This window comes from Pleurodeles waltl, chromosome 3_1 (genome assembly GCF_031143425.1).
Source record: "Pleurodeles waltl isolate 20211129_DDA chromosome 3_1, aPleWal1.hap1.20221129, whole genome shotgun sequence".
Lineage (NCBI taxonomy): Eukaryota > Metazoa > Chordata > Amphibia > Caudata > Salamandridae > Pleurodeles > Pleurodeles waltl.
In genome coordinates, this window is record NC_090440.1 from 520,686,698 (window position 1) to 520,758,786 (window position 72,089).

The following is a 72,089-nucleotide window of genomic DNA, read 5'->3' on the forward strand; positions in this document are numbered from 1 at the left end:
GATAGGTCACATCCGCCCTAACCGCAATCACAAGCCACAAAAACTGCCAAATCCTTTACAAAATGGCAACAACACTGGCAATTAGGAGACTGCTGGAGACAGCTTAACCCGCTCGGTAGGAACTACTGATATCACTTGATAACACACGACCTACACGTGAAGCTAGACACCTTCCTAACATCCCATGAACTGCAACAAGTAGTAGTAGCAGCCGAATACTTAAGTTGTACTATATCGGATCACAACCCCCTAATGGTATCACTAGCATGGACAGGGGAAAAACCGTCGATCCCTACCAGGCGACTGAGGACAGAAACACTTGAAGACAAAGCATTCAAACACACTCTGCATAAAAGCATTGAGGAATACTTCACTATAAACGCAGAGACAGCCACCACCAGAGCCCTTGAATGGGAAACCTTTAAAATAGTAACCAGGGGCAAATGTATTGGCGAGAGTATAGGAGTCCGAAATTCAATTGAGAATGAACTAAAAAGAACTTGAAGACACCCTCAGAAACGTAGAGCGTAAGATCCCAACCCAACCCGAATTGACCCCCCACATGACTGAAACTAAAGCTAAAATTATTGAGGCAAATGCTAGATTATCTTGCTTCGACTACAAACAATATATAAACCAGCAACACGCAGAAGGCGACAAGGCAGGTGCCCTGTTAGCATGGCTAGCTAAGCCCCCCAAACAGCAAACCACCATAGTCAAGATCGAAACACAACAGTGCGACAGGGTACATGGTCAAAGGGAGATCAACACGTGTTTCCCCGAATACTACTCAATCCTTTATTCCCCACTCACGGACACTACTAGTAGCATTCAGGTCCAGGAATTAGAGGCTCTCACCCTTCGAAAACTAAGCGCTGAAGAAAGCCTATCCCTAGCTGCTCCAATATCAATGCCGGAAATTAAAATAGCGATACAGGGCATGGCAAGGGGCAAAGTTTCAGGAACAGATGGACTCCCTATGGAGTTCTATTTACTATTCCAGGATCTACTAGCCCCGAGACTTTGCGAAATATACACCGAAGCATGGCGTATCAACAAACTGCCTCAATCAACCAATGAGGCCATAATGATTCCCCTACTTAAGCCCGATAAACCACCCTCGGACGTCTGTCCTTACCGCCCACTATCCATGTTGAAGGTAGATTATAAAAGAGTCGGATACTGGCAAACAGACTTTTACCCCTCATGACATCACTGATACACCAAGACCAATCGGGATTTATCCCACAAGGCAGCACAGCACAAAATATCAGACGCTTAGTTTCAATACTGCATGCCTTGCCTTCAACAATGCCTCAAGCAGCGATAATCTCCGTAGATATAGAAAAAGCGTTCGATAGCCTGAGGTGGGACTACCTAGAACAGGTCATCCTTAAACTTGGACTAGGAGAGGGATTCACACGCTGGACAAAACTACTGTATTCCAACCCCACAGCGAGAGTACGTACAGGCAACAACATTTCAGACTCCTTCCCAATAGGAAGAGGGACCAGGCAAGGCTGCCCACTATCTCCCCTCCTGTTTGCTATAGCAGTAGAGCCCCTTGCACAAACAGCAAGATCCAAGAAGTGCTTTGAGGGTATTTTAAACAATAACTGGACACACCACATAGCGCTATATGCAGATGACATGCTACTATTTCTCAGAAACCTGGATATAGACTTATCTGGTGCAATAAATATGCTAGAAAATTTCGGTAAGGCCTCCGGCCTCTGAATCAATTGGAGAAAATCCTCCATCTTCCCACTAACCAAGGACACTATAGAACCCGTAGAAACCAGGGGCCTACCCTGGTCCCCGAACACATTTAAATACCTAGGGGTCAACATATACCATACAGTAGAAGTTCTATTAGCGGGAAATATACAGAGGGCAATAAGAGGAATCAAAGCTAATATGCTCTTCTGGAGCACACTACCATTGACTGTCTTTGGGAGAGTTGCCCTGCTCAAAATGACAGCACTACCCAGGTTGCTATACTACTTCTCCACTATCCCGTTAATAATCCCGAAAAGAGTGTTAAAAAATATAGACTCCCTAACTGTAAATTTCATATGGGGACCGAACAGGCACAGAATCGCTCTTAACACCCTCAGAAGGCCCACTGTGGAGGGTGGATTAGCTGCACCTGACTTGGAAATCTACTACTGAGCAGGGCAACTACAATGGCTGGCTAAATTAATCAGCGAACCCTCGGGCACAAAGGATTTACGAATCCCGCTAAACTGTCCTCTCGAAAATATTGTTAAAATACTTCTGAACCCCAAAAAACCTAAACAACAGTTCCCGCTGGAATGGGAAACATCAAGACATTGCTGGGAGCAATTTCTGAGACGCACCCATACAAAATCCCCATATTCACCTGAGATCCCCCTAGTAGCCTTAAACCACATCCCGAAGTGACACATCGCAACACACACTAATAAACTGATAGCACATAACATCATGAAAGTGGGGGATTTGTACAGTAATGGTAAGCTCTGCTCCTACGCAGAGCTCCAGGAACAGTTTAATCTCCCCTCTGGCCTGTTCCTCACCCACAATGCTTTGGTTAACACTATCCAAAAACTATGGGGAACAAAATCTAGTGAGCCAAGTATACATGAAGGTTGTCAGTTCCTCTGTTCAATGGGAGAGCAGAAGGGGGCAGTCTCGGGAATATACAGATCTCTACATAGCAGCACCTGTGTACCAATGAATAAACTTAGAACCAAATGGCAGATAGACCTAGATATTATACTGGAGAACACTCAATGGTCAAGAATCACCTCTCACATCTACCCAGTATCCAGGAATGCAAGATTCAAACCGATAAACGTATATATCTACCATCGGGCATATCTAACCCCACAATTGATAACCAAATTCTACAACACGAGCAACTCTAAATGCCCCCGATGTGAAGATCCTACAGCAGACCTGGTACACATGCTATGGAATTGCCCGAGAATCAGTTCATATTGGTCATAAGTGTTGAGGAAAATATCCTCCAGCACAAAAAAATCACTTTCGCCTACCCCAGTAGTGGCAATACTGGGGGACTTTCCTCGCCCTTCAGCTCAAAAAATAACCAACAGGTTCACAGACCTGGCACTAATACTTGCAAGGAGAGAAATAACGGCGCACTGGAAGGACCCGGGAGGTCCCCAAGTGATAAGATGGCAAAATGCGCTAGAGAAATGGGCTGGAACTGAAAGCGCGGTGCTGCTGAAAGAAGCCCTACAGGGACTAAGGTCTAGAGACGATGGTAAACAGTGGGATTCCCTGCTGGAAAATCTAAAGTCTATAGATGCTTCCACATCAGAGGATAACAACTCCGACAATGAATCAGAAACTGAATAGACTGTTACAACCACAACACAAAAACACCATGGAACACTGATAAAGCTCCTAACAGCAGAGAATTGTGTAATAAGAGTACTTGAAGATGGACAAAGTGCACATGGGGGCAAGGGGGATAAGAACTCATTGTTGGGTCTAATTTAATAATTGTATCATTACATGCTATAATCTCTTGTTAAAAGCAATACAAAATTTCAATTTTTGTTTTTATCCTCCACAGGAAGGGGCATCAAGGGGGCAGGCAGGCACCTTAGAGATTATAGGGGCCATTGGATTTGGGAGGGGGGCTTGGGCTGGAGAGGAATGGCTTCTTGCAGGGGGCAGGGGAGACCTTGGAGGTGGAAGGGACAGACTGGGAGCTGGGTGGAGTCCTTCTGGGTGTGGTTCGGGGAGGGGTGGAGAACAGGGGTAAGGCTAAGGTCACACAGGAACACTTTTTTGGAAACACAAGGACGGTCATCAGAAAGGGGATGAGATTTAGAGGTTGAGAGAGTGGTTGTAGGCTGTGTAGGTGTGGATGACTTGGGTGTGTGCTTATGGGAGTTATGCTTGTGTGTAGTGGGCGTCTGTTGGGTGGGTGAGTGAGGGCACTTATGTGTCTTGGGCTTAGGAGGGTGGAGGTGCTGGGGAATGCTGTAGTGGGTGGGTGGGTGTCTGTTGGTTTGGTGACTGCAGGTATGGTGGATGTGGTGGATGTAGGTGTGTCTGAGTTGTGGTGTCTTTGGGTGTGGTGCTTGTGGTGGATGTCTGAGGGTCTGCTGGGGTGGTGTCTGATGGTAGGATGGGTGTGGGGACTGTATCAGTGACTGTTGCTGTGGTGTCTGTAGGTAGGGTTGATGTTGTGTGTGTGTTGCTGGGGGTGGCAGGGTTACAGGGGCAGTTGTGAGTGTTGCTGTGTCTGTGGGTGGATGTTGTTTGTGTGCGTGCCAGTGTATCTTGTGGTGCTTGTGTTTGTGTGTGCTACATTTGTCTGTTGAGGTGGATGCATTAGGACCTGTTTGTGTGCTTTGGGTAGGTTGGGGATGGGGGATTTGGATTGGGAAGAGAGAGGTGGAGGGGGGACGGAAGCTGGGGGTGACTGGCTGCCATCAGTGCAGAAAGAGCCTGGAAAGATCTCTGTAGGCCAGACATTGCACCATGAATGCCATCCAGGGATTGGCAAGTCAGCCTATTGTAGCTGACATGCCAATCCCTGGATGGCATTCACAATGGCAGTCTGACCCACAGAGATCGTTCACAGGAGGCCAATAGCCTCCTCACTGAGGGCAGGAGGGGGTAAAAGGGGTTGGGCCAGAGGTGCCCCCCTCAAAGGAGAGACCCACCCCCTTGGGTGAGCATGGACGGCCAACTGGGTGGGGAGCAATAGGGAGGGTGTTATAGAATGGGGGTGGCGGACAAGGATGGTACTGGGGGGTCCCCGATGTGTCTGCCACCACTAGGGAGTGGTCACTGGAGGAGGAATCCAATGATGAGGATGTAGATCCCATCTCCCCCAGGGTACTCCCCTCGCCTTCCAGGCTATTGGGTCCCTCTGTGTCTGTGGTATCTTGACCCGAGGTCCCATGGCCAGATGCTTCCCCGCTCGGCTGTGCCCTGTGTCCTTCACGTGCCTGTGCTGATGCTGCAAAAAGAATGAGAAATAGGGTCATAATATAAACATGATAACACCTCAATCACAACTCTGATTGACAAACAACACCATCATGTCAAGTAGGCTCAAACAAAATATTTCACCAAAGTGGAACTTCCATGTGCCATACCATCGGCATGCATGCAATCTGGACTTACCAAAGTTACCCACAGGCTAATCAGGACCCCAGACAACTACAAGTACATTTCTGAAGTCTTGCAAACAAAACAACCATATAATAACTAGGTGACATCTCCATCCTCACAGCAGTGCTACATGCAGCAGCCTTCAGTTCACTTGTAGCCAACAATACAATCCCTTGGTAAACTAACTTCCCATATTTCACACACAAGTTTATGCCCACATCCATTTTTCACATACATGATTTACCAACAATTTGAGATGATGCCAATGAAATCCAGCTATCTCAGATAAAAAAGTGAAGTTTCCTGGAGTAGTTGACATGGAAATACCCATGTCACAATGGACATATTTCAACAATGTACAGCACAAAAATGACACCTGTCCCAATAGAGTCAAGGAGGCAGTATCAATGTCACTCAGATAGGCCTCACATGTGTCAGTGAAAAGAACAACGTTGACGTCAGGTCCAATATGTCAGGGAGAGATGCCTCCAGAATACACACAACAATGATTCAGTCAGCCCCAGGATAGTCACCACTAATGTATGACAATCATTACAATGGCATCATCTGATGCATGTTGGAGAGACACAGAGCTTGCAAAGAAAAATAGAAGGACCCCAACCTGTTGTCCAAAGAGAAACAACATCACTATCCACTTCCTAGACATGCAAAGCCTGGTATCTGTCTGTGGATGAATGCAGGAACCCAAACACATGTGATGTCAACATCACTGCAAGTCACTCCATGATGCATGACAGCAGTAAGGTAACAATCCTCAATCATTTAACATGTGCAGTGCACGTACCCACAAGATGCCACATCAAGGGCTTAGATAAACACAGAGTGGTTCCACAATCTGGGCCTAAATGTCATGTCCCTCATTGCTATTGCAGTCCTACATGACAAATGACATACTATGACGCATGAAGGTATCTGTCAGACAATAAAAAATGCTGACACACTCCTGTCTGTGGCATGACATGAAACGGACCAGCATTGTAAATGTGCTACTCCACTAACAGTTTTACATGCACACATATTTCAGGGAATATAGACATCATCCCATCAAAATGGGTAGACCATGCATGAAATTGCAGAATAAGGATGTATCCTAAAGAGAAAAAAACACGTGTTGACATGTAGGCACAAGGAATGTTCTACTCAATGGACATTCCCCACTTACTAAGGGAAAGTCGTTTGCCACATCTGCAAACCCTTTACCATGTAAGCCATGTCACATCTATGCTGGGCACAAACACATTACAGACTGCAGTGAGGCACCAGCACACATGATAAACTGAAGAAAACATGCTTCTGGTGGCAGATGTCTACATACACATATGCTCTTGCAGCAACTACTTTAATACAAAATGCAACTACCACAGAGCTCACAGATCTCTCCTCACGCATTAAATCCCTGGAATCCAGATCGGAAGATGCTGAAAACCGTGCATGCAGGAATAACCTTCGTCTGGCTGGGATTCCAGAGAGAACAGAGTCATCAGCAGACAGTATGGAAGCCTTCTTGGAAAACTGGATAAAAACCACAGTAGCCGAGGAGGGCCTCTCAGCATTCTTTGCAATAGAAAGAGCCCATAGGGTACCAAACAGAATGCCTCCACCTGGAGCCAGACCTCGACTAATTATAGCAAAGTTGTTGCACCACAGAGACTACATCCTCTCGCAAACTCGTCAACTCGGTGAGATTTCATGTAATAACCAACTAATTATGATCTTTCCAGATTTCTCCAGAGAAACGCAAGCACAAAGGGCCTCTTTCAATGACTCTAAGAGAGCACTTCGCAAATGCGGTATTAAATATGCCATGTTCTTCCCGGCTAAGCTCCGTGTAGAACACGACGGCAAAACACACTTTTTTCCATCACCGCAGCTAGTAAAGGAATGGATGGAAACCCTAAACATAAACAACCCGTCCCCTCCTCCTAGAACCCCACGCAAGCCCGACAGGAAATGCAGCAGATCCACAAAACGAACCTTGGTTGCAGCCCCACCAAGACAACAATCACTTCAGGAGATGCGGAATGCAGTAGAAACGGCAGCAGCTCTAAGCGGAGGGACCAGCCCTCGTCCCCGGACCCCAGACAATACCTCCGACCTCGAGTCGGACTGCGGGGGCTCATCATCATCCTCGCATGACACTATCACCTGCCTGCCCAAAATAACACTGGGTACTGCAGAGGAGATTATCTAACTGCTATCTGTGAGGACCAAGTTCTATGTGAGTACCAACAAGGTCCTAATTAACACACCCAGGTTAATAAGCAAGTATCCTTTTAGACCTACCAATAGTTTATACCTCTTGGGTAAACGCCACTGGAAGCAACACACCCTATAGCCGGGCCCCAGGAGCAACTTGGAGCGGGGGCTCTCGAGCGCCAACACATTGCCCACCTATAGGACTCTAATTTAAGAATGTTTACGGTTTGGACGGGGAATGTTTTGGTCACCGGTCCTGGGGAGTGGGAGTTGGGGATTAAATTCGTTCACATAGATAGAGGGGTTAACAATGCACTAATCACTAATGAATCAAACAATTCTCGTCCTAGATTCTCCATCAGTATTCATAACAGAAAACCTATTTATAGGTCTATATTTACCTACGATCAAGAATCTAAAACCCACAGATCATGGCCGCAATTTACAAAATGATAACATGGAACATCAGAGGCTTAAATAACATGTCCAAATGATATAAAGTATACAACTACCTTAAACGTAGGGGGACACACATAGCCCTACTACAGGAAACACATCTGCTAGAACAGGAAGTCACTGCACTAAAAAAAAGATGGAGAGGCCAAATATTTGCCACTACCTTCTCGGCATATGCCAGGGGAGTGTTGATATGGATCCGACTGGGGGTCCCTTTCCAGGCACTATAAACAACTATAGATAGAGAGGGGAGATATGTGGTGGTCAAGGGTAGATTAGACAGGAAGGTGGTGACAATTGGCGACTATACGCACCGAATTTAGATTTAAAAAAATTATTTGACAAGCTATCACAAGAATTAAGTCCGAACTTAACAGGCCCGAAAATTCTCGGTTGGGACTACAACTGTATAGCCAACATACACCTAGATAGGTCACATCCGCCCTAACCGCAATCACAAGCCACAAAAACTGCCAAATCCTTTACAAAATGGCAACAACACTGGCAATTAGGAGACTGCTGGAGACAGCTTAACCCGCTCGGTAGGAACTACTGATATCACTTGATAACACACGACCTACACGTGAAGCTAGACACCTTCCTAACATCCCATGAACTGCAACAAGTAGTAGTAGCAGCCGAATACTTAAGTTGTACTATATCGGATCACAACCCCCTAATGGTATCACTAGCATGGACAGGGGAAAAACCGTCGATCCCTACCAGGCGACTGAGGACAGAAACACTTGAAGACGAAGCATTCAAACACACTCTGCATAAAAGCATTGAGGAATACTTCACTATAAACGCAGAGACAGCCACCACCAGAGCCCTTGAATGGGAAACCTTTAAAATAGTAACCAGGGGCAAATGTATTGGCGAGAGTATAGGAGTCCGAAATTCAATTGAGAATGAACTAAAAAGAACTTGAAGACACCCTCAGAAACGTAGAGCGTAAGATCCCAATCCAACCCGAATTGACCCCCCACATGACTGAAACTAAAGCTAAAATTATTGAGGCAAATGCTAGATTATCTTGCTTCGACTACAAACAATATATAAACCAGCAACACGCAGAAGGCGACAAGGCAGGTGCCCTGTTAGCATGGCTAGCTAAGCCCCCCAAACAGCAAACCACCATAGTCAAGATCGAAACACAACAGTGCGACAGGGTACATGGTCAAAGGGAGATCAACACGTGTTTCCCCGAATACTACTCAATCCTTTATTCCCCACCCACGGACACTACTAGTAGCATTCAGGTCCAGGAATTAGAGGCTCTCACCCTTCGAAAACTAAGCGCTGAAGAAAGCCTATCCCTAGCTGCTCCAATATCAATGCCGGAAATTAAAATAGCGATACAGGGCATGGCAAGGGGCAAAGTTTCAGGAACAGATGGACTCCCTATGGAGTTCTATTTACTATTCCAGGATCTACTAGCCCCGAGACTTTGCGAAATATACACCGAAGCATGGCGTATCAACAAACTGCCTCAATCAACCAATGAGGCCATAATGATTCCCCTACTTAAGCCCGATAAACCACCCTCGGACGTCTGTCCTTACCGCCCACTATCCATGTTGAAGTTAGATTATAAAAGAGTCGGATACTGGCAAACAGACTTTTACCCCTCATGACATCACTGATACACCAAGACCAATCGGGATTTATCCCACAAGGCAGCACAGCACAAAATATAAGACGCTTAGTTTCAATACTGCATGCCTTGCCTTCAACAATGCCTCAAGCAGCGATAATCTCCGTAGATATAGAAAAAGCCTTCGATAGCCTGAGGTGGGACTACCTAGAACAGGTCATCCTTAAACTTGGACTAGGAGAGGGATTCACACGCTGGACAAAACTACTGTATTCCAACCCCACAGCGAGAGTACGTACAGGCAACAACATTTCAGACTCCTTCCCAATAGGAAGAGGGACCAGGCAAGGCTGCCCACTATCTCCCCTCCTGTTTGCTATAGCAGTAGAGCCCCTTGCACAAACAGCAAGATCCAAGAAGTGCTTTGAGGGTATTTTAAACAATAACTGGACACACCACATAGCGCTATATGCAGATGACATGCTACTATTTCTCAGAAACCTGGATATAGACTTATCTGGTGCAATAAATATGCTAGAAAATTTCGGTAAGGCCTCCGGCCTCTGAATCAATTGGAGAAAATCCTCCATCTTCCCACTAACCAAGGACACTATAGAACCCGTAGAAACCAGGGGCCTACCCTGGTCCCCGAACACATTTAAATACCTAGGGGTCAACATATACCATACAGTAGAAGTTCTATTAGCGGGAAATATACAGAGGGCAATAAGAGGAATCAAAGCTAATATGCTCTTCTGGAGCACACTACCATTGACTGTCTTTGGGAGAGTTGCCCTGCTCAAAATGACAGTACTACCCAGGTTGCTATACTACTTCTCCACTATCCCGTTAATAATCCCGAAAAGAGTGTTAAAAAATATAGACTCCCTAACTGTAAATTTCATATGGGGACCGAACAGGCACAGAATCGCTCTTAACACCCTCAGAAGGCCCACTGTGGAGGGTGGATTAGCTGCACCTGACTTGGAAATCTACTACTGAGCAGGGCAACTACAATGGCTGGCTAAATTAATCAGCGAACCCTCGGGCACAAAGGATTTACGAATCCCGCTAAACTGTCCTCTCGAAAATATTGTTAAAATACTTCTGAACCCCAAAAAACCTACACAACAGTTCCCGCTGGAATGGGAAACATCAAGACATTGCTGGGAGCAATTTCTGAGACGCACCCATACAAAATCCCCATATTCACCTGAGATCCCCCTAGTAGCCTTAAACCACATCCCGAAGTGACACATCGCAACACACACTAATAAACTGATAGCACATAACATCATGAAAGTGGGGGATTTGTACAGTAATGGTAAGCTCTGCTCCTACGCAGAGCTCCAGGAACAGTTTAATCTCCCCTCTGGCCTGTTCCTCACCCACAATGCTTTGGTTAACACTATCCAAAAACTATGGGGAACAAAATCTAGTGAGCCAAGTATACATGAAGGTTGTCAGTTCCTCTGTTCAATGGGAGAGCAGAAGGGGGCAGTCTCGGGAATATACAGATCTCTACATAGCAGCACCTGTGTACCAATGAATAAACTTAGAACCAAATGGCAGATAGACCTAGATATTATACTGGAGAACACTCAATGGTCAAGAATCACCTCTCACATCTACCCAGTATCCAGGAATGCAAGATTCAAACCGATAAACGTATATATCTACCATCGGGCATATCTAACCCCACAATTGATAACCAAATTCTACAACACGAGCAACTCTAAATGCCCCCGATGTGAAGATCCTACAGCAGACCTGGTACACATGCTATGGAATTGCCCGAGAATCAGTTCATATTGGTCATAAGTGTTGAGGAAAATATCCTCCAGCACAAAAAAATCACTTTCGCCTACCCCAGTAGTGGCAATACTGGGGGACTTTCCTCGCCCTTCAGCTCAAAAAATAACCAACAGGTTCACAGACCTGGCACTAATACTTGCAAGGAGAGAAATAACGGCGCACTGGAAGGACCCGGGAGGTCCCCAAGTGATAAGATGGCAAAATGCGCTAGAGAAATGGGCTGGAACTGAAAGCGCGGTGCTGCTGAAAGAAGCCCTACAGGGACTAAGGTCTAGAGACGATGGTAAACAGTGGGATTCCCTGCTGGAAAATCTAAAGTCTATAGATGCTTCCACATCAGAGGATAACAACTCCGACAATGAATCAGAAACTGAATAGACTGTTACAACCACAACACAAAAACACCATGGAACACTGATAAAGCTCCTAACAGCAGAGAATTGTGTAATAAGAGTACTTGAAGATGGACAAAGTGCACATGGGGGCAAGGGGGATAAGAACTCATTGTTGGGTCTAATTTAATAATTGTATCATTACATGCTATAATCTCTTGTTAAAAGCAATACAAAATTTCAATTTTTGTTTTTATCCTCCACAGGAAGGGGCATCAAGGGGGCAGGCAGGTACCTTAGAGATTATAGGGGCCATTGGATTTGGGAGGGGGGCTTGGGCTGGAGAGGAATGGCTTCTTGCAGGGGGCAGGGGAGACCTTGGAGGTGGAAGGGACGGACTGGGAGCTGGGTGGAGTCCTTCTAGGTGTGGTTCGGGGAGGGGTGGAGAACAGGGGTAAGGCTAAGGTCACACAGGAACACTTTTTTGGAAACACAAGGACGGTCATCAGAAAGGGGATGAGATTTAGAGGTTGAGAGAGTGGTTGTAGGCTGTGTAGGTGTGGATGACTTGGGTGTGTGCTTATGGGAGTTATGCTTGTGTGTAGTGGGCGTCTGTTGGGTGGGTGAGTGAGGGCACTTATGTGTCTTGGGCTTAGGAGGGTGGAGGTGCTGGGGAATGCTGTAGTGGGTGGGTGGGTGTCTGTTGGTTTGGTGACTGCAGGTATGGTGGATGTGGTGGATGTAGGTGTGTCTGAGTTGTGGTGTCTTTGGGTGTGGTGCTTGTGGTGGATGTCTGAGGGTCTGCTGGGGTGGTGTCTGATGGTAGGATGGGTGTGGGGACTGTATCAGTGACTGTTGCTGTGGTGTCTGTAGGTAGGGTTGATGTTGTGTGTGTGTTGCTGGGGGTGGCAGGGTTACAGGGGCAGTTGTGAGTGTTGCTGTGTCTGTGGGTGGATGTTGTTTGTGTGCGTGCCAGTGTATCTTGTGGTGCTTGTGTTTGTGTGTGCTACATTTGTCTGTTGAGGTGGATGCATTAGGACCTGTTTGTGTGCTTTGGGTAGGTTGGGGATGGGGGATTTGGATTGGGAAGAGAGAGGTGGAGGGGGGACGGAAGCTGGGGGTGACTGGCTGCCATCAGTGCAGAGGAAAGAGCCTGGAAAGATCTCTGTAGGCCAGACATTGCACCATGAATGCCATCCAGGGATTGGCAAGTCAGCCTATTGTAGCTGACATGCCAATCCCTGGATGGCATTCACAATGGCAGTCTGACCCACAGAGATCGTTCACAGGAGGCCAATAGCCTCCTCACTGAGGGCAGGAGGGGGCAAAAGGGGTTGGGCCAGAGGTGCCCCCCTCAAAGGAGACACCCACCCCCTTGGGTGAGCATGGACGGCCAACTGGGTGGGGAGCAATAGGGAGGGTGTTATAGAATGGGGGTGGCGGACAAGGATGGTACTGGGGGGTCCCCGATGTGTCTGCCACCACTAGGGAGTGGTCACTGGAGGAGGAATCCAATGATGAGGATGTAGATCCCGTCTCCCCCAGGGTACTCCCCTCGCCTTCCAGGCTATTGTGTCCCTCTGTGTCTGTGGTATCTTGACCCGAGGTCCCATGGCCAGATGCTTCCCCGCTCGGCTGTGCCCTGTCTCCTTCACGTGCCTGTGCTGATGCTGCAAAAAGAATGAGAAATAGGGTCATAATATATACATGATAACACCTCAATCACAACCTGATTGACAAACAACACCATCATGTCAAGTAGGCTCAAACAAAATATTTCACCAAAGTGGAACTTCCATGTGCCATACCATCGGCATGCATGCAATCTGGACTTACCAAAGTTACCCACAGGCTAATCAGGACCCCAGACAACTACAAGTACATTTCTGAAGTCTTGCAAACAAAACAACCATATAATAACTAGGTGACATCTCCATCCTCACAGCAGTGCTACATGCAGCAGCCTTCAGTTCACTTGTAGCCAACAATACAATCCCTTGGTAAACTAAATTCCCATATTTCACACACAAGTTTATGCCCACATCCATTTTTCACATACATGATTTACTAACAATTTGAGATGATGCCAATGAAATCCAGCTATCTCAGATAAAAAAGTGAAGTTTCCTGGAGTAGTTGACATGGAAATACCCATGTCACAATGGACACATTTCAACAATGTACAGCACAAAAATGACACCTGTCCCAATAGAGTCAAGGAGGCAGTATCAATGTCACTCAGATAGGCCTCACATGTGTCAGTGAAAAGAACAACGTTGACGTCAGGTCCAATATGTCAGGGAGAGATGCCTCCAGAATACACACAACAATGATTCAGTCAGCCCCAGGATAGTCACCACTAATGTATGACAATCATTACAATGGCATCATCTGATGCATGTTGGAGAGACACAGAGCTTGCAAAGAAAAATAGAAGGACCCCAACCTGTTGTCCAAAGAGAAACAACATCACTATCCACTTCCTAGACATGCAAAGCCTGGTATCTGTCTGTGGATGAATGCAGGAACCCAAACACATGTGATGTCAACATCACTGCAAGTCACTCCATGATGCATGACAGCAGTAAGGTAACAATCCTCAATCATTTAACATGTGCAGTGCACGTACCCACAAGATGCCACATCAAGGGCTCAGATAAACACAGAGTGGTTCCACAATCTGGGCCTAAATGTCATGTCCCTCATTGCTATTGCAGTCCTACATGACAAATGACATACTATGACGCATGAAGGTATCTGTCAGACAATAAAAAATGCTGACACACTCCTGTCTGTGGCATGACATGAAACGGACCAGCATTGTAAATGTGCTACTCCACTAACAGTTTTACATGCACACATATTTCAGGGAATATAGACATCATCCCATCAAAATGGGTAGACCATGCATGAAATTGCAGAATAAGGATGTATCCTAAAGAGAAAAAAACACGTGTTGACATGTAGGCACAAGGAATGTTCTACTCAATGGACATTCCCCACTTACTAAGGGAAAGTCGTTTGCCACATCTGCAAACCCTTTACCATGTAAGCCATGTCACATCTATGCTGGGCACAAACACATTACAGACTGCAGTGAGGCACCAGCACACATGATAAACTGAAGAAAACATGCTTCTGGTGGCAGATGTCTACATACACATATGTCCAGACACATGGCAGAGGACAGTGATCCATAACCCACTTACTTTTGGTGTGTGACTTTCAGGGGAAGTGATCTGAAAGGGGGGTCAGAAATTACACCCACTACAACAACGAAAAGGACATGAAAAAGCACTGTACACAGCCATTTGCAGGCCCTGCAGAGAAAGCTGTTTGAGGATTCCCCTTATGTGTGTGCCAGATTCGAGGTTCAGAAGGCAAGGTAGACCAGTTTGCTACACATGACATGTCAACACAAACAATCTCCCATCTACTGTGACACATGGCTCATCCCCAATTGTCAGGGGAAGCAGTCGGTACCCCACTCGGTCACCTGACAAAAGGACAGGCAGGAATTTGCTGTCTACTCACCCCCTTGTGGCTACTGTGCTGCTGCCCTAAAATGCCCATCTAGCATTTGGGCAGCCCACTGTCAGGATGAGGGCCATTAGAGGAGGAGGGGGGGAGGTTATTGTCCGACGGGCACCACGCCCATCTTGGGAAGACAACCTCAGCTGTGCCTCTACGTTCTTCGGGCCCAGCGTCTCAGGTCCTCCCACCTCTTTCTGCAGTGGATGCTCTGCCGGCTGTGGAACCCCAGGATCTGCACCTTCTTAGTGATGGCTCTCCAAATCCCTTTCCTCTGATGGGCGTTGACCTGCATGGATGCAAAAGAAAAGACAAGAAACTATGTCCACAAGCCCCATCAAAAATGTCTGAGTCTCATACAAGTCAGTACACAAAGCTATGAATATTCTTTTTTGCCCAAACTGCCCAAGTGTGCCACATATCAGCCACTGAGTACAGAGACATGACTACAAACATTTCCCAATCTGCAGAGCAATACAACACCCTGCTCAGGCCCTCCACTGACTAGGTAGGCAAACTGACATCTTGTAGTACATGCTCTAGCTTTCTGACTGAAAGGTGAGGAACCATGGGACCATCATACCTCTGTGGCGTCTGAATGGTACACTCCATAGACATAAATGCATTCATACACTCACACTCTGTGAGAATGATTCCCTGCATACAGTTCAGGGTACTGCCAGAGCACAAACTCAAATATTACACATGGGTAATGATGAAGGGACTGGCTGGCATGGTGGTATAGAAGGTGTCCAACCTGTCCATTTGTGGACATGTAGACTGACCAATGCATACTAATGCCAACTCAGAGGGTGGGGTTCTCTATCATGGACATGTGCCACTGAACATGCTTCTGGACATATGTGTCAATCCTACAGATATGGCATCCAACAAACAAAGCCATGCATTGTCCATTTTCTGCTGTGTGACCAAAACAGTGAGTCACATATCATGGGTATCCACGATTCATCACACCGTCTGCACTATGGGACTATCATTTATGCAATAAGCTTTCACAGGACAAATATGACCTATGTGATTCTGTCAACAGGGCTGTGGGAATAAGGGACCTTTCAGGGGTCAGAGACACACATTGGCAGTGATGCCAAGTGCACATTATACACAGATCATTGTCTCCCTACTAAAACCATTTACATACTCATCAGGGAAAAAACCTCAATAAGCTGCATTTCTCACAGATCCTAGATTGGTTCACATGACAGGACATACTGTACTTGGATACAGGGAGTGGGCACAGTGTCACAACTGCATAGTCAAAAATACTCAACATCAGCCTCGACTTGGACATATACTGGTAGGTACATTTGACAGGCCCTGGCCTCTGCAGACTGAGCAGAAAGAACCTACATAGAGCTCCATTTCTTTCACTTCCATGCATGACAGAACATCATGTAGCCAACCACATATTGGCATGAGGTGGGTATGTGGTAACCTGAAGGGCAGAGTGAGTCAGGATATGCCTACAGAAAAACAGTTTAGTAAGGCCAGGTGTGGTTTGAAATCTCACAGGCAACATATACATAGCTCACTTGACACACACCTGAAACATACAACATGCATACCCAGCTCATGCTGTCATGCAAATACATGTGGTCTCACATTGACAACATCTACGTGTCAAGTGATGTATGGGATGATTGTGATGTCACCTCACCTCGTGTTGTGCATACACCATAAGCTACAACAGGGTATACTAATAACAGACACACACACCAAAGTCTAAGGACTAAGAACATCTGGCACTGAACACAGTTGCATGAACATTGACTCTCACATTGATGCCACATCGACTCCACCTTCATGGCCTTGACTTTACATTCTGGCACACATGGGCACAATCTAGCTTGTGAGGAGGGAAAATATGTATGATGAAGTACAGTGAAAAAAGTGGACATAAGATACTTACTTACTCCTCTGGTGCATCATAGAGCTGTTCATACAGGGATAGGGCGTCCTCCACTAGCTTCCCAAGCTTGTCTGGGGAGAAGGCAGGGGCCTATCACCTGTTGGACGTGGCATGATTTCTCCCAGAGGCGGAACACAGTAGCTAAGGTCATGGAGGTCTCGCTGACAGCAGTGTCAGGAGGCAAGTGAGGGATTTTTCAGAACATGGCGGTAACGTCTGCCACGTACGCGGCCATCATTGCCAGTGGACACAGCCATTGACTTGCGACCGCCACTGACAGCGTTAGCCTACAGCGGTGTCCGCCATGGTAGCAACCTCCTACCGCCATGACGACTTCCGCTGGAGGTCACGGGCGGTTCATAATGTCCCGTGGAGTAGGTCAGACACCCGCCATTTTAGAGGCATGAAATGCATCATATGGCTATGAACATGTGTCACAACTCAGAAAATGTTGTTAATACCAATGATAAGTGCTTGTCCTGTCCTGTAATGTGGGTACTCGAGTTGGAACCCATATTTATACATTGCTTGACACATGTGCGTTTTTGCTTAGTGCCACTGCCCCCCTTCCCTGGTAATTTAAGACTTGGGACATCTAGTCACAGTCCGAGTGACAAGTATTATGTAAAAATTCTTGCTCTCCAGATAGATGATGTGTACATATTTGTGGCAAAGCAAGGAGGAAACATGATGAGTCTCTGTCGTCAACAGTGGTGATGTGTACTGTGTATCATGTCCTCAACTTATGACATGCTTTGTCATAGTTTGTCATTGATATGCCTAAAGTATGTTGCAAGGTACAAATTGGGTGATGGCTAAACTCATTGCTTGTCCTACATAGGTACCCAGGAAGGGGAAGGATCAGACATCCTCCTGACTACCGTCCACTGCCACACCTTCAGGCCTTGAAAGAAAGATACATTATCCAAATCTATTGTCTGAATTGTGGATCTCTGTCATCAGTTGGAGCTAAATCTGATGCCTGCCATCCGTCATGCAAATAGCATACCACCCATTACACAAGTCATGGCAGTGTTGCACTTCCTGGCCACAGGATCCTTCAAAAAGACAGTGGCCTCATCTGCTGGGATGTCTCAGCCTATATTCAGTCTTTTATTGAAGGATGTACTCTCAGCAATGCTAAACCACCTGGACAACTACATCCAGTTTCCTCAACGTGAGGATTTCTCCCATGTGAAGGCTGACTTCTATGGTTTGGCACACATCCAAAATGTTCTGGCAGCCATTAATGGTACACATGTTGCCTTGGTTCCACCGTGTGGCAATGAACAAGTCTATCATAGCCGGAAGAACTTCAATTCCATCAATGTCCAATTTGTTTGTCTGGCGGGCCTCTACATATCACAGGTCTGTGCCCATTATTCGGGTCCAGTCCATGATGCCTTCATCATGCGGAACAGGGAAATTCCACAGCAAATGTCATGACTGTACCCAGAGAGGGCCTGGCTGGTTGGTAAGTCACATATGTCCTGTTTGCTGTATGCAATGTCTGCAGCAAAAATTCTGATGGGAGGGACTCATAGTTGCACAAATGTCCCATTCCATTACAGGGGACTCTGCATAGCCAACCTGTCCATGGTTGTTAACACCGATGAGGAACCCAACTATGTCAGGGGTAGTCCACTTCAACGATGCCCATGGAAGAACACAGCGTGTCGTGGAGCGGGCTTTTGGGCTCCGGAAAACCAGATTTAGGTGTCTGGAAAAGACAGGTGGAGCACTCCTCTACGCAACTGAAAAAGTATGTAAGATCAATGTGGCCGGCTGTATGCTCCACAACATTGCCCTGAGGAGAGATATCCACATATTCTGGATCAGGAGTAGCTATCAGTACCACTGGGTGGGGATCCAGAAATGCCAAGTGAAGATGACAGTGATGAAGAAGAAGGTGAAGGTTGCGGGCAAATCTCATCAATCACTACTTCTCTTGAGTGTAAGTATGTAATGTTATGTGATTACTGTGACTGTATGGGGAAATGTGGAGGTCAGGATGTGTTGAGGAGGGTATTTGTTTCCAATAGACAGGGGTTATCAAGCTGTGAAGTATACAGCCATATTTTTGCTTGCTAAGTCAGACTTGGAAATGTTGCTACCTTGATGATCTGCTTTCTTTGTGTCAGTGTAATTGCAATGTGGATATGCTGAAGCTTGATATGATGTTTGGGTCATATGTATACATTTTCTTGCCTAAACTCCTTGTTTTGTGTTTTATCCAGATCTCTTCACCATGCCATCCTCATGTGGGCATTTCAGAGTTGTGACATTGGCAGAGAGCTGTCGCTGCATGACGTATGAAGTGGACGTGGATTGATCCAGGTAATGTTGGTCACAGATTGGGGTGTATGAGCCCTGTGCCAAAGCAGCTTGGACAGAGGATGGATAGAATTCTGAAATGTACAATAGACATGTTTGATGTGGTGAGTTGGTCCAATTGTCTCATGTGTGTGATCGTGTGCCCTTGAAACATGTCATCCAGTGCAATCCATGCATTCTCCTTTCACATTATTCTGACAATGATCCTGTATGAACTTTGTGTATCTGTCGATGTGTTTCCTCATTGCAGATGACTATCCCTGTGCCACAACACTGACATAGGTTTGTGTCATGCCACCAGATGCTTGGTCTTTGTAAGAGGCTAGACCAATGATTGGGGACTGTTGTATTGCCCTCTGTCTGTGCCACAGAGTATGTTAAGATGGCAGACATGTTTTTAATATGTGGAGAGACTCTAGCTGGTGACAAGATACACTAATTTGCTATCATATTCAACAGGACAAGGTCTGACAAAGCCCAGTCTTCTGTGGTCAGGGGGATGGTACCTTTGTGATATCTAGCCTGACTCAAGATGGTTCAGCCATTCTTGGTTATGACATTCCAGACATTTTAGCAGGCTATATGCTGCACTGTGCAATAAAATGTTTGTTGTGACCAAACACATGTGTCATTGTGTTGCTAATTCTCCTCAGCATGACACTACCTGAGACATATCCCTTCTTCCATTACCATGGAAAATGGAAAGTGTTTTCAGAACAGTCAACCGATTGAATCTGTGGCACACCAAGGAGTTCCATCAGGAAGACGTCACTTGCTGGCAGTAGTTGATGTCTTGCCAGCCGCACCTCCTGTAGTCTTGGGTGGAAATTCCCGTTTGCAGGTAGGACCTGCTGCTACAGAGGCAGGAGTGTCTGAGGTGGATGCTTCCCCTGACAGGGCCTCCCTTCCAGTGGCTGCCACAGATGTTGAAGGCACTGGTGTTGCTTGGCCAAAGGAAGAGGTGTGGTGTTGCTCATGGTCCTGGTTCAGGGTACTACTGATCTCCCTGATCACCCCTTTTATGGTGTTGGTGGTCTCCTACTTTTTCCAGAGGCTCACAGTGGAAGTCTCTCTGCAGTCGCTTCATCTCCCTGAGTTAGGCAAGTACCTGGCCCATCACGCCTTTTGATTGTCGGTAGGCTCCCAAGACTTAGCTGATGATATCCTGGCCAGAACCATCCCCAGAAGCCTCATGTTGCAGGCCCACACCATCTCTCCCACGCCCCCAGCCCCCACGTGCCTGTGCCTTTGATAAAACGTACTCCCAACAACTGGTTTCAGGAACATCATTGGCAGAGGTGTTTTGCTGTGACTCAGGATACTGGACTGGGGGGCATGAGATGGTAGTGATAGTCCTCAGTAAAAGGTTTGGGGGCGGATGGCTGCCTGAGATGTTGAAGCAACGGGCTAGGAGGAGTCAATGTGGTCACGGTGAGGCTCAGTGGTGTTATCTGACCAGTTTGCCCAGATGGGACAGAACTGTCCTCAACATCCAGACGTCCAAGAGTGCTGTCCTCACTGAGGGTCTCATCCATGGGGGTAGTGGCAGACTCTTCAGTGGGCTCAGTATTCGCAGTGGCAGCTAGACCTGTTGATGTGAAAGATACAATGTTAAATGTCGTACTGTGACATCTACCTCTAATAGTGAACAGTGACATTTGGCTAAGCGCATGTACACAGAGCATTTTCAGATTTCCCTTATGTGACAGGTACACGTGCTATCAGTTCTATTGACCTGACATTTAGGTGACATAACAATTCCATTTCAGTCATCTAGCTTCACAATGTCTGAGTTTCATATCACTTGGAAGGATGGTCATAGACTCATTTGTTGCCAGCAGTGCAGGCGATACTGTAACTGTGCATGATGTGGTTTAGGTCATTTTAAGAACTAGTTGACTGTTCTGCAGGCAGATCTAGAACCTTGTTGTATATTTGATAGTTGTCATCATGTGGTCAGTGCATTCTGAATGTGTCTTCTGCCAAAACCATTAATTTGATGCATCGTGGGCCTTTGGTCTTTCTCCAATTGTTTTGGCACACTGGTTGAGCTGTCCTTCCTGTCCACAATATTTTAATAGTGGCATAGCTGCTCAAGATTGATCTAAGTGTTTAGCTACATCACAGAGTGTACCGTGATCTGTATCTTGGTCCCTCCCAGATGATTAAACTTCATTTGTGAGTTCGCAGACAGATGCACAATGTTATATGGACACTGGCCTGGTTAATGTAGTTACAGGGACTGGACCTCCTGGATCTACAGTCTTGTTACTCTAAGTACTACATGCTGTATATACAGATGTCATCCTGTCAGGTGAGTGCAGTTCAAAGGCTGAGTAGAGGGAGAAGTGTCATTGGTGCAGAGGACATAGTGGTGGCTGAGTGGAGTGAGAGTAGCAGTTCCTCCTGGCCTTGGAATTCCTGTCAGGGCCTGTCCTGCCCATAGAGATACAGATAAGGAAATGCCTCCTTGGCATGGTTACCCCCTGACTTTTTGCCTCTGCTGATGCCAAGTTATGATTTGAAAGTGTGCTGAGGCCTGCTAACCAGGCCACAGCACCAGTGTTCTTTCCCTAACCTGTACCTTTGTTTCCACAATTGGCACACCCTGGCATCCAGGTAAGTCCCTTATAACTGGTACCCCTGGTACCAAGGCCCCCGATGCCAGGGAAGGTCTCTAAGGGCTGCAGCATGTCTTATGCCACCCTGGGGACCCCTCACTTAGCACAGACACACTGCTTGCCAGCTTGTGTGCTGGTGGAGAGAAAATGACTGAGTCGACATGGCACTCCCCTCAGAGTGCCATGCCAACCTCACACTGCCTATGGCATAGATAAGTCACCCCTCTAGCAGGCCTTACAGCCCTAAGGCAGGTGCACTATACCATAGGTGAGGGCATGGGTGCATGAGCACTATGCCCCTACAGTGTCTAAACAAAACCTTAGACATTGTAAGTGCAGGGTAGCCGTAAGAGTATATTCTGTCAAACACGAACTCCACAGCACCATAATGGCTACACTGAAAACTGGGAAGTTTGGTATCAAACTTCTCAGCACAATAAATGCACACTGATGCCAGTGTACATTTTATTGTGAAATACACCCCAAAGGGCATCTTAGAGATGCCCCCTGAAAAAATACCCGACTTCCAGTGTGGGCTGACTAGTTTTACTAGCCTGCCACACACCATACATGTTGCTGGCCACATGGGGAGAGTGCCTTTGTCACTCTGTGGCTAGTAAAAAAAAGCCTTTACTGGGTGGAGGTGCTTCTCACCTCCCCCTGCAGGAACTGTAACACCTGGCGGTGAGCCTCAAAGGCTCACCCCCTTTGTTACAGCGCCCCAGGGCACTCCAGCTAGTGGAGATGCCCGCCCCCTCCGGCCACGGCCCCACTTTTGGCGGCAAGGCCAGAGCAGATAATGAGAAAACAAGGAGGAGTCACTGGCCAGTCAGGACAGCCCCTAAGGTGTCCAGAGCTGAGGTGACTCTGACTTTTAGAAATCCTCCATCTTGCAGATGGAGGATTCCCCCAACAGGATTAGGGATGTGCCCCCTCCCCTCAGGGAGGAGGCACAAATAGTGTGTAGCCACCCTCAGGGCTAGTAGCCACGAAGAAGGACTGCTGACCTGAAAGCCCTGCAGAGAAGACGGAGACACCAACTGCTTTGGCCCCAGCCCTACCAGCCTGTCTCCCCACTTCAAGAAAAACTGCAACAGTGACGCGTTCCACAGGGTCCAGCGGCCTCTGAAGCCTCAGAGGACTACCCTGCAGCTAAAAGGACCAAGAACTCCCGAGGACAGTGGCTCTGCTCCAAAGAAGAAACAACTTTGCAACAAAGAAACAACTTTTAAAGGACTGCACGTTTCCCGCCGGAAGCGTGAGACTTTCCAGTCTGCACCCGACGCCCCCGGCTCGACCTGCGGAGAAACACCGCTACAGGGATGACTCCCTGGCGACTACGACCCTGTGAGTAGCCAGAGTTGACTCCCTGAGCCGCCCCAGAGACGCCTGCAGAGGGAATCCAGAGGCTCCCCCTGACTGCAATTGCCTGCTTCTAAGAACCCAACGCCTGGTAAAGACACTGCACCCGAAGCCCCCAGGACCTGAAGGATCTGACCTCCAGTGCAGAAGCGACCCCCAGGTGGCCCTCTCCCTTGCCCAGATGGTGGCTACCCTGAGGAGCCCCACCCCCCCCTTGCCTGCCTGCTTCGCTGAAGAGACCCCTGGGTCTCCCATTGAACTCCATTGCAAACCCAACGCCTGTTTGCACTCTGCACCCAGCTGCCCCCGTGCCGCTGAGGGTGTACTTTTTGTGCTGACTTGTGTCCCCCCCGGTGCCCTACAAAACCCCCCTTGTCTGCCCTCCGAAGTCGCGGGTACCTACCTGTTGGCAGACTGGAACCGGGGCACCCCCTTCTCCATTGAAGCCTATGCGTTTTGGGCACCACTTTGACCTCTGCACCTGACCGGCCCTGAGCTGCTGGTGTGGTAACTTTGGGGTTGCCCTGAACCCCCAACGGTGAACCCTGTAGGTGGTTTACTTACCTGGAAAACTAACCAATACTTACCTCCCCCAGGAACTGTTGAAATTTGCAGTGTCTAGTTTTAAAATAGCTTATTGCCATTTTTGCCACAACTGTACCTGCTATTTTGCTGATTCAAAGTTCCTATGATACCTGAGTGAAGTAGCTTTCATTTAAAGTATTGATTGTAAATCTTGAACCTGTGGTTCTTAAAATATATTTTTCTATACAAAAACCTATTGGCCTGGAATTGTCTTTGAGTGTGTGTTCCTCATTTATTGCCTGTGTGTATGTACAACAAATGCTTAACACTACCCTCTGATAAGCCTACTGCTCGACCACACTACCACAAAATAGAGCATTAGAATTATCTCTTTTTGCCACTATCTTACCTCTAAGGGGAACCCATGGACTCTGCGCATGCTATTTCTTACTTTGAAATAGTACATACAGAGCCAACTTCCTACACATCCTCTCAGGTGAGTACAGTTCAAAGGCTGAGTAGAGGGATAAGGGTCATTGGAGCAGAGGACTGTGTGGTGGCTGAGTGGAGTGAGAGTAGCAGTGCCTCCTGGTGTTAGCATGCCTGTCAGTGCCTGCCCTACCCACACAGTATACAGATGGCATCCTCTCAGGTGTGTACATTCCAATGTGGAGGTGACAATCAAGGTAATTTTGAGTAGGATACACTGTTTAGATTTTTGTACTGGTGGAACAGTGCCTGCTGGGAAATGTAGTGGTGTTAATCCTTGTACTATACACAATATACAGAGTTGTTGTCCAAGGTAAGCCTACTTTACATGTTGGAAGCCAGGCAGGGGTCTATGGACAGGTGGACACTGGCTGTTGAGTAGTTTGACAGTGAATTTGGTAAAAGGTGATCAATGAGCATGCATGACAGTACAATTTGCTAATATTTTGTTGGTGTGACCTACCCAACTCCACTCCCTCAGGTATTCCTGTCAAGCCTCAGGATGCAGGATGGCCAAGCACTTCTCCCAGGATGTGAGTTGTAAGGAAGGAGGTGGGTGGCCACCATCAGTCTACTTGACATGCAGCTGATGCTTGCATGCCATGGAACGGACCTTCCCACTGAGGTTGTTCCACCTCTTCTTGATGTTCTCCCTTGTGTGCGGGGTGGGACCTACAGCATTCACTCTGTCGACTATCCTTTGCCACATTTCCATTTTCCTGGCGTAGTGTGCTGGGCTTGGGCTCCAAATAGATGTGGGTCTACTCTAATGATTTCATCTACCATGACTCTTAACTCACCTACAGTGAAACAGGGATTATTCTATGGTGACATGGTGGTGATAATAAAGATTTGATAGGTGGTGGGAATTTAAGAGGTGAAGGGGAGTAAATGGAGCAGTGTGGTGCAAATGGATGTGATAGAAGTGTGTAGAGGGTGTGGGATATGTGCTTAGTGTAAGTTTGTGGGGTGCCTATTTTTGTTTTTATCTTTTTTGAACATGCGCTCTGTCTACTATGTTTGGCATTGTTGATGCATAGGATTGGGGTGTGTGAACCGGTGTGTTTTGTAGGTGAGTCAGGTGTGGCAATATGTGTCAGCTGTGTTGTTTTCAAATCCATCCAATGTGGTGTTGTGTTTTACAATGTTGACTGCGAACCGCCGTGGTTTGGACCACCATTTGCAGACCCCTATGGCTGACCACCACTGCGACTTTGTACTTGTAATAGGCTCGGTGGTTAATTGACACGCTGTCAGCGCTGATGGTCAGACCGCCTATTTCCCACCTTTCAAAATAGTGGTGGTGTTGGATTTTTGGCTGACTTTTGTCGGTCCTGCCTGTGTGACTCGTAATTGCGGCGGTCTGTATGAAAGCCAAAATGGCAGTCTTTAGGCGGACACCACTATGGCGGTCTGGCGGTCCAACCGCCAAACTCGTAATTGGACCCTTTATATGTTTATAAAATAGGTTTTAAAAAAGAACAAGCAACTTTTATTTTCCTTTTCAAACCTATATTAAAAAAATTAAATTACTGTCACAATGTGCACCTATGGAAACAAAGTGTATGAGTATGTAAAACTGATTAAATAAACATACTACAAACTTATTTAACTATCTCCCTCTGTCTCACCATACAATAAAGATACTAGTCTATATGAGCGCTGCTCCTCCGTCCATCCGAGCTGGACTGCAAAGTTTCACTGACTGTACTAAAAGATGGGGAATGGCAGACGTCAACCTGAAAACAGATAAATAAAAAAAGGACAATTTATTCAATTGAAATCAATGGAAGAGTGTGGGAAAATATTATTTAAAATGTTTTTGAAATGTTTAATGATTTTTTAAAGTCTGCTGATGATGAAAAAATGACAACATAAATACTGTATTTAATAAAACATATTTGAGATTTTTTAAATGAAATATGTTTAAAAAATATAAATTGCTATTTATTGTGGTTTAAAACACTTTAACTTAATGTTATGACCTTTTTCACTATAATATTTATTTACTTTCATAAATGTTGTCTAATATTTCTTTTAAATTACTTTAATTACTTAAATTAAGTTTTTAAAATAAAATTTAAATTTTCATAAAATGTACTTCAGAAAACTATTAATATTAATAGAGTATTAAAATTAATACCTGTGTATTAATACACTACCTCACTTATTAACCCATATCCCTTTCACCTGCTCCTAAACCTATTTTTATTGTTTTCAAATTCATTTGCAATAATCATTTTTGAAAAAAATAAATTATTGCTAAATAGATTTCAAATGTAATGCTCTAGCATTACAGTTGGTACTTGAGTATTACTACCCTTTGCCACCCATTACCCCTTGTATCCCACTCCTAAAACTTTATTTTGATATTTATATTGATTTGCAGTAATTGTTTAAAAATATTTAAATTATTATTCAATGAATAACATATTTTATACTCAGGTATCTCCATTGACATCTGAGTATTAATACACTTCCCCACCCATCACCCCTATATCTCGTGCATCCCAGTCCTAAAACTATATAACAATAGTTTTAAATTATTTTGCAATAATTATTTTAATATATTTTAAATTATTCTTAAATGGATTACAAATTTAATACTCAGGTATCATAGTTAAAACCTGAGTACTGCTACAGTTCCCCACTAATTATTGCCATATCCCTTGCATCCTGCTCTTAAACGTTTCTTTTGATATTTGTAAGTTAATTTTCATTAATTATATTAAAAATATTTAAATTATTGTTAAATGGATCGCAAATATAATACTCAGGATGCAAGGGCTCAGGATCCCTTGCATCCTGAACCCTAAAACTATATTATGATAGCTTTAAATTAATCTGCATAAAATAGATATATGTGTATATGTGTATATATATATATATAGACATTACATTAAAATGAAAAAATACTTACATATACGTACCATTATACTTTTCTAAAGTTCTTGGTAAACGCATGCGTTTCAAAGGAATTTGTGGTAAAGACATCTTCATGGTAAAGGCATACGTTATAAAGGCATATGCGTGGTAAAGACTGTGTGGTACTTGCACTGTGTGGTAAAGACTACGTGGTAAAGGTTGTTTCCCACAGCAGGGAATGCCCTAGACACGGAAGACATCGTAGAGCAAAGGAGTGGGTGCAGCATTTCAGTATAAGCGTGGTGCTGAGGTAGTTTAACTTGATACCTGTCTAGTTGTACTGATCATTGGATTCTGAAACTTTGCCTCTCTCCACACTACTACTTTGAGAAGCCTTTGCATACTAGCTCTCACTACCTCTCAATACCCTGAGAGTCCAGTGTGGAAAGGCGGTATCTTGTGCAGTTTTCAGAGCATAGTAGGATGGAAACCACAACAGCAGTGGCAAACGACCTCAGCCACCATGGTTGTAGTAGCCTCTGTCTGCCCTGTGGACCTGATGAGGTTTGACTCAAATGTCTTTGTGCATATATATATATATATATATATATATATATATATATAAATATATGGGATGCACACAGTTCTGTGCATGTAAATACTTTTTTCTACCTTGGATTAGAACCAATGCTCTGAAGGCTACACATATCTCTGCAGTCAGGGTAATAACCCACTGCTTACACAAAGACATGTGCAGAATGTACCTCGTTCATATTTTAACCAGGTACACGCATTTCCTGGCAGCCCTTTGCGAGTTATCTTTATAATTTCATGCGTTTTATTATTTTTTGCTTTTCTTATACTCGGAACATCTCTTTAAGCTATAGTATTTTTTGTTTAGTTCTGCATTCAGTAATCTTTCAACCTTTTCTTTCTTTTTTGTTTTCCTTTCCTCCTTTCTTTTCCCGTTCCTTTCCTCATGTGCAAACTCATTTGTTTTCATGTAGGTTCTTTAATTCATTGTTCTCTCTATCCCGTCTTACTTTCTCTGTCTATTTCTTGCTTTGTCTTTTTTACCACCATTTCTGTTCTTTAATGTTTCTCTCTCGCTTTTCTTTCTCTTTCCTTGTGACATGTTCAACTGAATGATGTTCACTTAGCAGCCTATTTTGACATCGTAAAGATCTCTGTAGAGCAGATATAGCAAACCTCACAAGAGAGGTAAGGGGAAGCAAGGAGAAATGAGGTTGGTCTTGTCCATTCATAAACTCGCCTATGCTCCTGTCCGTCTTGCCCCCTCCACTCAGAGCATCAGAGCTCCAGCTTTGAGAGAACCCCCTCTTCCCTTGCTGAATTTTGGATACTGTGGAAGAATGTGGGCCGCAGATTGGTGGGACATTGGCTGGACAGTGTCTAGGATACCTACTTGGGAATGGTGTCTGCATGTCCACATGAAGAGTTCAGCATATAAAGAGCAGTATGCAATCCGAACTTGCCTTGACCTCTTTTAGGGAGAAGACTGGAAGTTGGTCATAGAATTTCTCCTTGTCTTTCTACGTGTTACAGTTGTAACCTGCCAGGATTGTATTTCTATTCATAAGCTGCATGTGGGGAGAGGTGTCCTGGTAAAACCTTTTATTAATGGAGGATATGAACTTCCAGGCGGACCGTGCTGAACCTACAGGACGTGTCTCCCTGCTCACGTTTAGGATACCATGCATGACTGGGCCAGGAAATGGGCAGAATAAATGTAGAGGGACTGCAAAACTCTTGTAGTTGCTGTCCATGTTCTTGTACACCAGAAGAGCAGAGTGGATGTTGGTATATTATCGTGCCTAGGGTGAGCAAGTCATCCACCGGCCCTAGGAATTAATCAACATCAGGTCCTCCAGCAAGCGAATTAACGTATTTTGAGACTGTATCTGATACATTAGAAGACCTGCTGGCCCTCCAGCAGATGAACTCTGGCTGGAAGTGGTACTAGCTTCACGAGGGCTACAGCAAGGCTCACTGTAGTGATCAGCTGCTTCCTGGTCGTGAGTTCATTAAATAAGCTGTCTATGATGGATCTTCTCATGAAGGTTTCACAAGTATGGAGCAAAGTGACTTCTTCCTGAAGTTGAGCGGAGCTTCGTAAAAAGCCACACGTATGAACTCATTGGGATTTTGTGAATCCAGGGTAGATAAAGTGGAGATCTCGGTAGAAGTGTTAGACACATCAATCTCCTCAGACTACTACTACGTATCCTGTCACACAGACTGAGATACATGAACCCAAAATAGGTACTTGTCCACCAAGTGAGACAGGGAAAGCTGCAGATACTTGCTGACAGTGAAGCACACTCAACACAGCTGCACGGTCCCCAGGGACACTGAGTATACAGCCCCTTCTTCATTATTGATCAAATACATAATTAGAGACAATCAGAACTGGTTCAGGGCAGGGACAGTCAATGGTTACTGGGGTCCATTTGTGGCAATTGAAGTCTTTCACATCTCTTGTCCCAGTCCTGCAGTTGGATGGATAACTGAACATGAAGTACAACTGTTTGAACACTTGATCCACAAGGTAGTGAAGCAGCTCAGTCCAGGGTTTACTCAAGGAATGGGGGAGGTTAGAGACTAGGTACTCAGAACAAAGTAATCGTGAGCAACAATGGGGAATGTCCAGCCAATGCCTGATCTTTTAAATAGAGAAGGTACTTTAATGACAGCAATACTGCACATAAATACACTTGTGAAAATACAAGTAAACAACCATTACACTAAAATATGGCTTGTGGCCTCATTAGTACTTTAAGCAAGTTATCAATTAATGCTCCAATAGTTTTTGTTTTCAGCAGCTGCCCACAAGCAGCAGGATCTCAATGAAAGGTCTCTCAGTTGCCCGGGATGCTTCCATCACTGGTGAAGTGCGACCTGTGCACATCCGCACTCAGAAAGCAGCACCGTCGGCAGCAGGTGGATGTGCTGGACATCATAGTGGCTTGTTCTGTAGTGACTGACCAAATCCAGGCTCGTTGAGGCCCCCCTTCGGGATTTGAGCAGTTCTGGTCCCTGTGCATTCATATCATGTAGCTCTTGCCTAACCAAAGACCACCACCCAAACATGGTCACTGTCGCACACCGTAACACAAATTGGGTCACAAAGGCTCAGAAGATGCACAGTCACCAATGCGGAAACCATTGGAAAAGGGTGGTTAGAAGAACTATAGGAGGTCTATAGTTCTTTTGCGCCAAGCTACTGGAGGGTGGGGGGAGGAATAGGGCACAGTACTCAGAAGCCACCATTTGGCAGTGCTGGCAAGTGTTGAAATCACACCTCGTCTCAGATCTAAGAAGCCATAGGGTAGAGGGACTGATTCCCTACCACCCCAAAGCCGTTTAAAGTACGATATCACACAGCTGCCACATGGATTAAGGCGTAGTCTACAAAGTCTAGGTTCTTAGATTGCACTAGCAACCCCAGGACGATTTAGGCTCAGGAATAAACTGAGTGAACTCAAGGCTATAAGGGCCATGAGCTGGTATGTCCTACAGGGTTCAGGGATGGAGGGAGCACACAACAGTACTTGTAAAGGCAGTCTCTCCCTGGGGTCTGCAGTGTCATCAGTAGCTGTTTTTTAAAATCCTCTTGCATAGCCCCCCACGCTTCAGTGAGTGGTTAGGATGCACCCCATTTCTGGACAGCTTTCTCCATCTGCAAGCAGTCGTGGCTTGCGGCGTGCAGAAGGGGCAGGCGGTGCACGGGAGGGGGAGAGTAGAAATTAAATTAAAAATAAACACTTACCTTGATCGCCGCTGCACCACTCCATCCGCTCCTCTACTGCAGGCACAGGCTCTCAGCCTGCCCTGTGGCTAATCCTGACACTGCTCAGAGCAGTGTTAGGATTGGCTGGGAGTGCCCAGCCAGGGCGTTCCCAGGCAGACTGGGAGCCTGTGCATGCTCTCTACAGCCCAGCAACTGTGTTGCTGGGCTGAAGAGAGCCTACTGCGCATGTGTGTTTGGCCGGCCAATGACGGCCGGCCAAACATTCATGCACGCAGCACTCCCCCTCACTGCTTGTCAGCCCCGTGGCCTCGCCCCTTTACAAGAAAACAATAATAAACACAGTTTATTATTGTTTTCTTGTAAAGGTTTTGCAGCTGCCACTGCTGGCGAGGGGGGGCAATTCTACTCTGCCCTAATGGAGGAGCCGCCCCTGTTTGCAAGTCACCTCCATCATTCCTCAGCAGGAAACGTTGGACTCCCTTCTTTAAAGGCAGAGTCAACTTAAAGCAATGCTTTAAAATTCTCCTAGTCAGGTTCTGACTTGGCAAAGAAGCAGGCCATTCAGAGCTCCAGCACTCAAGTTCAAAGATCACTCAAGTTCACTGGGCTGAGATACACAAATGTGAATTCCAGCATCCTGTTCTACTTTTAGTTCTGTCTAGATTTTTGGGTGTTGGACCACTTCCCCCAGGACCTCTTTGCTGTAAACTAATCTGCAGAATTAGAAGGGACAAGTAGCGGAGTCGGGTGTGCCCTGTCAAAGGGGAAGAAGAAAGACCACAAAAGGAAAACAGAGGAGGCTGTGCCACCTCTGCACAAATCTGCCTGAGGGACAGTGCTGTGACAGGGAAGCAGAGGGATGTCAGAGAGGGACCTATGTACATCAAAGGGAGTTTCCTTCCATCCTGTCCTTCAAAAGACACATGCTGAGGAATTTCTGGGCCATCCACCCTGCTGGTTCCAGTAACGAAGGGCCTTATTATGAGCGTGGCGATCTAAAGACAACCACACTCGCAGTGGCGGTGGCCAATGTGACGGTCCGACCGCCACATTACAACCCTGGAGGTCAGACTGCCAGAGAACCACCAGCTACAGCAGAATCTTGGATCCCGATGGTCTGGCGGTGGCAGAGGTCCTAATCTGCTAGGGCAGCGCTGCAAGCACCGTTGCCCTGGGGAGTACGACATCGTACTCCACCAGCGGTTTCATGGCAGTAGCACCACCATGAAAAGGCTGGCGGAGAATGGGTTCAGGGGACCACAGGAGGGCCTCTTTACCACCCATGCACTTGGCATGGGCAGTGCAGGGGTCCACCTGGCCAGCACCATCACATTGTTTACTGTCTGCTCCGCAGACAGTGAACAATAGGAGGGTGCTGGTGCACCCTGCAGGCTACAGCATTGCCACTGGCTCCATTATGAGCTGTAGCCAATGCTGTAGCCTGTTTTCCAATAGGCCAGCAGGCGGAAATTTAGTTTTCCGCCGGCCGACCTAACAGAAAACCCATAATTGCTGTGGCAGGCAGGTCACTGTGTAGGTGGCGGCCACCCTGTCGGGAGTTTGGCGGACGGAGTTTTTCATCCTCCAAACTCATAATGGGGCCCAGGTATCTAGCTAGATTCCTGTGATGACTCCATTTTGCAGGCCATACATGCACAAAAATTCCGAAATGGGTTCCTGTCCACTTGAAATGAATGAGGACACACTCACTTCATGCTGGCCCCACATCATACATGTCGAGCAGACATGCATCTTTCGTCCAAATCACACTCAAATAGAGTGAAGGAACCATTGAGAAAGACTAGGCAGACTGTTCTTCAGGAGCAGTCTCTTAAATAGCCTTCCTAAAGGTAATCAGCAGAAGGGCCTTCCCGGTCCACAACAATTGTTCAGTTTCATCACTGCCAGCAGTGCTTTATTTGTGCCAGTTTTTGAAGGGGCTCAGCACTGGCACTTATCTGTAAATACCAGTACTTAGTTATGAGAATCTACCACATGGACGTGCTGTGTGTATATTGCATAGCAGAGTTCATTAGTGGAGCATTTAACAATTTAATATTTCTTAAAAATATAATAAAACTAGGACTTAACCCTACAGTTTAAAGTGACATAAGGATTGTGCAGCTGTAGTGGACCCATGTGAAATACTTTGGGCCCTGGCACTTAGAGCCTGTTTAAAATCTTGGCGGATGGGATACTCCACTACAAAAAGGACGATATCCTGTCCTCCGTATTTCAAGTTCCATAGGATATAATGGAACTTGTAATACGGCAGATGGGATCTCTGTCACATTTGTGACGGATTATCCAATCCGCCAAGATCGTAATCAGGCCTTTAATGTTTCACAAACTAAGCACTGAGGCCCTCATTTCGACTTTGGCGGTTTTCGGACAAGATCGCCATGCGAAATGCCGCCACCAGACCGCCAGTAGTGGCGGTACAGCAACCGCCGTATTCGGAGTCACAAAGAGCAAACCGCTCAAATACAGCCACAAAATCTGAAACGCTAGGCCATCTGACAGCGAAATGCTGACTGACCTACGGCCGGCCCTGCCACACTGAGGCCATTCTGATCGCTCTATTATTATGAGTCAGTTTTCAGCACAGCGGCACATGCACAGCAGTACACAAACGGCGGTCTGCACCACTGCGGTACAAAAAGTCCCCTCCAATAGTAACCAGCACCACATTGGACAGTTCCAATACTCCACACCTGAAACACATACACACACACCTGCTCACGGTCCCATATACATCCACAATCCCTTGTAATTACCACGACCAGCCAGAGAGCCATGAGCCATGAAGCACACCCCATACACAACAAACACCTGCACACTGCACACCACAACCCACCAACACCCACATCCAAACACCCCCACACCACCAAACACCCCGCACTGCACCCTACCCGCACAGCACCACCCCCAACTAGTCACGCCAGAAGCACCCACAGTTCACAGACAATGAGTTGCGGGTCATGGTGGACAAGATTGTCAGAGTGGAGCCACAACTGATGGAAGTCAAGGTCCAGCAAACATCATTGTCCAGGAAAACAGAGTTATGGCAGAGCATTGTTGACAGGGTCAATTCAGTCAGCACCTATCCATGCACAAGGAAGGATATCAGAAAGAGGTGGAACAACCTCAGGGGGAAGGTCTGTTCCATGGCATCCAGGCACCCGATCATCCTTGACAGGACTGCCAATGGGCCCCCACCTGCTCCCCTTGACTTAACATCCTGGGAGGCAAAGATCTTGGACATCATGCATTCAGAGGGCCTGACTGGTATTATCGGAGGGCTCGACTCTGGTAAGTCAACAATACCCCCCCAGACACCAACCACTCCTAATCAACATGCCTACCAACCACTTGCACATCCACCCCATTCAACACTACTGCAACCCCCCAATCACCCCACGCCCCTCCCCTGCATGCCACACCACCCCTCTCCCATCAACCCCACACACTCCCACCCCCAATGCATGGATAACAATCACAATGTGAAGAACCACAACTCCCACAATGCATCACACCCCACACAGCTAAAATTCACTGTACCATTTCACAGTGGAACACCTGCATGGACAACCATATCACAGCCCAAACCTACTGGTTGCTACGACTGCCTCCCAACACATGGCAATGACAGCAATGATAGCAGTGCCAACCACCATCTACAACCCACCATGACACATAAAAACCATGACATAATCCCCATACCCAAATCAATGTCTGCTGTGCTGCAGCTGTCAATGCCATCACTGGGAAGCAAATCGAGCCACTGCATGCACCACACCATGAAAATGACAACTACACATCCATTTTTTTAAAAACATATTTTATTGTGATTTACAATCACTCAGTAGGCAGGTATATAAAACATCTTACAAAAGTACATGTAACATTTGAATTTGCCTATGTCTGCGTAATATCTGACCTTTAGGGCCCTACACAAAGAGTCCCGGAATCACTACTAATCCCTTAACATTCCTCCCGTTGCCCACCCCTATACCCTCCCCCCGAGTGAGCGCAATGAGGTACTGTAGTTCTTTTGATGGAGCTGGATGTGCCATAACTAGGTGTGGCCTTATTCCTAGAACTAAGGGTAATGTACCATTCCTTTATCTTCCTTGTCGTTCCCATTGTCCGGATCCCAGGGAGGGTCGCCAGAGGTCAGAACTTTACTGTATCTTTATTGTCCCTTGGCCAGTGAGTCGGTCAGGGAGCTGACACAATCAGGGTTTTGGCCCTAAGAGTCTCGAGCACCATCTCCCAGCCCTCTGCCACTTCGGGGGGTCTGATTCCTCTCTTGGCCTCCCGATGGAGAATATTCCCCCACTACTAGCCCATTTAATCAATTCTCAATTCCACTGGGATGTTTTTGGACATCGCAATCTCTCGCCTTGCCAGGGAAAAGGCCAAGTCCTGAAATCTATCAGAAACTTTATGTTTAGCTAAATGTGGAAACCAACCCAATAGACAGGGACCCATCGCGCAAGGGACCTCTCTTTCTATGGCCCGTACCACGGTTTGATTCACCTTGGCCCAGAATGCTCCAAGCTTGGGACAGTCCCAGAACATGTGTTTGAATTCCACCCCTATCGAGCCACATCGTGGGCAGCTCTCGCTCTCTTTGCCGAAGTATTTATTGATTCTCGCAGGTGTTAGGTATGTCTGGTGGAGCACATAGAAATTTATGAGCTTGAATCTGGCATTGCGTGTCATTTTAGGGAGCCCCCTTAGAATGCGCCCCCATTCTTCCTCGGTGTTATCAGTGTCCAGATCTTTCTCCCATGTCTGTCTAAGAGGAGTCAGGGGGACAGTCCTGTCGGATTGCATCAAACTATAAAGGGTTGAGACTGCTTTGTGCTTGCCGGTTGAGGACGCCAGATATGAGCATGTCGCCTGCGCTGGAGGTTCTCCCCCTCCTCCCCACCAGTGCCTACGGATACTGGCCGCTAATGAACCGTGTGATAAAAAGTGACCCCTTGGTAGCCCAAATTCTGTCCTAAGAGTCTCAAAGGGCATCAATGTTCCATCCTTAAATAACGCTCCCACAGTTAGAATCCCGGCCTCCACCCAGGTCTGGAGTTCGTTCCAGGTATTACGATGTGGCAAAGCCCGCAATGACAACAGAGGGAGTTCTGGTGAGTAGGGGGACCATATTTTTATTTTGCGCAGGAATGCTTTCCACACTGAGTCAGGATTTTTAGTTCAGAAGAGACGTTTCTGGCAGTTCTTAATCATACTTCAAACAGCCTGGGCCCTGGCGGGGTGAATGCCTTTACCCTCGTCCCTGATTCTACTCTGCTCGTTATCCATTGTGTTAACCACTGGAGTTGAGCCGCCAGGTAGTAGGTTTCGAAATCGCGGACAACTAGCCTTCCGTCTGTGGGTTGCCTTTGGAGTTTGGTCAGGGCTTCTCTCCTCTGCCCCTCACACCATATGAATGTCACCACCATCGTTTGTAATTCTTCAAAAGTGGCCCTTGGTACCCAAATTGGGAGCACTGTAAAGTGATATAATAGTCGTGGAAGCACAATCATTTTAAGGATCGCTATTCTCCCTGTTACAGATAGTGGCAAGGTTTGCCAAAAGGACATACAGGACCTTATGGATCATATGGAGCTACCTATATTGCCCTCTAGGGTGTCTTGTGGATCATGATAAATGTTGACTCCCAAATATGGGAGACAGCTCAGGACCCATCTAACTAGACCTAGGTGGTCATTACAACCCTGGCGGACGGTGTTAAAGCGGCGGTAAAACTGCCAACAGGCCGGCGGTAAAAAATTTACAATTACGACCGTGGCGGCAACCGCCAACAAAGACAGCCACTTTAACACTCCGACCGCCACGGCGGTACAAACAAACAGGGCGGCGGTCACCGCCAACAGACAGGCGGGAGACAATGTACCGCCCACACTATTATGACAGGCGAATCCGCCACCTTTCCCGGGGCGGATTCACCGCGGATAAAAACACGGCGGAAACTGGAATTTCGAAGGGAAAACGCTCACCTCTACACACTCCACGAGGAACGAGGACACCATGGAACTGGAACTCCAAATTCTACCTGCGATAGTCTTCCTGCTCCTCTACCAGGAGCACGAATGCTGGCGGCGAAGACCACGGTGAGTACTGCACCTACGACACAGGGGAGGGGGGGAGGGAATAAACAGGGACACACACACGCAACACCCCCACCCTCACCCACTACAACACACACACTAATACATATCAATACATCACATTTACACCCCCCAAAACCCCTGGAAGAATGCAAAGACAATAGAAAATGAGTGTAACATTAGAATATATTAAAAACAAGTAGGCAGAAATATATATATACACCATGTACAAAATAAATACCAAGCATAGTAGTCTAGGTAGTGCATAAAGAAAGTCTGTAGAACACTGGGACCACACGGTATGGGTGAGGCCCACACAAGATCCCCGACCATGACGGAGAGAACACTGCAGGGGCATCAGACAGCAACTAAACAGGCACCTCAGGGGGAGGGAAAGGGGGGCACCTCAGCCGCTTGAGTGCACGACGCCAAATCCACGAGGGGGCCACATGCCCACTGTTCAATCCTGGGGAGTGCAAAGCCACAGTCTCACAAGTCCATACAGTGGGTGGTCTGCCCACTGTTCAATCCTGGGGAGTGCAAAGCCACAGTCTCACAAGTCTATACAGTGGGTGGTCTGCCCACTGTTCAATCCTGGGGAGTGCAAAGCCACAGTCTCACAAGTGGATGACAGTCTCCACTGGTTCTGGAGGGGGCATGGTGCCCAGAGTGCTTCATCCTGTTAAGGACAGAGGTAGTGGATGTCAGTCTCCACTGGTTCTGGAGGGGGCATGGTGCCCAGAGTGCATCATTCACCCAGTGACGGGCCCAGTTGCATCAGTGCCCCTGCCGCTCATGGGCTAGCGGTGCTTGAGATGGCGGTGCCCTGTTCAGGGGTGCTTGAGATGGCGGTGCCCTGTTCAGGGGTGCTTGAGATGGCGGTGCCCTGTTCAGCGGTGCTTGAGATGACGGTGCCCTGTTCAGCAGTGCTTGAGATGGCGGTGCCCTGTTCAGCGGTGCTTCAGATGGCGGTCTACATTGCAGGGTCTCAGCTGCTGGCGGTCCTTCAAGGCCCAATAGGCCTTTTGCTGGCGGTCCTTCATGGCCCAGCTGGGCTGGTGCTGGCGGTGGCCTCCTGGGCAGCTAGGCTGGTGCTGGCAGTGGCATCATGGGCAGCTGGGATGGGGCTGGCGGTGGCCTCCTGGGCAGCTGGGCTGGTGCTGGCGGTGGCCTCCTGGGCAGCTGGGCTGAGGCTGGCGGTGGCCTCCTGGGCAGCGGGGATGATGGCAGTCTTCTCCACAGTGCTGCTCTTCCCAGACTTGTCGGGTTTCTTGTGGCCCTTCCCCACCTGGGAAGGTGTCACAGCTGACTCCACACTCCCAACGGAACTCCTGGGAGCGGCTTTGGTGGCTGGAGTCTTCCCCCTCTCCCGCCGGGCACTGGCCAACTTCTGATGCTTCACAGGTGGGGGACTGTCTGTGCTGTGGCTCCGTGCCACACTGGCTGCCCTGGTGGCCGGTGCACTCCACATTCCGGAGACTACTGGCACCACTGGTCCCGGAGATGTTGTGGCTGAGGTGGGACCTAGGAGACGGACGGGTGGGGGAGGTGTGGGAAAGAGGTCAAGGGTGGACAGGAAAAGTTTTTGGGACACACTGGGCCGGGTAGCTGGAGGGGGTTTGAGAGTGGAGGAAGAGGTGGTGGCTGTAGGAGGTGTACGTTTGGTGACTTTGGGTGAAGGTGCATGCGCTGGAGGCTGTCGTGAGGTGGATGGCTGTTGGGTGGGTGTGTGCCTGCGTTTGTGTATCTTGGGAGGGGGTGTCACAGACACACTGGGAGAGGACACAGGGGACGTGTGAATGGTAGTGGGGGTGGTTACTGCACGTGAGCGGGGTGTGGTGGTGGGTGTGCTGGAGAGGGACGTAGTGGCTGAGGATGTAGTGCATGCAGGTGTGAGTGTAGACGAGACTGGGAGGGATGAGAGAGACGAGGAGGAGGGGGACACAGTGGAGGCAGTGGATGTTGGTGTATCTGCATGTGTGTTATGCTTGCGTGAGTGCCTGTGGGATGTGTGGTGCTTATGTTTGCCTGACCTTCCCTTGTGTGTTGAGGTGTGTGCATGTTGGTCTGTAGGTGTGCTTGGGATAGGCAGAGGTACAGGGGATTGGGTCGGGGTGGAGGAAGTTGGAGGGGGGAGGCTAGAGACGGGGACAATGGCTGCCATCAGTGCTGAGGCCAGAGTCTGAAAAGCTCGGTGAAGGGCCGCCTGACCAGAATGAATGCCCTCCAGGAATGCATTGGTTTGTTGCAACTGCCTCTCTACACCCTGGATGGCATTCAAAATGGTAGACTGCCCAACAGTGAGGGACCTGAGGAGGTCAATGGCCTCCTCACTGAGGGCAGCAGGGGTGACTGGGGCAGGGCCTGAGGTGCCAGGGGCAAAGGTGATGCCCACCCTCCTGGGTGAGCGGGCACAGGGCAAAGGCTGAGGGGCTGCTGGGAGGGCGGTGCTGGTAGGGGGGGTGGTGGTGGCTGTACCTGTAGATGCGGGGGCACAGTTGTTGCTGCCACCACAAGTGAGCTCCCATCAGAGGACGAGTCCGTGTCGCTGGTCTCAGGTCCTGTCCCCGCCGTGGAGCTCCCCTCGCCCTCCGTCCCACTGGTGAATTCTGACTCCGTAGTGTCGCCCTCCAGGGCCATGTGGGATGCAGCTCCCTCGTGCTCCGGTGCCACTGCTCCTCCGTCTGATAATGCTAATGCACACAAGAACAGGGAGACCAAAAAAAGGGGGGGGGAAGACAGAAGAAAGACATGTTGAGTGCATGCATTACCGCTACCATTGGCGGACACGACAGACACAGAAGCCCCCTGCACTACGCTGCGCTCTTGGGCTCCACTGTTCAATTCCTGGGACATGGCCTACAAGGCTATGGACGACATCTGCACACATAGATGACACGGGCATGAATAGCTGTACTTGCCACTCTACAGAGGTGGGGTGGGGTGCCACATGGCCTGCCTTACGGAGGGGCCTTGCCTACGGAACTTGCCCTGGCCTAGGGAAACCCACAGCCCACCTCCCCCACCCAGACACCTCATAATGCGCACAAAGTCAGCAAAATGAGAGTGTACTCACCCCCTTGTGTCTGCTGTGATGCCCTCAAGTGCCAATCCAACTCTGGGTAGGCCACCGCCAGGATCCTGAACATCTGGGGGGTCATGGTGCGACGGGCACCCCTCCCACATTGGGAGGCCATCCCCAGCTGAGCCTCCACCGTCTTCTTGCTCTAGCGGCAAATGTCCTCCCATCTTTTACAGCAGTGGTGCTCCGTCTGTGGTAGACCCCCAGGGACCCGACGTCCTTGCCGATGGCACGCCAAATATCTTTCTTCAGGTGGGCGCTGACATACATGAAATGTACAGGGGAAAAGAGAAGTTATTAGCAACTGCACCATCAAAGTGATTGGCCCCCATCCCTACCCTTGCCATGTGGCACATGTCTTTCATGCACGCAGCACTCTGTCCCCTTCCTTCTTACATCCAGCCCTCTCCACACAGGCATAGCCCATACAACATACTCCCTGTGTACTTACCTGTTTGTCTGGAGGACCGTAGAGTAGTGTGTACTGGTTTGGTAAGACCCCATCCACGAGTTTCTCCAACTCCTCCGATGTGAAGGCAGGAGCCCTTTCCCCAGACACTCGAGCCATTGTCTCTTCCAGACCGAGGTCACAGCAGCACTTGCAGTGTAGGTCCTCTCCTGTCGAAGATCAGGTATCGAGTGATTGAAGTGATAGAAAATGGCAGTCACGTCCGCGGCGGTGCGTACAGTCACCGCCGGCGTACATCGTCATTGGCTCCTGGGACCCATAGGGTTCAATGTTAACCAATGCAGCATTGCGTCGCGGTCTTCGACCGCCTACCGCAACGGTGTACAACGCCAGCGCAGTTACCTCAAATCCCATTGTCCCACTTTACAGGTCAGGCAGCTGCCATTTCAGGGGCCCACATGGCTTCATTTTCAACTGTGTCACACAGACCTAGGCCTAGCCTCAACACACATACAGGCCAATTTTCGGATTATGATTTGTGTTCTGTGTAAGCTGTGGGTACGTACCTCTGAGTTGTTTGACTCTGTGCTCGCTGTTGTCCTTCATAGGCACCGTTCGCTGGGACATGTGAGGAGATGGCGGCATCCTACGGTGTACCGACCGTTGGTGGACCTGTCGACAATGGAGGAGCAACATTTTATTATCACATACAGGCTTGACCGTGCCACAATCCAGGAACTGTGTACCCAGTTGGAGCCAGACCTGATGTCAGCAATCCGCCATCCCACAGGAATCCCCCCTCAAGTGCAGGTGCTGTCGGTGCTCCATTTCCTTGCAAGTGGGTCATTTCAAACAACAGTGGCCATGGCATTAGGGATGTCCCAGCCTATGTTTTCCAACGTATTGTCCGAGTGTTGTCTGCCCTTCTGAAACACATGCGGAGCTACATCGTTTTTCCTCAAGTGGAGGATTTGCCTACAGTGAAAGGTGATTTCTATGCCCTGGGACATATCCCCAACATCATAGGTGCCATTGATGGGACCCATGTGGCTCTGGTCCCCCCCCACAGGAGTGAACAGGTGTACAGAAAGCGGAAGAGTTATCATTCGATGAATGTACAGATGGTATGTTTGGCAGACCAGTACATCTCCCATGTGAATGCCATGTTCCCTGGCTCAGTGCATGACGCCTACATCCTGCGGAATAGCAGCATCCCTTATGTGATGGGGCAATTCCAGAGGCACAGTGTGTGGCTATTAGGTGAGCACCTGGAAGCAAGTCAGTGGGAATGGTTGTCTGGGTCTGGGGATATCCCTCCAGATTAGTGTGTGTCTGACAGTTGCCCCTCACCATTTGCAGGTGACTCTGGTTACCCCAACCTGCCATGGCTACTGACTCCAGTGAGGAATCCCAGGACAAGGGCAGAGGAACGCTACAATGAGGCCCATGGGCGAACTAGGAGGGTGATCGAGCGGACCTTCGGGCTCCTGAAGGCCAGGTTCAGGTGCCTCCATATGACAGGTGGATCCCTATTCTACTCACCAAAGAAGGTGTGCCAGATCATCGTGGCCTGCTGTATGCTTCATAACTTGGCTTTGCAACGACAGGTGCCTTTTCTGCAGGAGGATGGTCCAGATGGCGGTGTTGTTGCAGCTGTGGAGCCTGTGGACAGTGAAGACAAGGAAGCAGAGGAAGAAGACATGCACAACAGGGACTCAGTGATCCAGCAATATTTCCAGTGAGACCCAGGTAAGAATACAAGCCTGCCTACTACATGTACTTTAACACTACTACCTCTCTACTGTGTGTCGTTTTCACCCAGTGTATGGTCACTGAGTTGTCACTTTCCCTTACGATTTCACAGATGTGGGTCCCACTGTGTGACATCTGCTTAGATTCCTCATGGACTAGAGCTGTGTGACATAGGTATGTTGACATTACTATTTAAAAAGCATTTTGTCACTGTAATTGCTAATACACTATTTCGAAATCACAGACAGACTCCAGATTGTTTGTGCTTTAGGTGTGTTTATTTAAGTGCTCAATATTGGAAGGGGTAGTGAAATGGTGAGGGGTGATGGCGGAGGAATGTCCATGGCAGAGTCCAGTCTATTAGTCTCACAGGTGCATTGCCCATATGGGCATAGGAAGTGGAGCTGGGGCAGTTAAAGTATGGACAGGGTGACAAAGTGGGACAGTAGGATGACAATCAGGGTGGTCTCATTTCTTGGCGGGGGCCTTGGCATTGTGCTCTGTCTTTGTCCTGGATCTCAGGGACTGTTTGTGGGGTGGTTCTCCTCTGCAGGGGGTGGGTGCCGGTGTGGTGGTCCTGTGGCGGGGCGTCCTGTCCACTAGCGCCTGCAGAGGTGGTGGGCAGTTCATCGTCCTTGCTAGTGTCAGGGGCCCCTTGTAGTGCCACAGTGTCCCTCCTGGTGTTCACAAGTTCCTTCAGCACTCCTACTATGGTGCCCAGGGTGGAGCTGATGGTTCTGAGTTCCTCCCTGAAGCCCATATACTGTTCCTCCTGCAGGCGCTGGGTCTTCTGAAACTTGGCCAGTACCGTTGCCATCATCTCCTGGGAATGGTGGTAGGCTCCCTTGATGGAGGAGAGGGCCTCGTGGAGAGTGCAGAGACAGCAGCCCTCCCAGTTCCCCTGTGTTCCCTGTGCCTCCGTCCCCTGGACCTCGTGCCCACTACCACTGCCCCCAGGTCCCTGTTGTTGTTGGGGTGGTGGGTTATCCTGGGTTCCCTGTATTGGTGGACACACAGCTGATTGACGTGTCCTGGGGATGGATGTATGGGCCCTCTGGGTGGGTGCTGTGCTGGTGTTTCCAGAGGGTGGAAGGTCTGTAGTGGCCTGTGACTGAGTGAGCGGACCCGACTGTCCTGAGGTCCCCGATGGGCTGGGCTGGTTGTCTAGATCCAGTTGGACAGAGGTGCTGTCATCACTGTGGGCCTCTTCTGTTGGTGGTGTGGACATGTGTGGACCCTCCTGTCCAGTGACGTTGGGTAGGGGTCCTGCAGGGGTATAAAAGGATGGTTATTACAAGTGTGTGTTATGGTGTGCAATGGGTGGGTGACTGTGTACCCCAGTGTTTGCATTCCTGTGTGGTACCTTGTGTGATGATGGTTTAGGGGGTTGTATGGGTATGTGCAGAGGGCATTCTTTAGTGATGGGTGTCCATGCTTTGTTGTTTCATGCAGGGCTTGGCGTTGGGATGGGTGGTTAGTGATGTTGGGACATATGTGAGTAGTTAGGGTGCTGGGGGTGAGGGTGGGGTATGTGATAGCATGCAGGAAGGGTGGGGGTTGTAATATTTATGATTGGACTTACCAGAGTCCATTCCTCCAGCTACTCCTGCGAGGCCCTCAGGATGCAGAATCGCCAAGACCTGCTCCTCCCATTTTGTTAGTTGTGGGGGAGGAGGTGGGGTTCTGCCGCTAGTCCGCTGATCCGCCAGGTGGTGTCTTGAGACCACGGAACGCACCTTTCCCCGTAGGTCGTTCCACCTCTTCCTGATGTCCTCACGATTTCTTGGGTGCTGTCCCACTGTGTTGACCCTGTCCACTATTCTTCGCCATAGCTCCATCTTCCTTGCAATGGAGGTGTGCTGCACCTGTGCTCCGAATAGCTGTGGCTCTACCCAGACGATTTCCTCCACCATGACCCTGAGCTCCTCCTCCGAGAACCTGGGGTGTCTTTGCCTTGCCATGGGGTGGTGTAGGTGATGTGTGGGGTGGAGTGTGTGGTGATCAGTGTGGTGATATGTAGTGGTGTGTTGTGTGAGGAAGTTGTGTGGGTGATGGTGTTGTGTGCCTGTGGATGCTGTTGTTCTTGCTGGTGCTCTCTCTCTGGCCTTCTTTCAGAATTTTTTTGTAGTGGGGGTTTGTGGGTGTGTGTTTTATATTGTATTGGGTGTGTGGAAGTGTTGTGTGTATGTGTATCCAGTGTGTGTATTTGGAATTGTCCAATGTGGCTGTGTTTTGCCAGTTTATCACTGACCTTTGGTGTGGCGGACTTGTGTGGGTGTCTGAATTTTGGCGGATTCCGAAATGTGGGTCATAATAGCTGTGGCGCTTTTCCGCGGCCGCGGCGGTGTGTTGGCGGTCTTCTGCACGGCGGTAAGCGGCTTTTACCGCCAATGTTGTAATGAGGGCCCTAGGCCCGGCGGCGGTGTCATGGAAACTCTTAGAGGGAACAAACCGGTTTTATCCCAGTTTACTTTCAGGCCAGAGTGTCCCCCAAACAGAGACAGCATCTGCTGCGCCCGGGGTAAATCCCTATGGACATCATCCAGAAATATCAAGAGATCATCTGCTTAAAGGGCAATCCGATGTCTCTCGCCTCCTGCTAAGATTCCCGGGCCGCCCTTTCCCGCTCTTGCCGCGGCTACCAGCAGTTCCATTGCCAAGGCAAATAACAGTGGCGACAGGGGACATCTCTGCCTGGTACCCGCTCAACCGTATAGCTTCTTGATGTTGTCCGTCCCGTGGGCACTCTAGCTGTGGGTTTGGTATACAAGAGTCTCACTCAGGAGATGTATTCAGGTCCTAGTTAAAGCCGGGACATCACAGTGTAAAGGAACTCTCATTCCAAGCTGTCAAACGCATTTTCTATATCTACCGCCAGGACTCCAGAGACTGTGGTTGCAGAGGTCTGGTCTCTCATGACTGCTAGCAATCTACGAATATTGCCCGCTGTGTTTCGCCCGGGGAGGAATCCTGCCTGATCTGGGTGTATTAGTGTAGTCATATATGGGAGGAGTCTAGTTGCTAACATTTTACTGAGGATTTTGTAGTCAAGGATCAACATGGATAATGGTCTAGAGGCCCCAGTTTCTGTTACCGGTTTTTAGGAGGGGAATTATGACCGCTTCTCGGGCTGTTGGGGGTAATTCGCCCTGCTCTTTAGCAATCCTGTATAAGTTTTCCAATCTTGGTGTGAGTATATCTATGTAGGTGGCATAAAATTAAATAGCTAGTCCATCTGTCCCCGGGGTTTTCCCTCTAGCCAGGCCTCTTATGGCTTCCTTGATTTCTGGATGTGTAATGGCCACTCCCAGCAGTTCCGTAAACTCAGGTGAGAGCGAACCGAGTTGTAGCTCGAAAAAGGCTTCCTTGATATAGTTGAGTTTACTTTTATACAATTGTTCATAGTAGGTCGTGAAGTGTGAGTTGATTTGCTCCTGCCCGTAGATATGACCCCCTTGCTCTGTAACTAAATCCAATATAGCTGGGATCCTATGGGACTGTGATACAACCCATGCCACCATTCGACCCGCTTTGTCTCTCTCTCCATGCGCTCGTGTAAGGTAGTTTCTGTAATCAAAGCACCGGAGGTGCTCTATACAATCTGCTACTACTACTCCGAGCTCTAGAATGGAATTTTGTAGTTGCGGGTTCACAGGTCTATTTCTCTCAGCCTCTCATAGCTTATCTTCTGCCCATTCAGTGTCCCTGAGACGAGTCCTGCGCACTCCCACTGCTCCCGCTATGCACCTCCCCCTTAAAACCACCTTAAAGGCATCCCATTCATTCAGGGGGTTATTAGTGGATGCTTCGTTATCCTCAAAAAAACGAGTAATATGTTGCCGTAGCTCCCCCTGGAAGAGCGTATCCTCCAATGTTTCTAGTTTAAGTTTCCAAGTGGGGATGCGCGGGGGGAGCCCCATCATAGTAACAACAAGAGGGAGTTGTGATCAGAGAGTGTGCAGCCAAATATTCTGCGTTGTGTACATGCGGGTAGACATCTGGCGTGCAGAAGAACGTATCTAGTCTGACATGCAATTCATGTAAGTGGGAAAAGAAGGAGTAGTCTCTTTCGTCTGGGTGTAATCTACGCCAGGCATCAATCAGCCCCCAGTTCTTTTGCCAGGTCGAGAATTGTGCTACCCTCATTAAGGGGGAATCATTTAGTAGCGGGTGTGATCGGTCCATAGTGGGGTCCCCCACACAGTTGAAGTCACCCCCCAACACCAAGGAGGATTGCAAATATGGGGCTAATAGACCAGATATGCGTATGAAAAATTCGCCCTGGTCCGTGTTGGGTGCATACACGTTAATCAATGCAAGCGATCTGCCCTCCAAACAGCCCGAACCGCCACAAAGCGGCCCTCTGGGTCTGTGAGGCTATCCCGCATCTGGAAAGGGATCCTGGCCCTAATCCATATTAGTGTTCCCCTCGCATAAGCTGAATATGAAGTGCAATACGCCTGGCCTTTCCATCGCATTTGGAGCGCTTTTCCCTCTGCTTGGGTTAAGTGTGTTTCTTGGAGCATTGCTATCTGAATTCCCCTCGGCTGTAAGTAAGAAAAGATCTTATATCTCTTGGCCATCGAGTACATGCCTTTTATGTTCGTCGTGAGGTGCTTATATGAGTCTAATACTGCCATTTCGGAGTTTTGCTCCCCTGATTAGATACAACCCTGTCTGTGCCATTAATCATGTCACATATCTTAACAGTCTCACATATCAGCTCCAATTCCCCTGTGAATTCTCTTTGCGGCTCACCTATCCCCATAAATGGAACACAACAGGTAACAACCCAACTCCCTATCCCTAGGACAAAAGTAAGAACGTCTCTCATCCAAACTTGAAAAATAATTTAACCAATCTATTAAAGTAGGGGGTGCTCCTTATTCGAGCAAGAAGTATATCGCCATACCATCCCCCAGTCTCGGGATGAGAAGTTCACAGAGGTTTTGTAGACCTTGTCCTCCTGCAAATGCAGCAGTTTTCTCTGCCGCAAGGTCAGTCAAAGTTTTCGGTAAAGTCCGCTGCGGTCGCGGTGGTTTTCCATCTTCGATCTAATTTTTTCTTTGTGTGAGTTTGGCAAAGAGTCTCTCAGATGATACAGTCTGAGGTGCCCGGTGTCACGTCAGGGCCTGTCTTTTCTGATGTGTGCGAGAGTTCTGATTCCTGTTCCGATTCTGGTTGTTCTAATTCTTCTTGTATCCGTTTATAGGATCCAGGGTCAGAACCGCTTAAAGAAGCAGCCGCTTCCATCACTTTTTGTCTTTCCTTCAGCATTTCAATAGGAGAAGGGCTACCCACTCTGCGGGCTTTACTGTGTCTGCTTTTCCTCTGTCGCTCTGTGTGTGAGCCCGTCATGCCGGTACCTTCCTCTGGTGTTTGCATATCGATCCACTGCCAAACTTCTTCTGCCGTAATGAAGAATAGTATGCCGTTTTTAGTCACTACTCTCAATTTTGAGGGGAACATCATCCCATATTGGATTCCCAGTTTGTGGAGTTTCTGTTTAGCGGCCCTGAAAGAGGCTCTTTGTTTCTGCACTTCTCAGGAGAAGTCTGGGAAGATACGAATCACAGGATTGTCCAGTGTGCTGTCTCCTTTTTTCCTGCTTTGACTAAGCAGATGTTCTCTGTCCCTATAGTGGAGTGGTCTGGCTATTATTGGCCTCGGGGCCCCTGAATGAGGGGGGCGAGCCGGGACCCTATGTGCTTTTTCAATTGCAAAGAAGGGAGTTAATCCGTCTCTGGCTACTTCTTCCTCCAGCCAGTGTTTGAGAAACTCCACCAGGTTGGATTTTTCGGCGCGTTCAGGTAGACCAATTACGCAGATATTATTTTGCTGTGATCTGTTTTCCGCGTCTTCTGCTCGCAGTTCAAAATCTCAGATCCGTTTTTCCATTTGTTGTGCCATCTTGGCAGTGTCTTTAATTTCAGGTCGAAGTTCTTCCATCTGCTTGTCTGCAGTGGCTACTTTTTCAGCCAGACGACGGTGGTCGTCTCTAAGCACTGTAAGGTCCGTGGCCAATGCGTCAATCTTTCCTTCTACTGCCACCCGGGAAGCCGTTATGGCCTGCAATACATCCTGGAGGGTGGGGTCTCCTTGTTTTTCCCCTGGGGAGGGATTCAGGACGCCTCTCTGGTCGGTCATCTCCCCTGAGTTTGGGCCACTCTTGGGTTCAGTTTCTTTTTTGCGGCCCGTTTTACCCATCTTCTGCGCCATCCAGTGTGCTCACTTCAGGTGACCTTGCCCCCTTCCTCCTGGTCCCATCTGTATAATGGGCTGGGCAGAATCACTGGAGGATCTGTCTCCCCCCTCCAGACTGTTCAACTCGGTATTAAAGCAGAGGGAAGGGCCCACAAAATCGGACCCCCGGGTTTCGCCCAGTCCTGTGGTGTCCACGCACTGCCCATGGCGCCACAGAGCCCCTGCAGGGCTCCCCATCAGTTCCGCCCCAGCCCCCCCCTGTTGCCAGGAGGGTCAGCTGCCAGAAGAAGAAAGATAGAAAGGGCCCCTCCTCGTCCTCTGCCAATGCGTCTCTCCAGACGGTGCTCTCACAGTAAGAGGGGCTGCCCCAGGGCCACCAGGGGCCGGATATGCACAAGAGTCCCCTCACCGGGCTGTCTCCGTTATAAAACGGCTCTTCTCGGGACCTGGTGGAATGGAGGCCCTGCCACAGGAGCTGCAGGACACCAGCATCCCTACCCCTGTTTCGATGAGCCCTCACACAAGCGAGGACTTCCAATCAGACATCCTGCGGGAACTGATGCCAAGACCAAGACCACCTCCAGGAAGTGGTCCTCTTCTGAACATTCTCTCTTGTGTGTCACTGAGGCACCCTGTTGACTGTCCACTGCCTTCTCTCTGTACTCCCATGGCCACCATACTGGACCTCGACCACACACAGCTGGCCCAAGTACTCTGATGACCCCACCCACCTTGACCCCACTCATCACCCCTTGCACTTGTACCTCCCAAATAAAACACCACTGAGCACAGTTACTTCCTAAGTCTTTATTGCCATGAGGACAAAAGATACTGCCATTACATGTGCAACAGTTACCCAATGTCCTGCCAATGTATGTGTGAGTGGCAGAGGGGGAGCAATTTGTAGCAGTGGAGCAGGCAGTGGCTGGAGAGGTGGGTCAAGGGAGGCAGCAGGTGAGGCAGGGACCAGAGTGCACCACAACAATGTCTTGAAAGTAGAACAAGACAGGGACATCAATCACTATAGGCGTCACATATGCCAAATCAACACATATGCACTGTAAGTACAGGAAGGCTGAGATGGCAAGTTAAGTCCAAACCCTATGGCCATAACAAACCCACATTCCAAAGACATACCTCCCAAATGGTCCCCCCCTCGCAGCAAACAGAGCCACATGTTAGGCAGTTCACAATGCCTTGAATAGTAATGTTGCACCACCTCCTAATATCAAATCCCAGGACAGGATGCAATACAGAGAAAACCACCTAGTGTAGCACACATGTTGCACTGGATCTGGCAGTTCAGAGAACAATGGTCCTGCACATAGATGTTACAAGTGCAGCAACACAATAGCGGGATGAGAATAGCACTGACCTGTGCACAGTAAGAACCCAACTCATGGCCACATGTAACCCCAACCCACCCATCCAGAGACAGAGCTCCAATATCTCCTGTTATTACAGACAGCAGGTGGTAGCATGGGGGAAACATCCTTTTTTATGACTTTTTTATTACGAAAGTCGTGGTTAACGAAAGCGCAACAACGCTTTCTTTAACCACGACTTCGTTTTGTTGTGCCTTTTACTACGTATGTTCTGAACAACGAACATGCGTGGTTAAGGTACAAAGAAGGGAGTTGGCGAAGGAGGACGACGCAGGTGACAAGGGGTTGACTAAGGTAAGTAGTAGATTTAGGTTTTGGGGAGGGGGTGGGGGGTCAGGGGGTTTTAGGTTTTGGGGTGGGGTTGGGGGGGTGGGGCGTTTTTGGTTTTGGGGAGGGGGTGGGGGTTAGGGGGTTTTAGGTTTTGGGGTGGGGTTGGGGGGGTGGGGCGTTTTTGGTTTTGGGGAGGGGGTGGGGGGTCAGGGGGTTTTAGGTTTTGGGGTGGGGTTGGGGGGATGGGGCGTTTTTGGTTTTGGGGAGGGGGTGGGGGTCAGGGGGTTTTAGGTTTTGGGGTGGGGTTGGGGGGGTGGTGCGTTTTTGGTTTTGGGGAGGGGGTGGGGGTCAGGTGGTTTTAGGTTTTGGGGTGGGGTTGGGGGGATGGGGCGTTTTTGGTTTTGGGGAGGGGGGTCAGGGGTTTTTAGGTTTTGGGGTGGGTTGGGGGGATGGGGCGTTTTTGGATTTGGGGAGGGGGCGGGGGGTCAGGGGGTTTTAGGTTGGGGTTGGGGGGATAGGGCGTTTTTGGTTTTGGGGAGGGGGTGGGGTGTCAGGGGGTTTTAGGTTTTGGGGTGGGGTTGGGGGGGTGGGGCGTTTTTGGTTTTGGGGAGAGGGTGGGGGGTCAGGGGGTTTTAGGTTTTGGGTGGGGTTGGGGGGGTGGGGCGTTTTTGGTTTTGGGGAGGGGGTGGGGGGTCAGGGGGTTTTAGGTTTTGGGGTGGGGTTGGGGTTGGGGGGGTGGGGCGTTTTAGGTTTTGGGGAGGGGGTGGGGGGTCAGGGGGTTTTAAGTTTTGGGGTGGGGTTGGGTGGGTGGGGTGTTTTCAGTTTTGGGGCGGGGGTGGGGGGTCAGGGGGTTTTAGGTTTTGGGGTGGGGTTGGGGGGGTGGGGCGTTTTTGGTTTTGGGGAGGGGGGTAAGGGGGTGAGGGGGTGGGGGTCAGCGGGTTTTAGGTTTTGGGGTGGGGTTGGGGGGTGGGGCTTTTTTGGTTTTGGGGAGGTGGTGGGGGGTCAGGGGGTTTTAGGTTTTGGGGTGGGGTTGGGGGGTGGGGTGAGGGATGTAGGGTGAATGGTGCCTATTAGTAATGGTTTTATCAGGAATGCCTTTACAACGAAATATCGTTGTTAAGGCATTCGTGGTAAAATCATTAGTAGTAAGGACGAGGTCGGTGTTCCGACCTCGTTGTTAAGGTTAGTAGTTGTTTTTAATTCGGTGTTCCGTCGTATAATCGTAGCATGGCACAAGGCAGACAGTGGAACAGAACACATACATGTATCTCAGTGGAAGTATTGTCAAATCAGCTCTGCTTTGGAGGCAGCTGCATTATCCTCATTTGCCTCATCATCACTCCTCATGTCCTCTTTATCAGCCACTGGTACAGCTGCCACCTCTTCTGCATCCAGCAGTGGGATGTGACGTCTTAGGGCCAGATTGTGTAGCAAGCAACAATTATCTGGCACACTTTCTGTGGTGTGTAAAGTAGGGCACCTCCGGAGATGTACAGACACCGGAATCTGGCCTTAAGCATGCCAAAGGTCCACTCAACCACTGTCTTGTCCTACCATGGGCCTCATTGTAACTGTTTTCAGGAGCTGTAGTCGGATGCCGCATGGGTGTCAATAGCCAGGGAAGGTTGGGATAGCCAGAGTCACCTGTGTGCACAGAGGTAAGAGCCATATCAAGACCAGGAGGGTGTAGTGCAGGTTGTGAAGAGTGTCGAGAGCAGAGGGGCACACATATGAAAGGATACATACCGATGAGTCAGACCCGGTCTCTCTGTAGTGGTGCCATCATGTGTGGGACGGTGCTGTTTCACAGAATGTAGGAGTTATGCACAGACCCAGGGAACGTGGCCGTCACTTGTGTGATATATTAGTAAGCGAGACACACCACCTGCATATAGGTGGAATAGATGTTTTTACGGTTCCTATACACTTGTTCACTCATCATGGGTGGCACCAGGACATTGTGGGTGCCATCTATGGCCCCTATCACATGAGGGAAATGTGCCAGATCGTAGAAGGCAACTTTTACAGTGGGCAAATCAGCACAATGTGGAACCTGATGTAGCTGCGCAGATGTTGTAACAGGGCACATAGGACGCCCTTCAGGACGTTGCTGAACAAGGGCTGTGACATCCCTGTTGCAAAACCCAGTGTCATCTGGAAGGACCCTGAGGCAAGGAAGTGGAGGATTGACAACACCTGTACTGTGGGAGGGATGGCATTGGGATGACGAGTGGCAGGCAATAGTTGCGGCTCTAACTGGGTCACTAGCTCCATGATGGTCTGACGGTTCAGAAGATAGGTCTGTATGACGTGTAGCTCTCCCAGAGTGACAAGATCAACTAGAAGCCTGTACACCGAAGCATTCCTCATCTTCAACCTTCCACCGTAACTGCAAATAGGAGGGAGTAGAAATCATGATGTGCAGCATTGACTGTGTGGACATAGTTGAGTTGTGCACAGCTCACCAAATGTCACCCATGACGCACCTTAAATGCACCATAAATACACATTGCAGATGTAAAATGACAGCCGCATGTCCTGCATGCACTGGACAGATGGAATTGAGCTGATCCCGCCGGCGTAACACGTCATGGCGGTAGGCGGTCTAAACCACCGTGCAACTCCTCATTGGTTAACATGGATGCCTATGGGAGACAGGAGCCAGTGGTGATTGCTTCCGGCATTGACGGTGATGTCCACAGCGGCCGTAACTGTCATTTCATGTGCTCATGCTCACTTGACTCCTGACAGTCGTGCACAGAAGACCTCCACTGCATGTGCTGCTGTGTTCTGACTCTGGTAGCCAAGATGCCACGTCCTGCAGGAGATAGGACCCCAGCCTTCACCAGGAGGAATTGGAGAAGCCCGTAGAGGGGGTCCTACCCCTGTATGGACAGTAGTATGGGGCACCAGTGCAGCAGGTGAGGCCACTGTGACTGTCCTGTCTGTGAGTAGTGCATATGGGGATGGGGGCCTTGGGACGAGGCAGTGTGACTGGAGAATGGACTTGGGTGAGGAGTCTGATCCTATATGGATTGATGGCATGTGAGTGTGGTCATGAGATGTGTGCTGTCCACTGCTGTCCTTGTGATGCCACTCTACATGAACTTGTCCTTCTGTCTATGTCACCCATGCAGGTCAGTGCCCATCAGAAGAAGGGGATATGATCTGCCATCGCCAAGCAAGTGCGGACCCTGGGGGTCCATGCCCAGCGGAGCACCCACTGCAGAAAGAGGTGGGAGGACCTGAGACGCTGGGCCCGGAAGACTGCAGAGGCCCAGCTGGGGAAATCCTTCCAACGTGGGAGGGGTGGCTGTCGGACCCTGGCCCCCACTGATGGCCCGCATTTTGGCAGTGGCCTAACCTGAGGTGTATGGGTGCTTGAGAGCAGCACAGCAGCCACAAGTGGTTAGTACACACTCTCACTTACTATATGTGTTGCCATAGTGGCTCTGGGTGTGCACTATTGGGAAATTTTAGCGTGGGTACTAAGTGGATTTATGTCCACTATGGGTATTAGACAGCCGGGCAGGATTGGCATCATAGATGTGTGGCCATGCAGTCTGTGAATGGAGGGGCAGTTTGCTCCAATGTAGTATCTGTGTTGTCACCTATTACCACAATGTGCTAGGCAGCACATACCACCAGAATCATAGCATCTGTGGTGTCAGGCGATTGTAATCATTTGATGCCAACCGCTGTGCCAGGAGTGAATGTAGACTCCTCAATCTGCTGCCAGGTACTGTATGTGTAGTGAGGTAGGGTGGGCCAGGATGTCACTGTGCTATTTGGTGGTGACCTAGTTGGCATTCCAACTAGCCATGCAGGATTCTGTTGGTTCTGTGGTCCAGGAATAGTGTGTCTCTTTGGTTATGTGAAGAGAGCAGGTCCTGGGTAGGTGTGGCGGGTATGCCTCTCATCATGAACACAATTGCATCTGTATCAGCATCAGTGGTATACATGTGCATTGCTGTGGTTTCCCCCATGGTGTTTCATTGTTGTAGCATGTGTAGGTGAGGGCATGGCGTGTCATGCCATGGCACCAGAAGATGATTAAGTGACTGTTGTGCTGGCTTTGACCGATTGCACCCTGTAACTCTCACTCCCACCCGCCCTCCCTCCCTCTCATCCTCCTCTGTCTTTGTGAGCATCAGCATCATCTGGCAAAGGAGAAGGTGCACTGGTGAGTGGGGATGCTGCAGCCCACTGGACCCTAGATGCTGATACCAGTAGAGCCAAGGGGACCAGTGGGGCGGAGGGGAGTGCCACTGGGAGACAGGATAGATGACATCTTCAGATTCCTCTTCTGATGGATGGTCCCTTGTGGTGGCAGACCCATCTGGGACCACCCCAGTGACATCCTTGTCCACCTTCCCCCTTGCCAAAACCACCCTCCCTGTAGCTCCCCACCGAGTTGCCCGTGCCCACTCACCCAGGTGGGTGGGTATCTCCTTCACTGCAGGCACCTCTGCACCTGCCCCAATCAACCCTGCTGCCCTCAATGAGGAGGCTATTGACCTCCTCAGATCCATCTCTGTGGGGCAGTCAACCATCGTGAATGCCATCCAGGGTCTGGCATCCCAGATGCAGCAGGCCAATGCGTTCCTGGAAGGCATTTGGGGTTATCTGTCTGGCCTGCAGAGATCGTTTCAGGCTCTGGCATCCTCCTTGGTGGCAGCCAGTGTCCCTTCTTCTTCCGCCCCCCCTCCAGCTACCTGTTCCCAAACCCACATCCCTCTCCCCTCACCCATCCAAGGCACACTTACTGACCCACATGCATTCACATCAACAGACACGGAACGCAAGGACAGACACAAGCACCACAAATCCCACCCCGCCATGCACCCAGACCACATTCAGATGCAGACATGCCAACATCCACTACCTTCACTGACTTCTCCACCACCTCCCCCCTCACAGTCTCAACACCACTTACACCTGCAGTCAGCACCTCATCAGTCTGAGATCCTGGCACATGTGCCCTCATTGCCACCATCTCCACAATATCTGACCCCCATAAATGCACCCCATACACCACATGCGCACACGACAACAATCAACACCCCCACATGCAGCACATCCACCCTACCTGCAGGCACCACCCAACATTCACTCACACATCCCCCCGCCATCTCCCTGTACCACTCCTCCCAGTACATCTTAACACCCACACTCACCCAGCACACACATGTCATCCAACCACACACCTGCACCCAAGACACCTCCACGTACACACCTCTCAACCATACCCTCTTCCTCCACTCCCAAACGTCTTTCCCACAACCTACCTTGTGCCCCTAAGAAACATTTCCTGACAGAGTTTTCCCTGTTCCCCACCACTGGCCCAGTTCCCCCATGCGCCCTGCTACCCTTCCCAGACCCCTGCCTTCCACCTCCCAGACCTCCCCTGGTTGCACCATGCCCCTCCCCCGCCTAAGACTTCTACCAAGTCCACAGTTAGCCCTTCCAAAGCCAAGGCCAAGCCCACTCCCTCCACTTCAAAGCCTAAGCCCACTCCCTCCACTTTTAAGTCCAAGCCCACTCCCTCCACTTCCAAGACCAAGCTCAACCCCACCTTCCTGGCTAAACTACCACCTTCCAGGGCAACTCTAAGGACTCCCACTCCAAGCCCAGACCAATGGACCCCCCTCCAAGCCCAAAACCCTTCACCCCCTCACGTCCTCACCACTGAGGTGCCTGCATGCCCCATTGATGCCCCTGCCCTGTGGAGGCCAGCACTTTGAAGTCAGGAGTCAAGTTTCGGCATGCTACTGTGCCCAGTGTGCTCGGGGCACTGCAGAACATTTGGACTGGCCCTTGGGCCCCTTTGTATATAGTTGGTTCTTGCAGTTATTTATTTTTTCAATATATCTGCACCACTGCACCGTTGGTGTTAATGTTAACAACCTTGTTCTGGCTTTCGTACAATGTGTATGTGTGGTGAATGTGCGATTTTGCATGTGTGTGTGTGTGTGTACTAATGTCCTTCCCTCCAGTGTGTGTTAGACTGGTGTACTTACGGTTAGAGTCTTGGTTGGCGTCGCTGGTCCTGGAGGTCAATGGCCAGCAGGAGCATTGGGAAGACTTGCAATTTGCGTGCCTTGGCGCCTATGGACATGACTGTGTTCCTGAAGGTGAGTGTGCCCTTTTATGTAGTTTGTTTCCGTCATGCTTTTTGTGGCGGTGAGACCACCCTGGAAATTCTGTTGGTGTGCAGCCCCGTAATACGGACGTGGGAAACTGCCTGACCGCCGAACTGGAGATGCGTGCCGCCGGCTGCGGCAGTCCGTCCACACAGGCGGTTCGGATGGAAACCTGGCTGTGTTATGCAATTGCCTTCCCGCTACTCATAATTTGGCGGTCTTCACTGCCATGCCCGCAATGGTGCAACTACCACCTCTACAGCGACGGTCCACAGACCGCCACACTTGTAATGAGGGCCTGACTGCCAGGGTCTCTCCAACCCGGACAAGAAGACAAGAGTCTTTCTCGAGGGGAGCACTTTGCTTGTCCCTCCGACTTCATTATTATCTTGGAAATGCTCATCAATCAATCAGGAATTTGTAAAGAGCACTTCTCACCCGTGAGGGTCTCAAGGCGCTGAGGAGGGAAGGAGAAGGTAGGCGGAGGTGCTGATACTGCTCAAACAGCCAGGTCTTGAGAAGTTTCCTGAAGTTAAGGAGGCCTTTGATCTGGCGCAGGTGGGTGGGAAGAGTGTTTCACATTTTGTTGGTGAGGTGGGAAAATGATCTACCGCCGGATGTAGTTCTGCGGACGCGTGGGACAGTTGTTAGGGCGAGGTCGGCGGAGCAGAGATGCCGGGTCGGGGTGTAGAAGGAGAGTCATCTATTGAGGTAGTCCGCTCCAGTGTTGTGCAGTGCTTTGTAAGCCTGGATGAGGAGTTTGAAGGTGATTCTCTTGCTGACTGGGAGCCAGTGCAGGTTTCTCAGGTGGTCTGTGATGTGACAGTGGCAGGGGATGTCCAGGATGAGGCGTGCAGAGGCGTTCTGGATGCGTTGCAGCCTCTTCTGGAGCTTGGCTGTGGTTTCTGCGTAGAGGGCATTGCCATAGTCCAGTTTGCTGCTTACTAGGGCTTGGGTGACTTCTTCTGGTTTCGGTGGGTATTCATTTGTAGATCTTTCGGAGATTGCAGAGGGTGTGAAGCAGGAGGAGGAGATGGCGTTGACTTGCTGGGTCATGGATAATGAGGAGTCCAAGATGAATCCTAGGGTTACGTGTGTGGTTGGTGGGAGCCGGAGCATCTCCGAGTGTGGCAGGCCACCAGGAGTCATCCCATGCAGACGGGGTGGAGCCAAAGATGAGGATTTCCGTCTTGTCGGAATTGAGTTTGAGGCAGCTAATCTTCATCCATTCGGCGATGGCCTTCATTCCTTCGTGGAGGTTGGTCTTTGCAGAGTCCTTGGTGAGGGAGAGGATCAGCTGGGTGTCGTCGGCATATGAGATGATGTTGATATTGTGGGATTGGGCGATGTTAGCGAGCGGGCCATGTAGACGGTGAAGAGGATCGGGCTGAGGGACGAACCCTGGGGTACACCGCAGATGATTTCAGTAGCCTCTGAGCAGAATGGGGGTGGACTCTCTGGGTTCTACTGGTGAGAAAGGAGGTGACCTAGTCCAGGGCTCTGTCGCGGATTCCTGCATTGCTGAGGCGTGAGCATAGGGCATGGTGGCAGAAAGTGCCGAACTTGGCCGAGAGGTGCAGGAGGATGAGGGCCATGATTTCACCGTTGTCCAGTATGGTTCTGATGTCGTCGGTGGTGGCGATGAGGGCGGTTTCGGTACTGGGGTTGCTGCGGAATCCAGATTGAGAAGGGTCCAGGGTGCAGGGTGCAGTTCTCCTTGAGGAAGCGGGTTAGTTGTCTGTTGACAGCCTTGGATGTGGTGAGGGCAGGAGTTAGATGGAGAGCTGGAGTGGATGGTGTTCATGATTTCGATGGTGTCGTTGACGGGGGTCCAGGAGAGCAGGAAGTTGGTCAGAGGTAAATCTGTGGTGTTGGTGGTTGCTGGGGATTCTGGGTGCTGAAGCTGTTGTGGATGTCTGCAATCTTGCGGTGGAAGTAGGAGGCTAGGGAGTCGCAGAGGTCTTGGGATGGCGGGAAGTTGTTGGCGTTGGAGCTGGGGTTGGAGAGTTCCTTCACGAGGTTAAAGAGCTCCTTTTGGCTGTGCGCATTGTTGTTGATTAGGTCTTTAAAGGCGGTTCTCTTGGTGGCTCGGATGAGTTGGTGGTGTCTACAGATGGCATTTTTGAAGGCTGTGTGCTTGTACAGAGTCTGATCTTGGCGCTACTTTCTTTTGAGTCTTTGGCTGGTTTGCTTAGATTTGTGGAGAGCAGCGGTGAACCAGAAGGCCTTTCTGTCGGTGCGTTTGTTTGAGGGATTCTTGATTGGGGGGAGAGTATTGGCACAGGTGTCAACCCATTGCCTGAAGCTGCGGGCAGCTGCATCAGTGTCGGTGGTGTCAATGGGTGGGTTCCGGGAGAGGGTTGCAATACGTTGGTCTTCGGTGACCTTGCTCCAACTGCGGCGGGGGATCCGTTGTGGGTGGTGGTGTGCTGTAGGTTTTTTGAAGGAGAAGTGGTTGCAGGGGTGATCTGCAAAAAGGGGATAGGGCCACGGGGGCAGCAGCGGCGGGGGAGAGAGAGGCAAGAGCGAAAGTGGGAGAGAGAGAGAGGAGTGAGAGAAAAACAAGGAAAAGAGTAGCGCAAAGCAAAAGGAGCACAAAGGGACAGAAGTGAAGCAGAGCAGATAGCAAAGAAGAGAAAGGAGGAGAGAGGCAGAAGGTAGCCTAGTGGGAAAGCAGAGCTCTCCCACTAGACACCAGGGATGAGGTGCAGGCAGAAGCCTGCGGATGGAGGAGGGCCTCCAACTCCTGACAGGGTTCAGGAGGTCAGAGAAGCCAGGGAAAGGGCTCTACTTGCAAGGTGGACCCACGGGAGGCAGAGCAGTGCACTGACCAGGTCAGTGGTATTGTTCATTATGCACACAAGTGATGGTTGTGCTTGTTGGTAAGAAAGTCACAATCATGCAGACTCTCTAGCATGGTACACAAGGCAGGGATGCACACACTCCAAAGCTAAGCAGCTAGAAGGGTCCCTCTCAACAGAGCCCAAGCATATGTTTATATAGAATTGAGAAGTCTGGGCAGTTTTGTAAAATGCATGAAGTAGTTGCAATGGACTATAAATAACACACCAATGCAAAACACACATATGCACACAGTCTCTCTCTGACCCTCTCTTCTCACCCACCGCCAACTAGAAATGTAAGATAATATTATTTTTTAGGACAGTAATCTGGAGTGTTTTTGTCCAAGGCCCCTCCTCCGTTTCTCCTCAGTGTAACATAACCCCATGTATTTGAGGGGCGGCGGAACTACCAGGCACAAATCCACCCGGCTGGTAATGGCGCACTAGAGGTAAGGGGTGTCGGCTTTCTTAGAAAGCTTGTAGGAGAGTGAGGCGCTTTAGCCTCTTAAAATGTTGCGCTTTCTTTCTGATGAGGTCACTTGTTACACAGAAAACAATGGTCGTTGCTCCAAAGAAATTCTTAATAACTTCCCGGAACCTGGTAATTGGCATTACTTCATAGTTGCCACATCAGAACTGATAAGGCATTTCCAATAACAATTACAAAGGATATTTCTGGGATGAAATCACCTTAATTGAAAAACCTGGCATGGCAAAGAAACCTTTTTATCGATGCAAGAATGTCACAATCTTTCTATCGTCTTTCCGTTCGACTCTAGCGTGCCCTGAGAACCACAAAACATCTTGATGGGGGAACATCAGGATGTCCGGATATTTAAGAACACAAGATTATAATTAAAAATCATAGGCCTGGGACAAGATCGCAGAGCTATGTTTCTGCTGTACTTACATGGTGTGCTGTGTTTCTGAAAACTTTCAACTATGCTCTGGTTTCAGATGAAGGTTTTGTTGGCGCCTCCTCATATGCAAGCTCTCCAATAAAATCAAAAGAAGAGTGTAGGCTAGTGGTGCCTGTAGCCTCCCATGAACAATGCACTAAACCTCCCAGGCCAAAATGTTGGGTATTGTCCAAACTCTTCCTAGAAATTAACATGTAAGGTTTTTAATGGCAAAATGATAAAATCACATCCTGTAAACAGCGATGACTGAAGTTGACTAACTTCAGAATCAGCCCTAAAGCAGAAGCCAAGAGATAGCAGTAAAGGAAATTGCTGAAGAACTGATGCATTCTTGCATATTTTAAATATATGTTACCAAGAACGTAATTCAGAACAGAATGGACGTAACAATTACTTTACATAAGGGAAATGGTTTCTTTAACCTCATCTATATTTTTAGATATGGAAATTAATGGTTTGGAAAAAGGGAACTGTTGGTGATTGCTCCTTTAGTCTGTTGTTCTAAATAATTGCCTCAAGTGTAACTAACAAAGGCGCTAAGCAAATGGGGGAGTGAGTACGCTCCGTACCCTCCCAGCTGGGAATTAACTCTGTTGCATACACTATTTTCAGCATTGACCGCAAACTTCAAGAATTAAGGGTCTACTATGCAGGACCCCAATTATTAAGGGCCTCATTATGAGTTTGGTGGTCCATTGACTGCCATGGCTGTGGTCCGACCACCATCGGTATGGCAGTCAAACTGCCATATTACGAGTCATGTGGGCCTTTGGAGCAAAGACTGCTGTAGTCCCACCGGCACCACCAGGAAGCACAGACCGCCACGGTCAGGAGGCACCACAAACAGGCCCGCAGAGCCTGTGTTGCCGCCTCACACATTATGAGGTTGCACACCGCCAATGTGACAGTGGCAGTCAAACCACCACGTCTCAGAAGGCAGAAATATGAAGTATAAAGGGAGACACTCACCTGCAGGCAGCCTCACACATCCGGTGCTGCCATTAAACCCATTACGCATGTCCTGCCGCTGTTGTTGATCATCAACGGAGCACAAACTCAACGCCGCCATAGATGCAAACGACCGTAAGTACACCCACCTACCTGTATCATCAACCATAACAGCAGATCGTAGCGTCGTTGTCCACATCATATGGGGGTCACGCTATGGGCACCAAGTGCACGTCTCACCGTGTACACAGTCCAAACCATACATGAAGATGGACACATTCACAGTCACAATACACCCCCTTTGGGCTTGTCACTCACACCACACAGCAAAACTACACAAAAATACACGTCCACACATCTCTGGCACAGGGATAGTGAATGCTGCACAACATTGTCTCACACATCACCAACAGCACACAAACATCACATCTACCAGTACAACTCACACACTCACATTCCACATAGGCCAGATCTGTCATCACATATAACACACATATGTATTGATGAGGCATGGAACACAAACAACATTCCCAGTAAACAGCCCTGCAATGGACACATACATCACACACATCACAGCACAATGGAAGAACAATGGAATACACAATAGACAGCGAGACAAACAGACAAAGAGCACCATGCCAACTATACCTGCATAATAGGGATGGGGCCATCAGAGCATTCATGGGAGGAGGCTACACTGGGACACATATCACTTTGCACACGCCCCTAAAACAACATGTGCACAGGAAAAGGCCCTACATCTGTCTCAGGGACAAACAGCACTAGACCCAAATGTCAGGCCTATTTGCACAATGTGGAAGTAAAAGTCACCAAACCACATACAATTCCAACTGCAAGGTACACACAGCTAGATGGACATGCACACTCAAATGCAAACAAAACCAGCACAACTGAACACACTCCATGTCTGCACAAACAAAACTCAAGCTGACCCACATCAGAGGAATCCATAAGCCATATTAGGGGACAAATCTAACGCCATCCATGCTCACATTAGACAAAACAAGATTAAATATTTCCAGAACAAACAGTGCGCAATGCCATGACACCACAATTACATTTACACCCACGTATCCATACACCCAACATATACCCTTCTCTTGGGGACTCGTGGGGGACACCAGTACTGCCCACAAAGTCAGACACAAAACAACAGCAAATGGAGTATCAAGCAGGCTCAAACACACACAACGGTAGCCACACAACACAAGTCACTCAGGAACAACAGTGAGGTAGAAAAGGAATTGCAGAGCAAATGTATACCCAATAAAATACAACAGTTAGGGTTTAATAAAGAATAAACAATTGAAGTCCAAAGGCCATTGGCCAGTCCAAAAGCAGGAAGCACAGGAAGGGGCATCAATGGGGCATACAGGCACCTCAGAGATTATCTGGGGGTAGGGAGGTGTCGGATTTGGGAGAGGGTTTTGGGCTTGGGGGGTTGGTCTTTGTCTTGGAAGGGGTGGGCTTTTTCTTGCGAGGGAGAGGCAAGGGTGATTGCAGGTGGGGCAGGGGAGGCCCGGGAGGTGGAAGGGAGGGGCTGGGAGGTAGGTGGGCACCTCTTGGGCTTTGGGTTGGGGGGCGGGTCAAACATAAATACTTTCTTAGGGGGACGGTCATCAGAAGGGGGTTGGGATTTGGAGGTCGAGGGAGTGGTTGTCTGCTGTGTTGGTGTGGATGTCGTGAGTGCGTACTTCTGGACGGTATACTTGTGTGTGGTTGGTGTCTGTGGGAGTGGTGAGTGAGTGCATTTCTGTGTCTTGGGGGGCTGGGAGGGTGAGGTGCCGGGTGGATTGAGTGGTGGATGTGTGTGTGGCTGTTGTGGTGGTGACTGTGGGGTGGCTGGATGTGGTGGATGTCTGTGTTTCTGTAGGTGTGGTATCTGTGGGTGTGATGCCTGTGGTGGATGTCTGGGGCTCTACTGGGTTTGTGTTATGACTCTGCCTTCCCATCTCTAGGGGGCGCTGTGGGACTGCAAATCCCATAATGCACAGCCTGGTAGTCAGGAAAGCCTGGATTCTGCTGTACATTGTTTTCTATGGGAGTAGTCCAGTTGCTCCTTTTTTCTGGATTCTCTCCTCCAGGACTTGCAAATGTCTGAAACTACACACACCTGAGACCTTCCTGTGCAGCCCAGCCATTTGATTCCACCTGGGGTTTGCTGCAGCCTGGAACTGCTTATAAGCAGCCATTTCCTCAAGATCCACGTTGTGCATTGGAGTTAGTTCCAGACTCTTTATCGGATGGTGTTCCAGTCATGTTCCTGTTCTGTTTCAGCTTGAACCTGCTTTCTGTTTCTCTGCCCTGCTCCTGCCTGTTCCAGCCAGAGTCTGCTCCCTGTCTCTTAGCCTTGTTCTTGTTTGTTTCTTCCAGAGCCTGCTCCCTGTTTTTCAGTCCTGTTCCTGTCTTGTTTCAGCCTGGACCTGCTCTCAGTTTCCCAGTCCTGTTTTCTGCTTGTTCCATCTTCCTGTATTCCAGTCCTGCTCTTGCTTGTACCAGCCAGAGCCTGCTCTCTGTTTCCCATTCCTGTTTCTGCTTGTCCCGGCCAGAGCTTGTGCTCTGTTTTCCAGTCCTATTCCTGCCTTTGCTTCAGCCTGAGCCTGTTCCCAGTTCCTGCCTCTGCCTCCTAGTTTATTCCTTCTGTTTCCGTTTCCTCTTGGGTATTTGTGTACTATCAGCCTTCACCTGTGTATAAGTGTTTTCCTTTGTAATGGGGTTGGCTCCTGGTTACCAGGAGGCAATTCCAGCCCCCATCTTTTGTCTAGTGTTATACGTAGTCTTTAGTGCCTAACAGTGACAGATATTGCTGTTTTTTCAGGAATTGTCACTGTGTTTCCAGCTGGACCCACAAGGGCTTGTCTGGTGTACATAAATACTATCCTTGTTTGTGCCCTAAGGGTCCAGAGACAGAATCACTTCTGCTGCCTCCTTTCTATGGGGCTTGCGGGGTGAATATCTGTAAGAGCAATCTGCACAGAGGCATTGACATTCCCTGTTGCTGTGGGAAGTTCTGAGCCCCACCCTGTGTACAACCTTAGTGGTAACTCCAGTGTGTTTGTCCATTAGTAATCCGTTTCCTGTTTGTTCACACTAAGGTTGCTCTGCTTTTACTTTCCTCTTTCCTCTTTCCTGTGCCTGTCCATAGCTGTTCTTTCCCGTTTATGCCTTTAGCTGCTCTTCTGCCCCAGTACACTACCTCTTTGGGATATTCTGTGACCTCGAGGGGTGCCCCAACCAGAGTCCTGATCAGACCCGCCCGAATCCACAACAGTTGGTGTCTGCTGGTATGGTGGGTGTTGTGGGTATGCAAGTGGCTGTTGGTGTTGTGCCTGTGGGTATGCTTGATGTCATGGGTGTGACGCTTGGGGTGGTAGGGGTATCTGGGGAAGTTGTGACTGTTGTTGTGGATGTGGTTTGCTTGTGTACTGGTGTGCTTTGTGGTGTTTGTGTGTGCTCATCTTGTGTTTTGATGTGGATGCATGCAGATCGGTCTGAGTGCTTTGGTTAGGTAGTGGAAAGAGGGATTTGGATTGGGAAAAGAGAGGTGGAGGGTGGAACAGAGGGTGGGGGGGGGTGGCTGGCTGCCACTAGTGTGGAGACCAAAGCCTGAACAGATCTCTGTGGGCCAATCATTGCACCATGAATGCCTTCCAGGAATGTGTTGGTTTGTTGCAGTTGGGTGGCTAATCCCTGGATGGCATTCACAATGGCTCACTGACCCACAGAGATACTTCTCAGGAGGTCAATAGCCTCCTCACTGATGGCAGCAGATGTAACAGGGGCTAGGTTGGAGGTGTCTGCGGCAAAGGAGACACCCACGCTCTTGGGTGAGGGGGCATAGCCATCTGGGTAGGGAGCAGACCGGGGAATAGTAGACAAGGATGGTACAGGGGGATGCCACTAGGGAGTGTCCACTGGAAGAGGAGTCCAATAATGATGAGGATGATGTTGCGGTCTCCCCCGTGGCAGTCCCCTCACCCTCTGGGCCACGTGGTCCCTCTGTGTCAGTGGAGTCTTAACCTGAGGTCCTGTGGCCAGTTGCTTCCCCACTTGGTTCTGCCTTGTCACCTTCACTTGCCGGTGCTGATGCTGCAAATACAAAGTGAAATAGTGTAATCACATGTCCATGATCACACTTGAACAACAGCTCTGATTAGCAAACATTACCATGATGAAAACCTGGTCCCAGCAACAATTTCCACTTAAGTGGCCCTTACATGTGTCATACCATATGCATGCATGCCACCTGAACTGGCAACAGTTGCCCACATGAAATTTAGGATCTCACACAACTACAATTGCATGGTTGAAGGTGTGCAATCACAATGACCATTCAACCATCAAGGGACACCATCACCCTCAAAGCTTTGCTCCATGGAGCAGACCACAGTCACCTGTTGGCATACAATAGTAGGCGAATAGAAAATATATTTCCACAGATCCCACACAAGGTCATGCACACATCTTTTTGTCACATACAGGATGACCCAACAATGAAGATTAATGATACAAAAGCATGCCATGTTGATGACAACAGTACAATATCCTGGAGAAGGTGACAAGGAAATGCCCATGTCACACTGGAAACAGATCAACAATTTAAACTTCATCAAGTGATATTGGTCCCAATAAAGTCAAGGAGACAGTATTACTGTTGCTCAGATAGACCACACATGTGGCATGGAAATGAACACTGTGTGCATCATGTGCAAGCTGTCAGGGAGAGAGGTCCACAAAATACAATCAATCAATCAATCACTGCATTTCTAAAGCGCGCTACATACCGATGAGGGTCTCAAAGTGCTGGGGGGGGCGCTACTGATCGAAGATCCAGGTCTTGAGAAATCTTCTGAAGGCCTGAAGGTCCTGAGTCTGTCGTAGGTTGGTAGGGAGAGTGTTCCAGGTCTTGGCGGCGAGGTAGGAGAAGGATCTGCCGCCGGTGGTGGTTTTCCAGATACGGGGAATTGGGTGAGGTTGGCTGAGCGAAGGCTTCAGGTGGGGGTGTGGAAGCTGAGTCGGTTGTTGAGGTATGTAGGTCCGGTGTCGTGTAGTGCTTTGTGTGCGTGGATGAGGAGTTTGAAGGTGATCCTCTTGTCGACGGGGAGCCAGTGCAGGCCTCTTAGGTGGGGTGTGATGTGGCTGCGTCAGGGGACGTCGAGGATTAGTTGTGCAGAGGCATTCTGGATTCGTTGTAGTCATCTCAGGAGCTTGGTTGTTGTTCCTGAGTAGAGGGCGTTCCCGTAGTCGAGTCTGCTGGTGAGGAGGGGCTGGGTGACGGTTTTCCTCGTGTCAGGGGGAATCCAATTGAAGATCCTGCGGAGCATCCGCAGGGTGTTGAAGCTGGACGCGGAGACAGCGTTGACTTGCCTGGTCATGGAGAGGGTGGAGTCGAGGATGACCCCCAGGTTGTGAGCGTGGTCTGTGGGTTCCGGGGCTGTGCCTAGCGATGTGGGCCACCAAGAGTCATCCCAGGCTGATGGGGTGGGTCAGAGAATGAGGACCTCCGTTTTGTCTGAGTTCAGCTTCAGTCTGCTGTCCCTCATCCAGTCGGCTACGGCCTTCATTGATCTGTGGAGGTTGGCTTTGGCGGTGTGGGGGACTTCGGTGAGGGATATGATCAGTTGGGTGCCGTCGGCGTAGGAGATGATGTTGAGGTTATGTTGTCATGCGACGTGGGTGAGTGGTGCCATGTAGATATTGAACAGCGTCGGGCTGAGGGAGGATCCCTGTGGGACGCCGCAGATGATCTTGGTGGTTTTTGAGCAGAAGGGTGGGAGGCGGACGCTCTGGGTTCTGCCGGTGAGGAAGGATGTGGTCCAGGCCAGGGCCTTCTCTTGAATTCTGGCGTCATAGAGGCGTGCTGATAGGGTGCAGTGGCAGACTGTGTCAAAGGCTGCTGATAGGTCCAGGAGGATGAGGGCGGCTGTTTCTCCTTTGTCCATCAGGATCCTGATGTCGTCAGTGGCGGCGATGAGGGCGGTCTCGGTGCTGTGGTTGCTGCGAAAGCCGGATTGGGAAGGGTCCAGGATGTTGTTGTCTTCGAGGTAGCGGGTTAACTGTTTGTTGACAATCTTCTCTGTCACTTTTGCCAGGAACAGGAGCAGGGAGATGGGCCGGAAGTTCTTGGGGTCCGCCTTGGGCTTCTTCAGAAGGGCGTTGATCTCGGCGTGCTTCCAGCTTTCCGGGAAGGTTGCTGTCTCGAAGGAACTGTTGATTACACAACACAATTAATCTGCAAGCCCTAGGGTTAAAACCACTAATGTCTGGCATCCTTTATAATGACATACTTTGAGTGCTTCAGTAGAAGCTATTAGTCTGTTGCATGTTGGAGAGAGACAGGAATTTACAGATTTGCAGGGAAGACCCTCAACATGTTGCCCAATGGGAAGCTACATCACTGTCCCCATTTTGCTCATGTAAACCCAGATGTCTGTCTGAGGATGAATAGGTGTACCCAAAGATGTGATTTCTACATAACTGCAAGTCACTCCATGATGCATACCAGCAATCAGGTTACAACCCTTAACTATTACACATTTGTAGTGCACTTTTCCACCTGATGTCACTTCAAGGGCATAGATATTCACATTGTGGCTGTAAACTCTAGGCCTCCCAGCGGCGTCGTAGCTGAGACTGGGCGGTGTGCGGTGCGGAGTGCGAGGTCCAGGGGTTCTGGCGTTGGGCACGGTCCAGGCGCGGACGGGCGCAGACGGGCTTGCCTCTGGCGCTCGGTGCGGCCGCACAGCAACCTGCATTAAGAGGGGGTGGAGGGAGGGAGGAGGAGCTGGGGGCGGAAGGGGGGCGGGCCGAAGCGGCGGGAAAACGGGCGAGGGAGCGGCGAGTGGGGAGGGGGAGTGAGAAATAACGCTAAGTAGCTAGAGGGGTGGGGAGGTGGGAGGGCAGGGGGTGTAGAGTAGGAGAAAATAGTCAGGGAAGCGGGCAGATGGCGCTGGATTGGGGGCGGGGGGTCAGAGGAGGAGGGAGACGTGCAAGGGGAGAGAGCAAAGATGCAGTACAAAGCGCACAGAGAGGACAAAAAATAACGTGACTACTATGCAACAAATACTAGGACAACCAGAGGCAGCACAAAGGGCACAAATTGAAATAACAGAGACAACGTGACTATAATGCAGTGAATACAGTGGGCAAAAACAGAGAAAAATGGAGAAAAAAACAGACACGACAAAAGCAAACCTTACTGCCCACCACTGGGCCACCAGGGATGAGGCGCAGGCGGGAGCCTGCGGGTGGAGGAGGGCCTCGAACACGGGCAGCAGCGGCAGTCAGGGACAGAGCACCTGCAGGGTACGCTGCGCGGCGGGGGGAGCGTCCTGTCCTGACAACAAGGTCAGAGAACTGAGGAGTAGTGGTCTGTTGCATAGCAATTACATTCGTTATAACAACAAATAGTACGTGATGAATCAATGTACACAGCCATATGTGGTCCCTGCAGAGCAAGTGGTTTGCAGATTCCAGCCAGTTGTGTCTTAGGTCCTTGGTCCACTAGGCAAGGCACAGCAGTACACAACACATGACATGTCAACACAAACAATCTCTCATCTACTGTGTGACACATGGCTCATACCTAATTGTCAGGGAGAGCTATCAGAACCTAACTCAATCACTTGACAATGTGGCAGCAAGGAATAAGCCCTGCTCACTCCCTTGTGGCCGCTGTGCTGCCCTCAAACACCCACCAAGCTTCAGATAGGCCACCACAAGTATGCAGGCCATTGGGGGGTCATGGTCTGACGAGCACCCTGCCCACTTTGGGAGGATAGCCCAAGCTGCGCCATCGTGATCTTCTGGGCCCAGCATCTCAGGTCCTCCAACCTTATTCTGCAGTGAGCGCTCCGCCGAGTGTGGACCCCAGGGTCTGCACCTCCTTGGCGATGGCTCGCCATATCCCCTTCTTTTGATGAGCGCTGACATGCTTGGATGCAAGAGACAAATCAAGAGATTAACATCACAAGTTTCATCACAAATGGTTGAGTCACATACATATCAGAAATAGCAGGCTAGAACTTTCCTATTTGTCAATACTCCCGAAGTGTGACACATACAAGCCAAGAAGTATAGGGACATGGCTACAGACATACTTTTCCAAACCTGCAGACCAACCCACCACCCTGCTCAAGTCATACAATAACTAAGCAAGCTTACTGACATCATGTACCATGCTCTAGCAAACTGGTTGAGATGTGAGCCACTATTCAACATATTACACCTCTGTGGCTTCTAAATGGTAAACTCCTGAGGCACGAATGGAACAACACATTCACACCTTGTGAGGATGACTCTCTGCATGCAGTCCCTACAGGCTACTGCCAGAGTACTAACTCAAACATCACAAATGGGTAATAATGAAGGGACTCGAATGGTGGATACAGAAAGTGTCATTCCTGTCCATATGTGGACTTACAAATGCATACTCATGGCACTTCAGGGGGTGGAGTTATGTGGTATGTAGCTGCACCACAGAACACTCCTTTGGACATGTGTGTCCATCCCACAGAGATGACATCCAACAAACAAAGGCATGCATTTTCCAGTTTCTGCTGTGTGACCAGACTACATAGTCACATATCATGGCTTCCCAGAATCAACACATTGTCTGCACTGTGGGACTGTCATTTATGCAATAAGCATGTACAAGACAAATATGGCCTGGGGCAAGGTGACAACAGAGCTGTGGGAGTAAGGGACCTGTCATTAGTCAAAGACACACATTGACAATGAGTTAAAAAGCACAAATGGACTGGCTTAACGGTTTACCTCTGAACCCATTGCTAATCTAATCAAAGGAATAAGACATAATGGGCAGGATTTTACCAAAAAACCTCATATTTCCCACATGACAGGATCTGCTTGGGTAAAGGGAGTGGGCACAGTGCCACAGTTGCATAGCCAGAGTGACTCGACCCCAGCCTAGTCTAGGACCCACACTGAGAGATACATGTGTCAGGCCCTGGTCTCTGCGGGCTGAGCAGACAGAACCCGCATGAAAACTCCATTCCCATCACTGCCATGCATGACCGTACATCATGTAGCCAACATCAATTTGGCATGTGGTGTTGGGCAACCTGAAGGGCAGAGTGGCTCATGATATGCCTTTCAAACAACAGTTTAGCAATGGCAGATGTGTAAAGAAAGCTCTGTGGCACCGTACACATTGCTCACATTACTGATAACAGACACATACAACATGCATACTCAGCTAATGCTGTCAAGCACATACATTTTGTCTCACATATACAACAATCATGAGGAAAGAGAGGTCAGTGGATGCCTGTAATGTCACCCCACCTAGTTATGTGCATCCAACACAAGTGGGATCTAAGAGCACATAAAACACACAACACAATGTGAACGAACTCAACATATGGCTTTGGCCACCAATACCTATACATTGTACATCCCGTGGATGCCACATAGACTGCACCTATCGGCACATGAGCAGTCAATCTGGCACACATGGGCACAATCTTGCCTGTGAGGAACGAAAGATTGGTGTAGTACAGAGAAAAATTGCACATGAGGCACTTACCTGCTCCTCTGGTGCACCATAGAGCTGTTCATACAGGGGTAGGACCTCAGTCACAGCCTCTTCAGCTCCTCTGGAGAGAAGGCAGTGGCCCTATCACCTGCTTGATGTGGCATGATTGATCCCAAAGGCAGTTCACAGCTGCTCAGGCAGTGGTGTCAGCAGTGTCAGGAATCAAGTGAGTGAATCTGCAGAACTTGGCAGTCATGTCCACCAAGTACGTGGTCGTCACCGCCGGCGGACACAGCTATTGGCCCGCGCCCGCCACTTGCAACAACGTTAGCCTATGGCTGTGTCCGCCGTGGTTGCAACCGCCTACCTCCATGACGACTTCTTCCGGCAGTCGCAGGCAGTAACTAATGTCCAGTGGAGTAGGTCAGGCATCTGCCATTTCAGAGGCCTGAGATGCGGCACTGAGCCTCACAAACTGCGTCACACCTCCAAAACTGTTGTTTTGACCTCACAAACATTCTAATCCTGTCTTGTCATGTAGGTCCTACTACTCAAACACCATTATAGAATGTGGCAGGACACTGATGGCATTTTACAGTGGGGCACAGTCCACCCCCTTCAAAGGTCCTTTTTGCCGTCGGATACCCAGTCACATTTTGAGGGGCATTTATGATGCACAACTTTGAGTTAGGTCCATATACAAGATATGTACACAAATGTGGCAAACCATGGGGGTCACATGTGACCGTTGTGTCATTAGCAGCTGTGATATGTACTGGTTGCCATGTCCATCACTTCTGCAATGCCTTGTTACAAGTTATCATTGACATGCATCATGTATGTAGCTCGGAACACAATGACTAATGTTAGAACTTATTTCTTGTCATATATAGGTACCTAGGTAGAGGGAGGATGCGTCAACCACCTGTCTACCTTCTACTGCCAGACCTACAGAGCATGGAAGAACGCCATGTCATCCTCCTGTATCGTCTGAATCGGCAAACAATAGTGGACTTATTTAATCAGTTGCCAGATATGATGCCAGCTATTAGTTTTCTAACCAATCCATCACCCATTGTACAAGTCATGTCAGTACTGCACTTCATAGCCACAGGATCCTTCCAACAGACTGTGGCCCTCGCTGCTGGCATGTCCCAAAGTATGTTCTGTGTGGTGTTGAAGGATGTCCTCTCAGCAATGCTGAAACACATTGACAGCTACATCCAGTTTCCCCAACGTGAGGATTTAGCCCATGTGAATGCTGACTTTTATGGTGCATGCCTCACACATGTGGTGGTGGCTATTGATGGCACACATGTTGGCATGGTCCCACTGCATGCCAATGAACAAGTATACTGCAAATGAAAGAACTCCCATTCCATCAAAGTCCAAGTTGTATGTTTGGCAGACCTCTACATTTCACAGGTCTGTGCCCAGTATCCGGGTTCATTCAGTTCATGATTCCCTCATTATGTGGAACAGCACGATCCCCCAGCTGAT